This window comes from Clarias gariepinus, chromosome 3 (genome assembly GCF_024256425.1).
Source record: "Clarias gariepinus isolate MV-2021 ecotype Netherlands chromosome 3, CGAR_prim_01v2, whole genome shotgun sequence".
Lineage (NCBI taxonomy): Eukaryota > Metazoa > Chordata > Actinopteri > Siluriformes > Clariidae > Clarias > Clarias gariepinus.
In genome coordinates this window covers 4,411,894-4,483,982 of record NC_071102.1, presented here as the reverse complement: position 1 = coordinate 4,483,982, position 72,089 = coordinate 4,411,894, and positions in this window count along the sequence as shown.

Below are 72,089 nucleotides of genomic sequence, written 5' to 3'. Positions count from 1 at the left end.
TTAGGCCAAAACTGACCACTATAGCTGATACTTGGAGCAATTATGGCTACAGAAAAAAAAAATTATCACTATTAAAATGACATAATTGCCATCAGAAGTTCAATCACACTTATCATGAATATAAATATCATGGGATTAGTGGGCTTTCTATGATTTTTTTTAACATATCTTTAAAACACATTTACAGTACACCGCTCATGCCTAGTATTTGGTTGAATGTCCCTTAACATGTTTCACCTTCCGTATACGCGTTTGAAAGCCACCACAAGCTTCTGGTAGAATTCTGATATTCTGTGGATATGTGATTTCTGATAACAATTCTCAGGTTCTTCTCTTTCTTCTTCTTCTTCCTCTTTTTTTTTCTTGTTCTTCTTCTTCGTCTTAATTATTCGATTTAAATTGCCCAGCCCCAGTGTATGACACTACCACCACCATGCTTAACACCTGATGCAAGGTTCATGCCAGGGTTGAACATCTGACTTTTACAATCTAAACATACCTCCGTTCACAACATTTTGCCTTTTCTTTGTCCATGTCGTCAGCTGCAACGTTTGTTGAGCTTAATAGTATAGATTTTGGAGCCAGGGCTTCTTTCTTTGACCACAGCATTTCAATCCATGGTGATATACAGTATATAAACGCTTATCTGTAGACAGTGACACTGGTGTTTTGGCACCAGCAACTTGGTGGCTCCTGGGTTTGTCCCTGTCCACCTGCAGTTGTTCAGAAAAAACTCCTAGAGACATTCCCTGTTTAAACCTACCATCCTCTTTCTCAGATCTGGCCTGAGCACCTTGGAGTTTCTCATTGTACTGAATGTTGGCTAATCAAATGAGAGATGACAAACGGATGGATTTTATGTTGTACAGAAAAGCTACCAGTTTAATCCATCATAATTATCACTAACAGGAAGCTGAGAGATTTTGGGATCTACTGAATGTATAATCAGTGTGTATATTATATATATATATATATATACATTCCGCTATGCTGTACTATTTATTTTTTAGTTTGTTTGTTTGTTTGTTTGTTTAGGCTTAATTTTCCTTCTGTTTTATTATTTTCTGGAGAAAAATTTAAATGATGGCAGTTACCAATAAAAATAACAACTGTTCATGGACATAATTCCAACACAAAAAAAAGAAAAATAATAATAAAAGGAATAAACAAGAGCCCTAAATGTCTTTTAAGTTTGTTTGTTAGTTTCTTTTCTTCTTTTTGTTTTCTAAACCTTAATTCACATTAAAAGCTTTCTTGGCTGCATTCTCGTACAATAAGGATGTGCCCGGGTCTACCGATGTTTTGAATGATGTCACACTTTAGAAGCGATGTAACAGTCATTAGCTTTCAAACTCTTATGCTGCTTTCGCGATGTTTATCTACGTATTTACAACTTTGCATCCTGTTAACGTTAACAGGTATGAAAATGGCTCCAAATGGAGCCTCTCAATCAGAGCGTTGGTCATTTACTGTGCATTAACACTGGAGTGCTGGAGATTTATACGTTAACTTCTGTAACCGGTTCACATGTGAATGTGAGTGTCCTGGCCTGAGGGAGGTTTATTGGGCTTTGATGGTGACGCCGTGCCACTATGACTTGTATTAAAGTGGAACGATATTGATTAGATGTGTGTCGGGGGGGGGGGGGGGGGTTTTTGTGTAACTAGCAGAATGAATAAGTATATAGTACTTTGTATTCTGATTGTGTAAGATATTTGTTACCTTGTATATTTTTAGATTGTATATAAGTTTTTATTTGATAATACAGTATATGATAATGTGAAAAGACTTTTTTTTTTATCTCAGCATTGTGGAATTCTTGATTCTGATTGGTCGAACACTTTATTCATTTTATTTTCAATAACAGCAGCTTTACAGTTAGAGCAATTACAGTTTTATGTATAATATAATATAATATAATATAATATAATATAATATAATATAATATAATATAATATAATATAATATAATATAATGAGTTAATATTTACATTACAGATCTATGTCCCTTTGCTTAAATTGGGTCTTTGTTGTTATTATTATTATTATTATTTTTTATTTTTTTAAATTATTATTATTGTTGAATCTACTTTATTCTATTTTCAGGCACATGATAGTGACAAGCCGTGGGATTTCCGGCAAGCAGGAAGATTGGTACGCGTGCTGAGTGCTCTGTCATCCACCAAATCCCTGTAAGCCGGATGATGTGTGTATTTGTGTGTATGAGTGTCTGAAAGTGTTTTCCAACATTCTATCATCTACATGTTAATGCATGAAAATGTAGTTAACGCAGAACTTTCAACACATCACGACTTCATTCGGCACAGCTGTGGCGCTTGATTCATCACTAACAGATGCTGTACATGTTCCACACATACATGCATACACACACACACACACACACACATACACACACACATCACTGGGATTAGCCTGCCGTCCAGATTCAAAATGTAAATCCATTTTAAGCCAATTGTGTGCGAGCACAAATCAAGGCTTGGACATGTAGAAGTCAATCCTCTCTCGATCTCCTGCTAACTGGCCACAATGAACAAAACATGGCGAGAGACCACCAGAGTATAGGTCCTGGCGAACACACACACACACACACACACGCACACACATATACACGGACCATATACCCTACACTACTAGATGCTTATACACAATGGGCTTTCAGCAGCATATGGCTTGTGTGTTCCAGCTTAATCCGGGATTGTGTCGGCCGCCTGTCAAGGCTTTAGAGGTTCTTTTAAGTGGGCTACCGTTTCTAGAAAGCTTCACTTTGAGAACTGAAAGTGGTTTTAAAGATTTGGTAACAAAATTAAAATAAAAAGATACAATCTTCATTCAAACCTGACTATAAGGTCATCCTACAGAACCTAGCATTAGTCAATGTTTGGTTTTAGTTTTCAATGAGTGAAATATTAAACTTAATATTTTGAATAGGAACCTTTTGAGACCAGGTTCCCATGAAGACTCTCACTTTTGGAAGTCTATCAATCTATCATATGAAAAGAACCTTTGAGAAACACTGTTGTTGTTTTTGTTTTGTTTTTTACAACCATGATGGCTTTATTTAATAGTGGCTTTATTATTTATTCAATACTTCATGTTTTTTCTTTTTTTTACTGTAGTGTTTATATTAAAGGATTATGTTAATTTTACACTTTAGTTTACACAGAAACCTATTAAGGTTCTCCAAGGAATTATAAAAAATCCACATTTTTTTTCTACATTGCAATTTATTTCTGGGTGAAATTGGCATTTCATTGGTAGGGCTTTTGTTGTATCTGTCTATATTTGATTGGCTTGTGAGAAGTTGATGTTCCGACATGAACATGGATGTGCTTGACCGTAGGTGATTGCAGAAAACCGCACACAGTAAACTACAATACCCGCGGTTCATGAAGTGGATGAAGTGGTTGAAATCCGGCCAAGGCAGGAGGCAAAAATGGTGGGAGACAAAAATTCAATCCCAGCCATATTCTTTTGAGCTGGAATGTCAAGGGCAACACTTGTGCTCATTTTCACAAACGTCCCGATCAATGGAGAAGCTAAAATGAAATGATTTGGTATTGGATTTTTGTTTGTCCCAGTTACAACTCTATAAAGATGAGCTCTAATAAGAAAAGAGACAAAAACCTAAAGGGTGGCGGTAATGCAACTTACTGGAAGCCAACCGCCGTAAAACAAGAAGAAGAAAAGTAGGAGGAAATTAACATGTGGGGTGGAAAGGGGAAGCCTTTTTTCATATAAACTCTTTGTTTAATTTCTATAATTTATAGCAAGACTTAAAAAAAATGAGCACAGGTGAATTATGCTCTTTCTAATACATGCACCAACAAAATTTAAAGTAAAAAAATCACTACATTTTCACATTCCATCTCTAGATTTCACTTCTTTTTTTTTCAAAATATATTTAAATATGCTTTTTTTACATTATACAGAACTGTGCAAAAGTCTTGACCCCCTTACTCCTTCATATCCTTTTTACCAAAGAGCCAGTCTTTCTTGTTTTTTTCTTTCTTTCTTTTCAAAGTTGTTGTTGTTTTTATTTAGTCTTGGTGAATAGTTCTTTTTCAGCTTTTTTTTTTGCCAAAGAAAAAAAAAACATTTAACTGAAGTCGTGAAACAGATGATGACAGATGTTGTGATTAGTACACTTGTGATGCTGAATGCTGAGTGGTCGGAACAGACGAGAGGGGAAATGAGGTTGCTGCTCAGGTTGTCGCCGTAAAACATTTGTTCCCATTTCTTTCATTTAATTTACATTATTTAAAATTATTTTATATGACAAACTTGACTTTTATACAGTATTGTAATTACAGTAGATGGTTTTGTACAAGAAATCTTAAAACGTACATGTATACAGCTTCATTTATAAGGTTTGATAGATGATCAGTAAGGAGCACAATAAGGAAGGTTGTCATTTAAATAAGCCACACCCCCCCAGCTCATTAGTACTGTAATACCCACCAGGACAGGAACTTTACATTTGTATTAAACACAATCAGAGATTACAAAGCGTCACTTTTTTGCTGTTGTTGTTGTTGTTATTTTTGGATATTTCTCCTGTTGCCGCTGGGTAAACTGCGCTAATAATTTCCGTAGTTTAAATAGCACAACATGTTACTGTAATAAATTACTGTATATATTATATCCGGGTCAGGGCGAGCTTTGTTTGCTTGAGTTGTTGTTGCAGGCTTCTGCAGATTAGTCGTCTCCTCCCTCCAGGCACTAAAAGAGTTTGACCCTCTCAACCTCCACGCTGTGCGGTTAATACAGATTACAAAGAGAAGACTAGAGAGAAAACAGTACAGCTGTTCTCTCTCTCTCTCTCTCTTTCTCTCGCTCTCTCGCTCTCAGGCTGTAATTTAGCAGGTTGGCCCACTATTTTTTCTTCCTCCTCCCGGAAGCTTTTAAGCAAAGTCAATAATAATCGGAGGGGAACTTTGTTTAAAAAAATTGAAAATAATAATTAAGAAAAATACAGTGCCTCTCGGCTCTATGAGTAACAACCTCTTGGGAAGTGTGTGTGTGTGTGTGTGTGTGTGTGTGTGTGTGTGTGTGTGTGTGGTGCAGAGTAGCAGGGATAGACGCACCTTGATTTTACTGCTGTCATCATCATTCACCCAAGTGAGAAATTTTTTTTGCTGTTTTGTAATTTTATTTTATTTCAAGTCATCATGTTTGTTTGTTTGTTTGTTTTTTTAAGTCATAATGTTTCTTTTAAGTTTCTATTTATCTTCCATAGGACTAAACAACCATTCTTATAAGTGGATTGTTGTAAAGTAATTTAATTAATTACTTTTGATTGTGTGTGTATATATATATATATATATATATATATATATTTATTTATTTATTTTTTATTTTTTTTTATTTTTTTCATATATAATACGAGGAGTGTTCAGGGACTTGTGATGAATTGTCTTGTGAAAAAAGGTATAAAACATGGAACCCGGCTGGAAGTCATTGCCACAGTCTCTGTACAGTCTTGACCCTGATCCAAGCCATTTTCACATTACAGGAGTTCCTGGGAGGCCAGCGTTTTAAACGTGACGCATGACTCTAGTGTAATGAGAGAACTTTCTATCTTGGATGGTATTCAAGCACAAGTGAAACGCTGGGATAAATGCTTTATCATAGCAGGGGATTATATAGAGAAATAAAGGGAGTTGTTTTTCATTCTCAACTGTGTTCTGTTTTCCTGCACAATCAAAAGTCCCGGTTTGATTTGAACAACTCTCGTATGTAACACTATAACCATTAAGCTATTAGGCTTATAATATGCAACATGAAGGTACCACAGGTGTATGAAGTGCTCCGTCTGTAACGGTCTTACACACACACACACACACACACACACTTATAAACACCCTTGCTAGACATTATAAAGCGTTGTACAATATATTGCATCATTTAACACTATATAACATTATAAATAAACAAACTAATTATGAAAAGGAAGCACCTTAATTATAAATATTGTGTGTTAAAGTTTGTATGTTCACCTACGTGTGTGTGTGAGTGTGTGTGTGTGTGTGTTAAAGGGTTTTAAAGCAGTGAAATTCATTATGCTTTGTCAGTAGATGGCTCAATGTATTGAATGTATTCTCTCTAAACTAATTGACTGGTATGGCGGAGCAGCTCTGAATTACGCCAATAGACCCAGCCGAGGCAGGTTGGACTTGATTTATTACTTTGAATGCTGAGCTGAATCAATGCCACATTCCCCCAAAACTCCAATCATTGTTATGGCGGAGAATAGGGAGATTATGCCGTCCTAATGAGTTTCGCTCGCTCAGTGTTCCCGCACCATTCAGCTCAAAATCATATTTAATGGCCGTTGGACGTCGTGCTGCAGTGCGTGTTGGCTTTCTGAACCGGTTCACGTTAAACCATCGTTTATTCAGTAACACTTAAACCCCGGGTTTAGTGAACACGTTGTCCGTTTATTCGAAGATGACTAACCGAGGAAGCTCAAACTTTTGCCTCACCTCTTGCCTCTTATTCTAGTCATCTGTTCATTCATTATTTCATTCCTTTATTCAGAGCCGTTGATCGCAGTTGCCCGGGCGTCTGGATGAGAAATGCTGTGAATGTATATTACATTAGTGCAGGGGTCACCTCTCTTTCTTTTCTCCCCCGAAGCAAAGCCCGCATTTGTCCCGCTCGTCCCTGAACGGAGCCCATGCTTATATTTCCACAACTGCTACTGCATTCATTTGCAAATGACCCTCTCTCTCTCTCTCTCTCTCTCTCTCTCTCTCATCCTTTTAATGCCTAAAAGTGGAAAACCTCCAGAGTTTGTAATGAGAGCACAGAGAAGCAAACATTTGGCTTCCCTTCTGCCCCAAATTTAGGTTTCCTCTCTCTCTCTCTCTCTCTCTCTCTCTCTCTCTCTATCCCACTTCCAGAGCTCTTTTTCTTTTTTGGCCGGCGTATATTCATTTCTCTCCCTCGCACTTAATCTCTCTTTTCCTCTCAGAGTCTCTTTCACTTGGTGACAAGCACAGAGATAAACCTCGCTGGTGGTGTTCACTGTATATCGCGCAACGTTAACATAAGGAAGCTGCATAAGCACATCGATGAAGGTTTTATTTGCTCGGTTAATTACATTTTTTCTTGTTGTCTCGGACAAAAAATATTTAATTGTCCATATATAGGTGCAGCATTAAACATAGAGGTCTGTCCTGTTAATGGGCAATAATTAGCCACATTTCCATATGCGTAACATGTTGGAAGGGAAATGCATAAAAATGCCCTGCGTAATGATATTGTTATTTATAGGTTTTGCATTATTAGGATTTTTTTTTAAATGGCTGTTTGTTGTTTAGTTCATTCTGTTATTTATCATTTTTTATTACATCTATTAAGCTGACACTTTGTTCTATTTTTATTACATTATTACAAAGCTTTGTAAAGCAACAATGAGTCTGGAAAAGATATTACAGGAATGTCAAATTCTTTCTTGTTTGTTTCTAAAAATGTTCACATATATTACATGTTTAACAATTGTTCACTCATTTTCCTGTTTAACACTTCTGTTACAGTTTTTTTTTTACCAACAAAAGTCTTAAAAAAGTTTTTAAATACTGTATATGCTAAATTAAACAGAAAACGTAATATTCACAATTTTTCCATTTTACGTTGGTGTGAAAGTGATGTGCATTCATTTAGAGTTTTTATCTTTTTACATGCTAGCAGCTGGTCACATGATAAACTGTTGTCATGCGGCAGCAGGACATAACTGCACCATAGCACTAGGAGCATCCATATTTGATATCATCATCACTATTACCTTGAATTTTCACTTCTGTTTCATACATTGTTGAACATTTTAAGTTACTACAACACTTTAAAAATAAAATTTCAAAATTTCACTATTACAATAATAATGGATGTTTAATGGTCTGCAACTCACTGTACTTACTTGGTGGTAAATTTGTAACGATTATCACAAGCTGATGTGAAATTTCGGGTGATTTTAAAATTTAGTGATGGAGTTAATGTTCGTACCTTTTTCGGCAAATTAAAATATTCACCTATATCGCCCTTGCTGGTTCAAATCTGGACAAAACGTTCATCAAGTCAAGGGCATGCTGACAATATACCATAAATAAATAAATAAATAAATAGGCTTATATCATGTAACATGAAGCCTCTGTATGAGTTTGTCTTTTATAAAGTCCTCTGTCTGTAATTGCGTACACACACTTGCTAGACATTTTTAAGCATTATACCAAATACAGTATCTCATATAACCTTTTACATACAGGAAAATACTTAGGATTTTTTCCTAAGTATTCCTAAGAAAATACAAAAGGAAACAGCTAAATTATAAAAAAAAAATTTAACACCCTGGATATTAAGTTAAAGTTACAATTTCAATAAATAAATAAATAAATAAATAAATAAATAAATGAATAAAAGTTAGATTTCTGAAACACCTAAAAGGTTTCAAGTCTATTGAACTATACCGTATTTTAATATTATTTGTTTTGTAAAAAAAAAAAACATGAAATAAAATTTTAAGGAAAAAGTCTACTGTATATGTTACCCAACTGGTTTTTCCAACTGGTATCAAAGCTCAGAACCATAAACCTCCCAAACAACATCCTTAAGGAGCATTTTTTTTTCAGGAGTGGACTAAATTCTACACAGCTACTGAACCATCTTCCAATAGATTTGATTTAGAGTAAATAAATAATTCACACGTCCAACTGTTCGCCACATCTCCAGAGGCTGTGTGTATTATATTAGGAAGGTTAAACTGAGGTCAAGCCACTGGGAGCTGAACTCCCATCCTTAAGGTCAGAGTTAACCTTCTTCAGGTTTAACAATTGAGCTATTACACAGATCTGAATATGTGTCTGAGAAGTCCCACTGCTCCGAAACTGCAGTTTACTCATTGATTACATGGGAGATATGGATTGGACGTGCTACAGGGTGTGATGTAGGATGATGAGAAGATTTTATGTTTGCCAGTCAGCAAGTACAACCACACAAAGATATGTAGAGGCGTATTGTCATCATATGAGGACATGGGACGTATCCTAGCCTGTGCTTTATACAAGGCGTGTTCAAGTCAAACCAGGAATTGTCATGAAATTTCTTTTGATGAAAGATATAAAACCCATTGAGACTCTTAGCCGAAGTAAAACGTTTAAACGGTACCACCAGGAATGACAATCCCGGCCGAGGTGGTTCGAAACCTACTGCAGTCGTTCCCCTAAACATTCATTGCTCCTGATCCCTGAAGATCAACAGATAACTTGTGGTTAGCTTGAGGAACAAACACATCTGTCTGTATGAGAACTGTACACACAATCATTTAGCAACACCACATGCACATTAAAGGAACTCAGCACAAATTTGCGCCTTTTAAAGGAGTTCCTGGGAGGCCAGCGTTTCAGACAAGAAGCAAGCAGTTTGATTATGAAAAAAACTTTCTACCTTGATGGTAACCAAGCGCTAGTGAAATGTTGGGGAGGAAAAATGCATTAGTGTAGAAGGGGATTATACAGAGAGAAAGGGGAAGTTTTACTTACTTTCATAATTGTGCAATCAAAAGTCCCGGTTTGACTTAAACACCCTTCGTACATGATTATTGTTCAATAAAAATGAAGTGACAACAGTGAAATGTTGTTTAAATGTATATTAAGTAAAATTTTTGATGATGCGAAAAGTAGTGGTGTTGTTTATCACATCCACGTTGATTAGTTTCCATTCACAGCATGTCCTGAAGTGTTTCATTCCTCTAACACTACAAGGATTTGACTAAATTTTCTATTAATTCACAAGTCAAGTCACTTCCTGTTATACTCACACTGACACTGGAGACTCCTTCCATAAATACTAATTCAACATTTCTACTTGGCAACTAGTCCATATTTATTTGCTTATTGTAAGGTTTAGGTCACAATGAACAATAATAACAATAAGACCAATAACAAGAATATTAATATTAACCTGTTATTTGCTTTGCTGCTGTTATAGAAAATTAATCATCACCTTCTGACCAGTCTGAATTGAAAGTTCAACAATGCTGTGCACCAAAAAAAAAAAAAAAAATGAACATTGTGTAATATGCTAATTATTATTATTATTATTATTAAAAAGATGATGGTTTTATTGTGATTTTTTATTATTTTTTAAAGCAAAAACTGTGTGTGGGTGTGTGTGTGTAAGATTTGCTCTAAAACAGTCTTCAGTAGTAAAGTGCTTACATATTCCCATTAAAACTTGTCATTTAGGACTTGACCTATCTCTGTCTTGGGAGCTCTGCTCAATATGCTATGTTCAATCCTTCTGCGTGTGATATTTGATGATGCACTGCTTCCATCAAGCGAACAGTAATTTTTCGCCTAATGAGAGCCACACTCATTTACCATATTGATTATGCAAAGCGAATATGCAACAGCGCTGATCAATAGGCGAGTCATTTCCAATTTAGTCATCACAGTGACAAACTAATTACTTGCCTGGCAATTTATTAAAACACTCAAAAACCAGTTTAGTTTAACAAGCGAGGAATTATTCCCAGCATGTCAACTTCTCAAATCAAAGTATGAATTATATTCTCGAGGGGAACAAGGGAGATATTGTGTGTGTGTGTGTGTGTGGCAGATGAGTGGGGTTGAAGTATCCATATGGTGTGTGGTTTGATCCAGTATAAACCCGAGAAGCTTAAATCACTGCATCCTGATTGAGAGGTGAGCTATAGCATATGTCTCTCTCTTTCTCTCCTCTGTGATCGTCACCTGATTGAAAACAGGCATTGCTAGGACTTGTATAGTGAATGCACAATTGCAAGGATGCTCTAGAATCGTTTATCTAATCTCTCTCATGTGCATCTGATGCATAAATAAACATTGATTCATCTTCTATATCAATTATCTTGTGGGGTGAAGACTTGGGGCACAAGGTGGAGTACCCCCTGAAAAGGGTGCCAATCCATGTAGTTCTCTCTAATGAGCATTAGACAAGAATCCAGCACTAAAAAAGATAGAGAGAGAGAGAGATTGTGTAAAATGGTTCTTTGCACCCAGTTTTTTTTTTCCTTTTCCGTACGCTTCCTTCCAGAATAGACTCTGCAAGTGTCAAGCCTCTTTGCCTCTAATTACAGAGCCAAAGCAATTACAGGTGAGAGAGAGAGAGAGAGAGAGAGAGAGAGAGAGATGGTGAGAAAGGATAAACCACAATGTGTTTTATTCCGTTTGTAAAGTGCAAATAATCCCATCAAAGAGAACAATTGCCTCCCACCTGCCTGCAAGTCAAACCCTCCTCTCAGCTAACCAATTACACACAGCTAAACATGTCCTCTGTCACTCTCATTCACACACACACACACACACACACACACACACACACACGATGGAGAGATTAAAAGACTGTTTTCTCTTACTTTGGTGCTGTTATTAATCCTTTACATTAGTTTTTGTCTTTTAGATCTTATAAACAATAGTTTTAGTTCTTCAAAGTCCAGTTGAAAACTAGCTAGCGACTGGGACTAGCGCTTTTAACTACAGTACATAGCAGGAACCTGTTAAATAATTTCGCAAAACAACGCAAAGGCACACTTATAGAAGCTTAATATATCGACATCAACATGTTCCTCAGATTGTTCCTAAAAAATTTTTTTCAGACCTGAATCTTATACACAGTTATAGTGTGGTAATGAAGTAATGCATGCTAGTCAAACTAGCGCTAATGATTTAGCTAGGTAGCAGGTAACCATTAAGTCAAAATACAAACGATATAAAGGCACATTAAATAGAAGGAGAAATTAGAAATATATATATATATATAAACATTTTAAATGTTACCATTTGTATCAGGTGTTTCATGAAATTATTAAAACAATTGCTAAACTACATCACTTAGGCTTTAAAAGAAATCTACTCTACATGTACTTTTTTTTTTTTACAGAGATAACATGGTATGAGGGGGAAAATGCAAACATGGGTTACATTTGATACTCAAACTTGTTTAACAATCTTATAAACCAAATATTCTTATAAAATCCTTCCGTTAGAATCTTATAAGGTCTTACAGTAACTAGCATCACTTAATTAGCCATAGGCTGGAGCTAACAATTAAGCTAGACAGCAGGTAGTTGCTACTGTATGTCATTTAAACAAACAATATGTGTGCGAACGCAAAGTATCTTTGGACTATTAATTTTTTTCCGATGTGGTGATAAAATTACTGAGACAAATCCCTTGCTGCACTAAATAGACAGTTATGAGAATTTATTTTTATGTTACACACGGGGAAAAATGGGGACAATGGTGTTTTACATGTTACATTTGTAATGTTCATTTAAGGACTTAAATATGAAATTTCTTATGAAATCAATTCTTACATATTAAAGCTACTCATGTACTAGTTAAACTAGCCTAATAATTTATCTACATAGCAAATAGTCATTTATAAACAATGTAAAGACAGAACAACAACAGAAACATGAAAATAATTGAGAAGATTTGAGAAAATAATTCCAGATTATCTGATAATTTGTCATCAAATCACTGTGAATACAAAACTTTGCATAATAACATATTAGGGAAAAAAATGTTTATACTATGTCTATCTATATATATATATATATATATATATAAAAAAAAGGTTTTGTACCTTTTTTGTACTGTGGTTCCGTACCTTGGTCATAACTCGATCTTTCTGTGATATCTTTACATTTCATACGTTGGAGGACCTAAAACCAGCCTTAGAAATCTTCCCTTCTCTATATATGTACAGTATGTCTGTCTGTCACAGCATCAAAGACAACTGACTTGATAGAATTCAATGAAACTTTGCCAGGCCTTAGGTACTTGCCAGAAGTTAAACCTACTGTAGGTAGAGTACTATGTTAAGTAAAAGTAAAGTTGTAACCAGTTTTGTGCCAGATTAGAAACCCTGCAATTTTTGACAGTGTACTATGCATGCGTCAAACTTTGGGCGTGTCTTAAATCAACCGCTGGACAGAATTTAATGAAACTTTTTCAGCTGAGTTAAAATTGTTATTTACAAGCAAACATGTACATGGACTTCAACCTGAAATTATATTATCACTGATTACATTAAAGCTGATCAGCTTATTTTCAGCTGTAACTTTTTAACTATTTCTGCAAACTCTTTAACCGTCAATGACGAGTACTAATGCTATACTTTGACTTTACCATTAACAAGCATTAAGACATATTAGAGATAGGTTTGAACACAAAAACCTAGAAGCTGTACATTCAATTTGTTTTTCTACAAACTCTGAGCTGTGATGTAATCAATTAAACTTTAAATTCGATTGTTCTAGCATGCTCTATGTTTTTTGACATTGTGTGTAAAATTGTCAGCTCCTCCCAACACGTTTCTGATCAAAGTTTACCTGATTTTATAGCCCTTTTTAAACACAGAGAAACTTTGAGTTGATGCACTATTTCATCTGGTAATTACGCCGTTCGTTACATTCCTTTCTGTTAGAGATGAATGAGAGAGCGGGAAACGGCTAAACCCGTTTTGGCATGTTAATTTCATAGCCGTATGAATTTATGGTCTAAAGCCTGGGGGCTGAGGAAAGCTTTAAAAGGTCGGAAAAAGTGTAATTGCTGTAAATCCTTGCTAAAACATAAGGAATATCAAAGCAAATCATCAATCACTGATTACCCAATTGTTAGTTTGTAGAAGACACAGAGGAATCAGTGCCAATTTAGATGAACAATATAAATATTTAGCTGCTTATGATACACCATGTGGTGCATACTGTTTCAAACTATTTTTTATTTAATAATGTATTTTTAAAGGGGTGTTCGAATCAAAGCAGGATTTTTGATTGAGCAAAAAATAACAAAGAGCAATGCTTGGATACCATCAAGGTAGAAGTTTTATCAGTGTGTCGGAGCCACGATCAGTCTTCCTGCTTCACATCTGAAACGCTGGCCTTCCAAGAACTCCTTTAATGGCCCAACCTGGTTTAAATGGCATGCGTGTACAGTTCTCACAGACAGATGCATCTTTTCCACAAGTTATCTGTTATCCATTTTTCAAGGATCAGGTGTTCCACAGGTATCCACAGGCATTCTACAGGTTTTATACCAGATGCCCTTCCTGATTCAACCCTCTCATTTTATTTTATCCGGGCTTGGGACCGGCACTGCATCCAGTGGCTGGGGTTTGGGCATTTGGTGGGAATTAAACCCTTGCATGACAGGCAAGGAACCTACCACTGAGCCACCAATGCCCAATTAATATTCATTAATATTACTCACTCACTCATCATCTATACTGCTTTATCCTGTATATGTTGTGGACCTTATCCCAGGAGACTTCGAGCACAAGGTAAGGTGCACCCTGGATGGGGTGGCAATTAATCGCACGGGGGGGACACAATTACAGACTCGTAAACAAACAGGACGGGCAATTTGGAAACACTAATTTGCCTAATCTGCATGTATTTGTGGGAGAAAACCAAAGTACACGGAGGAATCCCATCAATCATGGGGAGAACATGCAAACTCCATGCACACATTGGCAGAATCAAACCCGGGCCCTTAAGGTGCAAGACGACAGTGCTAACAAGACAGTGCTGACGACAGTGTATTCATTTATTTTCAGAATACGTACATTTGTTTTGTGAAAATATGCTTTTGGAATGTTTACTGAAGGAGTTTTCAATGCTAGAGCTTATAACACTAAGGCTACAGGTGAAACTATAACTTTTCTGGCATGAGATTTACAGTTTCTTGGTAACATTATAAACTGTGTTTTCTTATTTTATTAACTTATTAACTTGGCTGCTATATTGAATGTGATAACTGAGTTTCTGGATGTTCCAGTGTGACTAGAAATGGATAAAAAAAAATAATGATTCGGGATTGCTTAATCAATGTTGGAGTAGAACAGTTACTCAGGCATCACACCATCATGTTTCTGATTGCTTTCTTCTAATGCAGGGATCTTCAGGTGCAGTCCAGCGTAGTTTAGAATAGTTAGTTGAATCATCTCGGCCAAAACACAGTATTGGTGCTGATTTTATTTATATATATATATATATATATATATATATATATATATATATATATATATATATATATTCCAGTGTTATACCATCTTGCCTTTAAACAATAATAATTTAAAATGCAAATGTTTCATATTTTTTTGAGTATTCATACTAAAATTGGTGTAAGCATATGACCTGTAAAAATTGTTTTTTTACATTGCTTAAATAGTTTTTTTTGGTAAAATCTTAAAAAGCAAATAATCTGTTCATAACCATGCATTTTAGAATGGTAAACTTTTAAATGTTTGACTTTTCATGTGAAATCTAAATTGGCCAAGTTTCATCTGACTGACAATTAAGATCATTAAAAGATTTGAATTTTAAAAAGTTACTGACACTACATAAGACGGCATAAAATTGTATTTAGCAAAAGTGTTTCTTTTTATCTGATAAAAATAAAAACATGTAGCATTTTTACAAAAAATGAAGCATGAATCAGGAGATAAGAAGCATTAAGTGTTATGAAAAATGGTGTTCTACATTCCTATTGAAAAAATTAACTTCTTCAACTACGTGAGACATTTTCAGCACCAGAATCATGTTTTGGCAATCTGTGTTTGAACAGACGAATCGTCAAACTGTGTTGGACTCTGGATCTCCAGGACTGCTGTTGAAAAATCCCATATTTTTGGTCTTAGATTCACCAATTTACAGCCATTACTAAATGGTTAGTAAAACATTAGTCATAAAATAAGATTAAAAAGGTGAAGTTTAACGGCATAGTTATCCTGCACAGCTTTTATGACCCGACCACCACCACCACCACCACCACCACCAAAAAGTCTCTCTCTCTCTCTCTTTCTCTCTCTCTCTTATGCTGTTTCTGACCTACTGTATGTTAGTTGTAGTCTTTGCCTTTATTTTCTACGATAATATCTTTAGATATTTGTTTGCTGCTTTGATAATCTTTTTGAATACATTAATATAAATACATTATTATTATTATTATTATTATTATTATTATTATTATTATTATTATTATTATTATTAAGTAAAAGATACATCACCATTTTTTTTCTTTACTTTTTTTCTTTTTTCCTTTGGACTTGACTCTAGGCTGTGTTGATTTTCTAAATATTACTGTAATCCTATTACTTTTATGGACTTCCTCCCTAAAATCCAACTCAAAGTGCATTCATGAGGTGCTACAGGAAATTACTTCAACATTTTCTTCATTTTAGGGTTTATTATCAAACTTTACACCTCGAACTGGCTGTTGGAATCATATTCTTTCAGTTTCTTTTCTCGCTGCATTAAAACCATGTCGCACTTCCTTGTGTACAAACAAAGAAAGAAACAAAGTCTCCTCTGTTCTAGCAGGAGAAAATTACCTCTTTGTCTTCAGGCACTAATCCCGCCAGCTATTTCTGCCATGGCCGACAATTTGATAGGTTTTCACACTTCGGTTTTCGCCAAGGCTTCCCGTTGCTACCCACTGAGTGCAGGCCAAGTGTTTTACAACTACTGTTCACAGTTTCCCACTTAAGCCATGCTCACTGAAAACTTTGTAGTACTTGTTATTACTGTGATATCGTTCCTATAATAATAATAATAATAATAATAATAATAATAATAATAATAAAAAGATAATACTAGATCATTGTTTGTTCTTATAGAAATTGTACAACTCAGTTCAATCAATTTTATGACTTTTAAACCTGCTTACAGTATTAATAAAACCATATGACTGTCAATTATTAAATTCTCCAAGGCCGTTAAACTGAGGCTTTTGATTGTGCAGAATAAGATGATTAGACTGCCTGCTTTAAATCTGAAACACCGGCCTCCCGGGAACTCCTTCAATGGCCTAAAATGTGGAAATGGCTTGGAGTCCAGTTTTATGTGACAATAACTTCCAGCCGAGCTCCTGTAATGTGCAAGTGGTGTTGATGAATGGTTGTGTGTACAGTTTTTCAAACATATCAAAGGAGTTATAGCACTTTGCAGCATCTCACTATACAAATAATCAAAAATCAGTACCATATGACAGACTATATTGTTATGCTAAGTAAATACACAACAGGGTGGCGTGATGTCTCCCAACACATCAGAATATACAAAAGTATTTTACTGTTTAATTTAATATAGAAAAGGACTTCTTACTTTTTAAGGGTTTATACTTACATTTAATGTTGTGGGACATCCATTTCTTTTTTGCTTGCTTTAATTTAATGAAACAAATCTCATCTTGAAAACTTTCCTGACACTTGAGACCATAAACATTGTGTAAATGTCTTCACCTCATCAGTGACATTCTTTTACTTTGATAAACAGAACAGATTTTTTTTATCTGTTTATTTTTAGCATCTAATTATGTGGAGCTTCCACTATAAAAGTCCATGTTTGTGAGCTGTTACTTTAAAAACAATAAAAAGTATAAATGAATAACGTTCATGTTCGATCTCACTCGCTCACATACAGTACTAGGCTCCCGGTCCCTGCTCTATCCTGTATTCAGGGTCGCAGGGAGCTGGAGCCTATCCCAGGAGGCTTAGGGCACGAGGCAGGGTACACCCTGGACAGGGTGCCAATCCATGGCGGGGCACACACACATACACACACTCTACACATTCAAGAACCAAATCCATCCAAGCAACCATGGGTTGCCCCAGACAAACAAGGCCCATCCACATCACATACAGTAGTACCTAAAGAAATTACTGCTAACATCCTGGTGCCAGAACCCACAGCACACCCCCAGAGGCCCTGCAGAGCATAGGGCAACTCACAATGTAGGTAGTTTTATTGTTATGGCTGATTGGTGTATAAATAAAAAACTGAACTGAAATAACATACAGCACTAATAAGTTTACAGCATCACTCTGATCACACTTAATTGGCATACATGCTTGAGCTTGTTCACTTACTTTACTTTGTAATATTTTTTTTCCCTGTTGATTTGTTTTAGGCAACGTGGTGGTGTAGTGGTTAGCGCTGTCGTGGTTAGCGCTGTCGTGGTTAGCGCTGTCGCCTTGCACCTCCAGGGTCCAGGTTCAGTTTCTGCCTCAGGGTCTGTATGCATGGAGTTTGCATGTTCTCCCCGTGCCTGGTGGGTTCCTTCCCACTATCCAAAGACATGCAGATTAGATTAATTCACAAATTTGGCCATCATGTGTGAATAAGTGTGTGCGTGTGTATGTGTGCGTGTGTGTGTGCCCTGTGATGGATTGGCACCCCATCCAGGATGTACCCCACCTCATGCCCTAAGTCTTCTGGGATAGGCTCCAGGCCCCTCCGCGACCCTGTATACAGGATAAAGCGGTATAGATAATGAGTGAGTGATTTGTTTTGAAGTAGCATGTCCTAAAACATGGAGACCATGACCCAGAATGCAATGCACCATGATGTTGTTGTGTATTCACCAATTTACACAAGACGGACACAAACCTTTTTAAACCGTTTTTTTTTTTTTTTTTAACATCTCCAAATGTTGAACTTTTGCATATTCTATGTGTTACTATTAACTATTAAAGCGTTACTGGACATACAGTATATGTTAAAGGATTCCAGGTTTACACATCACACACACACAGACACACAAACACAGTATTAGGTGAGTTTTATATCATTAAAATCTAACAGTAAAATCTAGAGGAGAAAAAAAAAAAAAACTTTTGAGACTAAGGCATGAATTTCCTTATCACCTGCAGTTTCAGATGTCATGTGGAAGTAAGTATGCGTGTCAGAGTTTGAGCTGCATATCATTTTCATTAGAGGTGTGTAGAGCGAGATGTGAAGGTGTGGCACGTTTTACACATTCAGCTCATGAAAAGTAATGAGGCAAAACATGCATGCTCTTACACACTCGCTCTCCCACTTACACACACATGCACACACAAGAATAAGTAACACATATCCAGTTTGTTTATGTGCTTCATGCAGTTTAATCTGCATTCTGATTTATTTGCTTCATTGGTTGAATCTGTGATGTGACGCCGAAAAACGTTTGTGATTTTTTTTTTTCCCGCACACACCCTCACACATACATGTGGTTGAGCAACGCATTCATGTTTGACCAAAAATGGTCACATGTACCTTTCACCTTTTTATTTTCAGATCCAGATATGACGAGGGTCAAGTCAGAGATATGATGTTATTGTACCCTGTTCTGTACAGAACTCTGTGTGCGACAGAATAAATATTAATCTATGTGCAGACTTTGTTCCCGCTTTTCTGGAATTGACCCAACTCTCTTTCTTTGGCCTGCATACATCTTTGTGTGTGTATGTGTGTGTGTGTGTGTGTGTGTGTGTGTGTGTGTGTGTTGTGCTGATTTATTTCTCACACGCTCTCGCTCTGGCCCAGATGATCACCGCCTCCTGCTTTTGTCTGCTCCTGTGTGAAAGCAGGAGCCTTTGACCAGCGCTGACAGCACGAATATTTCAGGCCCTTTTTAATATGCACACACATCTTTTTACTGAGAAAGCTCTCTTCAGGACAGAGAGAGTGGCACCTTTTATCCGACAGCCGAATAACACACTCACAGCCGAGGTAGAATTTACGTGGCTTCATAGTGGAGGATCATAATGTGCATGTGTGTGTGTGTGTGTGTGTGTGTGTGTGTAAATTCCTCATCTAATTTCTGCTTTAGAGTTTCAACAGTCTTGGATTTCTATAAAATCATATTATCTTTATTAAAATTTCAGATTTTTTTTTTTTCATGTAAAACATACAAGTTTCCCTATCAGAGTTCCAAGTACATCCTGTTTAGATAATAATAAAAATAAAAATTAATCATCAAGGAAACTTTATACTTCCTAGTAAAGTCTACTTTTTTAATGTTATTTCGTATTGAAGTAAAATTATCAAAGTGTGTTACTTTCTGAGAGCTTTTCACAATAATGAAGATGTTAATGTTAGGAATAGAATTTACTTCCTTTTAAAATATAAAATATTTAATTAACAATTTTAATTGAATGAAACTTCTTTAAATAGTACAACTGTTTCAATAACTGTGATTTAGTATTTTGAAGTTCTTTTTTTTCTCATTTAAATTCCCAAATCAGTCTGAGAAGCTCAATTACTCTGTTATTCATAAAAGTTGATGAAGAGATTAATTTGAACTCGAAAGTGAAATTTAACTTCATCTGTAGCTAAAATTTTTTCAAAATTTTCATTAGGTTACTCTCAAGTGGAGTTTAATCCTTGGTAAAAACATTACACTTAAATTAATGTTTAAAACTTTGAATTCAGTTAAAGTTGTAATCCTAAATACATTACACATTACGTGTATATATATATAAATGTTATAAAAGTGCCGCACCGTATAATGCCATATGAACATTTTCCGAAACAGTTCAAATGCACAATGGATTAATTTTAACTTGTTTATTGTTCAATGATGTTAACTGATGATGTTAACACTGTCACCTTGCCGCTCGAGAGTCCCGGTATGTGGAGTTTCATGTTCTCCCCGTGCTTGGTAGGTTTCCTCCGGGTACTCCGGTTTCCTCCCACAGTCCAAAGACATGCAGATTAGGCCAACTGGTATTCCCAAAATGCCCGTAGTGTGTGTGTGTGTGTGTGTGTGTGTGTGTGTATGTGTGTGTGTGTGTGTGTGTCCTGCGATGGATTGGCACCTATTTCAGGGAGTACCCCACCTCATAGCCCCCCCCCCAGCTCTATGTACAGGATAAAGTGGTATAGATGATAAGTGAGTGAGTTATAATTTAAGCAAGTTAGTTTTAAACATAGAGATAAGAAATGAAAGGGAAGCAAGAGATGTTGTTAAATCTTAAGTTTATAACTGAAGTGTTAAAATATCAGTTAGCAAAATTTTGTTTGTCCTTTTCCACCCTTTAAAATTACTTTAGTTAGTACCTTGATAGTTCCTTTTTTCGTATTTTTTAAAGGGAGCCACTGGACATTGTTTAAGCCTATAAAAGTGTTTCATTGTTATGGTTTGAAAGATTAAAGAGTATTGAATAACAGTGACTGTAACACATATATTGTATAAGTTTGTTTATTATTGATAACGTGTAAACAGCATAAACAGTATATTAACTTTACAGTAAAAATAAAATAACTAAGGAAAACAATCTGTATTTTATCTTATGATGCTGAGGGAGTAGTTTGGAAAAAAGCAGGTGTCTCAGTGTTTTCTGTTATGATCCATTTCCCATCATTTCCCATCATAAAACTGGGTCATGGTGCCTCTTTAGTCTTTCCTTATCTTCTACTATTGAAGTGTCTGGCTCTTGGTATTTGTGATGAATTCTTTATTGGGTACATGAACTTTTGTGCATATCAGTAGTTACGGTAGGACTCTCATGTCCTCGTGGGAAAAGAAATACATCTTGGTGCAGGTGTATCAGGTGGCCTGCTGTAAGTTTGGGAGTTGAATTTCAGATTTTTTTTCTTTTTTCATTTTCTCAGGGAACTTAGACAGAGTGTGTGTTCAGGTTTATTGTTTATTAGTAAGGAAAGCACCTAATGTTAACATAAAGCAGGGTCTCAATTAACTCTCATCTAAAATATTCACTTTTGTTTTTTTTTTCTTTTTTAACCTAAAGTCTATACGTGTTTAAAAATAATAATTTAAATGCTTGTAATATGATGATATTTCTTTCAGAGTTTTAAGAAGTTTGCGTCTACGACATGACATAAATGTGTCTATTGTAAAAGGATTATAGGAAAAAAAGGGTCAGTGATGCAAAGCAAACTAAAGCAATTTGCCAACACTACTGTTTTATATTTGTCACATCCTGCTATTTTATACATTTAATTAAGTTTAATGCTGTAAAACACCTGTAAAATAATTATGCTCCTTTAGGCACTTCTATTACATTAGCAGCTATAAGATTGTTTCCTTACCAGTCTCTCTCTCTCTCTCTCTCTCTCTCTCTCTTAATGAGTTAATGAGACAAAAACAGCTTGCAGCTTGTCATGCTACAGGGAAACCAGAGGGCACAACTTACAACTTTACAGCTTTACCTCAAAATTAAACAAACAAAAAAAAAACTGACACTGGAAAATCCGTCCATAAATGTTAAATAACCTTAAAAAATAATAACCTTTATGGAAAGTTTCATAATGTGCTATATTAACATCTGAACTTGTTTATATTAACCTGTAATTTATTAATGTAGAGCATTTACTGGCCAACACTTTCCATCCTTGTTTTAATTTTGTGTGTGTGTATATATATATATATATATATATATATATATATACAGAAAGTGCTTTAAAGAGGCACTTGCTGTGGTTATATAGTATAGCTTTGGTCAACATTTTCTGACCGATCAGAAGTGAAAAATTCATCAATATTCTAGAATAATGTCTAGCATTATTTTCATGGATACATTTTTTTAAGTATCAGTGATAATGTTTTGCAGTTACATTTACAATAAAATATTTTACTTAAATACCATCAATGTAGAAAGTTTTCTTACCATGTTTCTTGAGATGTGAATGGACTGCCTGCTTCACATTTGAAACGCTGGCCTCCCAGGAACTCCTTTAATGGCCCAAACATGTGAAAATGGTTTGGACTGTATATTGGATGTGGCAATAATTCCCAGCCGGGTTTTGTCCGAGTTCTGTAATGTGTGAGGGGTGTTGGTGAATGATTGTGTGTACAGTTCCCAGACTAGTTAGCAGACTAGCAACTGAAGCTACATGTAGCTTAGCATAGCCAATACGCTGCAAAACCAATATGTCTATAGCACTGTATCTACACATCTTCTTCTAACTAGTCATTACAAATTCAGTACAGCAAATTGAAAATTAGTTGGCTAAGTGTAGCTTAGCGATAAACACTTTTAAGATACACCAGCGATCTCTCCTACTTAAGCTTTAGTCTTTTTCACAATAGCTGTATAACTGCTTAATAAAAGGTAGTGTATGATAGGATACGTTTTTCTTTGATTTATGTTTATTTTTATATTTAAATTCAAACAGTAAATATGATTTATTTACTCGTAAGAAGTACATTTTGTGAAAGGGACTGAAACCCTGTAAACTCGGTCCGACGAAACATTTAAGGCACTTAAAAATCCGGATTTTTAGTTTTTGTGTCGATTTATTAATATTTTGTATATCATAGTTAATTGTAACCGTGAATAAGTGGCCAGCTGTTGGATGGTCATCTGTGGCTGTGTTTACACGTTAGCATGAACTCGTTTAAAAAAACTAATAATAATAATAGAAGAATGTGATTTATATAGAGAATTAATACAAATATCATTAAATATATTTTTTAAAAGCCTTTTTTACCCCTATAGCTGGTAGCAAGCCTTTAGATTTATGAAATTTTCACACTAATTTAGTCACATATCGAATATGTGTCCTGAATTGCAATAACTCTTCTTGCACTTAACTCTGGACACATTTAACTTTTATTCAGGTTTCGGCTTCTACTTGCATAGAATATGCTGACACAGCACTGCATGCTTTCTTCTAATTTTTTTTTTTTTACCTAAGACTTCATACTCAGAATTCAGCATTACGGACATTTTCCGCAGTTTGTCCAGTCAAATAAACTTTTCCCTTTGCCCTAGATTTTTTTTTTTTCATTCAGCATTGGCACTGAAGGTGTGCGTTCTGTCTGTTTGGCCATTTTTGGGAAACAGCCAAATGTTTAAAGGCTGTTGTGGGTGCTGAGTAGTTTTCTCTGTTGATCTGTGGAGATGTGCTGATTTAAAATTGACCACACACACACACACAAACATGCACACAAATTTTAGATGTTTTTTTGAGATCTTGATCTCTCTAAATCCGTCTCGACAAACTCACACTCGCAGTTCTCTCGGTGGCTTGTTTAACTCTAAATCACATCAGCACACATTGCTAAATTTCTTGCCAGTGATGCGGAAGACCCGGGTTCAGGGTTCAATCCCCACCCACTGCTCAAACCCCAGCCACTGGATGCAGGGCCGGTTCCAAGGCAAGGCCCTTAACCTTCAACTGCTCCGAGATATAACGAGATCAAATGTACGTCGCTCAGGATAAGGTCGTCTGCCAAACGCCGTAAATGTAAATTCCCGTGTTCAGGTACGATTGGCTTCCGTATCTGATTCAATCTGTTCCCTCAGACGAGTACGGCTCGTCTATCAGGCTCAGTCACTGATCAAAATGAGCCAAACTCTGGGGTCTTTGTCAGGACGTGAATAAGAAAGCGTGACTACGCAACGTGAGTATGTGAAACACGGCGTAAAAAAAAAAAAAGAAGTGTGATCCAGATCTAATTGTCAAAGGAGCAGGATTAGAGACGTATTGGAAGTCTAGACTTAAAGGGCAAAAGGTCAGCTGATCAGGGATGAAGGTCCCCGTATTCTGAGACTGAACCATATTTTTGTGCTCCGGACACGTGGAAAGCCTGGACTCGGCCTTGAGCGCGAGCCTCCGCTGCGCTTCTCAGAGAAATCTCACAATATTTTGCAATCATTGACTAACTTGAAGAACGCTCGGAGCACCTGCTGAACGCTGAGATTCGCTGATCGAGCAATATGTCATATTTTCTCACAGGCTCTGTCTCGAGCAACACACACACACACACACACACACACACACACACACAGGGAGAGACAGTCTCAAACAAAACCTCTCCCTCTGTCTACACACATATAGACATACACACACTCTCTCTCTCTCTGACTCACACACACACACACACACACACACTCTCTCTCCCTCTTTCCATCTGTCCCTCTCTCTCTCTCTCTCTCTCTTTGTCTCACTCGCTTTGTTTTGTATCAGTGGCAAAGTGAAAACAGTCAAACCACAAAATCAAGTTCTCTCCATGAATGCAGCCCAGATGCATATGCACGTGTACATGTGTGTGTGTGTGTGTGTGTGTGTGTGTGTGTGTGTGTGTGCGTCTGTCTGTGTCTGTGTGTGATGGTATGAAGGATGAAGGGAGTCCGGTCCTTTGCCATTACTGATGACACGTTGCTGAGTCACTCCTCCCTCCCCAAGGTGAGTAAGAGTGAACGTCACTTACGGGAATGCGTATACAAACACACACACACGCACACACACACACTCACAAACACAGTCATATACACACATGTATGCACAAAGGGAACGCAGATTTCTTGTATGCTCTCATTACTGCTTCACTCAACAGTCCTTAACAGAACACCCCACTTCCCACACACACACACGCACACACACACACAGCAGCTTAATATAGCAGCCAACACACACCACCACACTCTGACACAAATAAACAGCTCTGATATAACAGAGCTGTGTTGTGCACCAGTGTAAACAAAGCATGGTCCATAGTGTGTGTGTGTGTGTGTGTGTGTGTGCGCGCGTGCATGTTCCTGTGCACACGTGTGTGTTTGATGTCCATGGTTTATAATCCACATATTATTATTATTATTATTATTATTATTATTATTAGTGTTGTTGTCGTTGTTGTTTACCTTATGGCTCTATCAAAGTGTTTACAGGAAAAATGTGAACACTGCATAAGAAAATTTTCCCCCCAAAAAATCACTTTCCTGATGAATATTATTATTATTACTATTGTTATATTTATTTATTTATTTATTTATACATTTTCTATAATATTTAAACAAGGCGTTTTAAATTTTTCACTGTTTTCACCAATATTTCTGCTGAGGGTCTTTTCCCTAAAGTCCTAAAATTAATTCAGAACCGGAGCAATCTTGAGATAGTATCAATCCGCAGGGAGTTCTTCTCAAGTTCTCCAGAGTTTGGTGCAGCTCCGCACATTTCTGCAGAAATTACATCCAACCCAAAAAGTAGGAAACAAATTTTAAAATGTACTCATGATTAAACGATTATTATGAAGTTTTTTAGTTGCATTGTTGTAATGTTGGTTCGTTTCTCTTTTTAATGAATTATAAAGTTAAAAAAAAGGCAAATCTCTACAATTTGTTACTATATAACTATTGATCACATCAAATCTGACACGATCAAATCACAAAATTAGCCGTATTGGATGATGGAGCAGCGATACCACAAACTCCACAGTGCCTGTCAGGTACACCAGTCCTGTACTTAAATAAAAGTAGAGATGTCATGGGGCAAATATTACTCAAGTAAAAGTAGAAGTCCTCTATTTACTTTTGTAACCGAGTAAAAGTAGAGAAGTAATCAACTTTAAATTTACTCGGGTAATAAAAGTACACTATACAGTATCCATTTTTATAGTATAAAAGTCTCTCTTACGCACACACACACACACACACACACACACACACAAAAAGACGAATCACACACTCGTGCATCAGCAACACAATGCCATGAAGAAATATAGTTAAGTAAAAGTACAGACATTTTCTGCACTTTTGATCGGAGTAAAAGTAAAAAGTATTCTCTATAAAACTACTCAATTTAAGTACATATACTCTACAGTATGTAAAATTTATGTTTGTGTATATTTCACGTAGATCTCATGAATTAAATTAAGGTTTAACTTTCCTTAAAAATATGTACTTACTTGAAATAATTAAGTAATAAAATTTAATTAATATTTAATTAATAAAAATTAAATTAATTAGTAATTTAAATAAAATTACCTCCCCTGTCTGGTGCTAGTTAACTAGTCTGAGTGGCCTTGTTCACACGAGCGTTAAAATCTAGCGTTTTTCTTGCGTTTGTAGCGTCCGGTGAGCGCGGATCAAGTGGCGACTGTTTTCTTCATGTAGAAGTCAATGAGAGTGTTCACACAGGCTTTGGTGACGTGCGTTTGTCTGGCTGCGGGTTTAAACGTTGCATGCAGCTTTTTCTTGTTGTTCAAAACCCAACGAACGCAAGGAAACCGCTTCTAGCGCGTTTTCTTCGTGTTCATTTTACACTTTGGAGGAACGGATATATCCCATGATCCTACATGCTATACATAGGGAAATGCAGAAAAGGGCAAAACAATTTTTTTAAAATTGTTGAAAAACTTATGCGAAAATTTTTGCATTTCTTCATAAACCACAAAAAAAACTTCCTTTAATCCGACGTTTTGCAGTCAGAGAGTGAACCCAGTAGCGGCGCACTTTCATATCCAGTTCCCGACACACTGCCCCCACAGGTTAACACACAAACTACAATTAGGGCTGCAGGCTGACGTTTGACAGAGACGATCGAATGCCGGTGTAGAAGTCAATCGATCGCTACTACAAAACGCAACATAAACGTCTAGGACGTTCAGAGCGCGTTTGTTTAGTCAAAAATTTAACGCCCGTGTGAACAAGACCTTACAGTGCACTACATACTGTACAATAGGAAAGTGGAATGCTTCACAGTACTTCCACCAACAATGCAGTGCGCCTCTATAGAAAAGATTGACGCGATTGAGTGACTTTTAAAAGCATCTGGATTTGAATGTTAATAAGAAAGATAGAACGTGCTCACAAGAAAGAATACCGGAAAATGCTAAACTTTTTATATGATCCATGAACAAAAAAAAAGTTCGGCATGACCCCGGGCTTGTAGAGTTTGCATGTAGAACATCGTAAGTGACTCGCGAGTGCGTCTTAACATCAAGTGTCTGATGTGTGGCCAATTCAGTTAAAGGAATGTAACGTCATAAACTCAAACAACCAAGAACTGTCCATCATTTTAATTGAAGGGCATCTTATTTACGTTTTCTAGGGAGATCCTTCTTATTTAAAAAAAAAAAAAAAGTGTAACATCTTAATTTTAAAAGTAAGTGGTAATTTACACCAAAACTTCAATTCAATTAGATGTAACTTAATTTAATTTACATTAACATTCATTTAAGCACTTGTCGAATGATGTTTTTTTTTTTCTAAATATTCTTAATTTTCTTTAGAACATAAAGCTGACACTTATAATTTAAATTTATTAATTTTTGTATTATTTCCTCCAACTGAAAGTGTATGTCCCCTCATTAACTCCACTCATAACCGTGACCTTCACATCATTACATACCGTATAACTTGAGTTGTGTGAATTATCTCCTATTTCTGTAGAACGCTATACATTATAAACAAAATTTAATTTTAATAACAATCATATTATGCTTTTTTTTGTGTGTGTGTGTGTGTGTGTGCGTGTGTGTGTGTGTGTGTTCCAACAGTCCGAGACAATAGAATAAGAAACGTGATGCTGTTCAAACTTATAATCCGTGATGCAAATTACAGCTGGATTTGGGGTTGGGGGGGGAGGAATGGGGGGGGGGGGGGTTGTGATTCAGAGTAGCTTGACGAGATCTGTTTACAGTACAGAATGAAGCATTGTGCTACGGCGAGGAGGAGGAGGAGGAGGAGGAGGACGGCTCTAAACCCGTTTCCTGTTGCTGAGACTGCTGGCGCAGAGTGTATTTTACGGAAATATTACTGTCTGACAGCATACAATTAAACTTGTCATAACAGAGCTCATACAGGGAAACGAAAGGGCATGTCTCTGTATGTGTGTGTGTGTTTTTTTCGTGTGTGTAAAACCCAACAGCTTGAAACTGAAATATCAATTTTAAAAATATGCAAAGCACAAAGGCAAGAGAACAACAATGACCTTTTTAATTTTTATTCCTAAAGTTATTATTGGCAAAAACTTGATTTCTTGCTTGTAGCCCCGTGTGTGTGTGTGTGATCTTTTGCTCCAGGACACCAGAGTTCAGGAAGAACCTTGAATGTACAGTATCTTCAAAACGCAGCTCCAAACCCATCAAACACTGTGATGAAACTGGCCCTCTTGAGAAGCGTCCCAGGAGAGGAAGACCTAGACGAAGCTCTGCTTCAGAGGAGATGTTCATTAGGAGCCACCATTTAAGAACTAAAGGAACCTCAGGTTCGAGTCTACAAGAATACTGTACAGAGCTGACACATCTCTACTCTTCGGATTAGATGATTTCACATGGTGGTGGTGTTGTGGTTAGCACTGTGGTGTCGCACCACCAGGGTCGAGGGTTCGATTCCCACCTTGGGTTCTGTGTGCATGTTCTAGTTTCTTCATTCACAGACGATAAAAACCCGGTTTGATTTTAGTCCTGTATCTCTATAGTTCTGTCTATTAAGCCAACACTGGTCTGCTGGATTACTGTTGTTCATTTAATATTATTCTGTCACTAACACAATGCACATGCACACCATTATACCTACTATTTATTTTTCTTTCTCAATCAATACCAGTGCGTTTGTTGGCACACACTTCATAATTCGTGATAAAAATTCAGATTCGAATCCTTAAATCTAAACTCTCATATTCACTCCTCTTTTTGTCGCCCGGTAATGTTTTCTCTCTTTCTGTGTCTTTCAAAAAAAAAAAAAAAACAGGGCGTCTCTTTTTCTTCCCCCTCCTCTCCTCCTTTTCTGTGAAAAGCCAGTGTTGTCAGTGCATCATATAAAAGAAGATATACAAGCAATTCACATGCTAATTCCATGGCTGCCTTTAAAAACAAGAGGAAAAGTGCTATTGAGAGAAGATGGGGGGATGAGAGAGGGGGGAAAAAAACAGAGAGAAAAACCTGAGAGAGGGGGCAGTGTAATGAGAGGCGGAGTGGGAGACAGAGTGGCAACTGTGCGTGTGTGTGTGTGTGTGTGTGTGTGTAAGTGTGTGTGTATAAGCAAAGCTGAATAAAACTTCGACCATGTGTCATTTACATATGCGTAACGCAGTGCTGTTGGTCTGAAGGTGTTGATTGATTTTCTAGAACATGGTTTCAGACAGGAGCCCCGGCGTTCTACAAATTACAGCTTTATACTGATGCGCCTGTTCTAATACTGGATTATTTCTAGTAAGTAAAAACGCGCACTAAGACATATATATTTTGGTGAGGGCCGTTATTTAACAAAAAAAGAACAACATGAGAAAATTGCTTTTGGAAGGAGTCTCCAGTGTGAATGCTTTATAGATTCTCCTGACATTGACTGAGTGCTTTGTAGAGTTTCTGAGTAACATGAAAAGCAACTTTTATTATTAATTTCAAGACAAAGGGGAAAAGGCTGGGGCTGTATGATGTCACTAGTTAACATCAAAATAACTAAAATAACAACAAACATTGAGGTGCAAATGCTCTCTTTCATCTTCACTTTGTTCTTTCATGAAGGAAGTAGATCTTAAAACTCTGAGCATTTTAGCCATATATTTTATATGCTTTTTTTTTTACAACATAGGCAATATGATGAACTCAATTTAAACCAACTATATATTGTTCACATGACTGCGCATAAAAATGTAAAAACAAGTCACATAGACAAAGGTATAGCACGAATACACATGATGACGTATTTATTGTTGTTGTTGTTTTTGTTTCTATGATTTTTATGGTAACAAAAATTAATGATGATAATAATAATTAGGGCCAAAACAGTATTGGTGCTGATAAAATAAGGTTTTACAGCGTTATCTGTCTCGCTTCAGAAATAATAATTTACAAATAGAGGTTTAACTCTCGTAACTGTGTTCTCAAATTATTCATACTTCTTTTTGAGTATTGATACTAAAGTTGGTGTAAGCTTCTACAAGCATATTACCTGTAAAAAAAAAATGCTGTTTAAATTAAAGCATTGAATGCACAATCAAGGACTGGTCCCAATGAAATCTGTAGTGTCCGTAACCATGTCAAATTCATGTTGCAATATCTTAACAATTTTTCATTTTAGAATAATGTTTTTTTTAGGTTTATGTCTTTTCATGTGAAATCTGAATGGTAGTTAGGAATCATTAAATGATTTGTTTTTAAAAAGTTACATAAAAGGGCATGGAATTGTATTAAGTAAATGTGTTTCTTTTTATCTGATAAAAATATAAATGTGTAGAATATTCACAAAAAATAGGCATGGATCAGGAGATCTGGAGATAAGAAGCATTAGGTATTATGAAAAAATGGCGTTATATGATCCTACACTTTATAGCCCCAATACGGTCATGAGAGTTCGACGTTACTCCCATATTCCAGTGATGGTAAAATATAGACGTTATAATAGTAATGAAAATGTTCGTTCCACCTGACATGTGCTCTACCTATGTTGATTTGCGATACAGCTTTCTACTACTGGCTTTGTGAAAACGAAGTGCACTTGAAGTAGGGACTTTGTGTTCTATCTAGGCAGCTTTGTATCCTTCCTGCTTTTTCTGGCTGCTATGTTACATCCTGTCACTACAGAGAGACCAATAGATAAACAGAGAGAGAGAGAGAGACAAAGAGTGCTTAGAGCTTATTATATGCACGACCAAATCTCTCTCACACACACATACACACAAACACACACACACACACACATGTACACGCATGCTTGCACAGTGACTCATTAGCAGGGAACACAGACAGTCCTAAACACATGCACAATAATCCAAAAACAACAAACAAAGCATTTAAGCTGTGACAAACAACTGTACTGTACTGGTGTTTTTTTTTTTGGTGTATGTGTGTGTGTGTGTGTTTGATCTAGTGACCATCATACATGTGATGAACTCTCACATAGAGCTATTCACACAGTGGTTAATGTACAGTGAGTGGGATCGCTCACTTCCACTTGAAGACAAAGGAGTGATGGGAGTTTTGTGTTTAAAACGTTTCTATTGAGGAATTATTCGTTATAAATATTACCAGGAATTGATTGACATTTATAAAAGAATTTAAGCATGGCACAGTGATGAGGCTTTTAGCCGCATTAAAACGTTTTAAAGAAGGCTGTACGGTAAGTCTGTGGTGAACGGTGATCCCGGTCGAGGTGGTTTGGAGCTTACTGCGGACGTTCCCGTGAACATTTATCAAGTGGAACGCCTCATCTGTGAAAATCAATAAATAACCAACGTGTCAACAATATGAAGAAGAGACTCATCTGTCTGTGGAAACTGTACACACAACCATTCTCCAACACCACTTGCACATTAGGAACTCGACCGTCACATCCCCCATACAGTCCTGATCTCACTCCAAGACATTTCAGGAGTTCCTGGGAGGCCAGAGTTTCTGACATGAAGCAGGCATCAGTTCATGGTTCTGGCTTACTGAGAAAACTTTTTACACTGATGGTGTCCAAGCACTAGTGGAGAACTGAGATAAGTGCATTAGTGTAGCCGGGGATGATATAGAGAAATAAAGAGAGGTTTAAGGGAACGGGTAGATTCTCAAATTTGATCCTGAACCGGTCTAATCTTGTGTTAATAGGCGGTTGGGAGTAAACATAAGTGGATTCGAGCGCAGTCACCAGGTATAAAAACATCTTATCATCTGTGTGTGTGAAGTTGGTGTATGTGCATTTAACTACAAACCTTCCCGAACTTCCCATACCCGATAATGAGGCGATTCCCAAACAATATAGCAGTAGTAAAGTATTCCAAGTGGCTGTGTTTTGAATTGCCATGTACTGTAGTGCACTATGTAGGAAGGTAAAGCGTTTTATTTGCACCAGCAGTGTACTGTAGTGGACAAAACTAAGGAGGATGCACGAGTTTGTGAGTCGCTTCCTCACTGTTCAGTAAAAGCCTTTTTTCTATTTTTTTCCGCTGACTATGTTGGGATAGATTGCATGCAGGTTTGGACCCTTACAGTGAGTACATGACTTAATGGCATAATGTCAGTGTTATATATTAAATTACATTATTATCTGTTCACAACAAACCGAACATGATGAGCGAACAAGGTTAAATATTTTTCAGTCGCATTTCTGATCCGGAGAGTGAGATCAGATCCGGGATGCTTTGTCCTGACAGTGAGAGGAAATCTAATCTGCATTTGGACACAGACCCGGCGGTGTTGTTTTACTCCGTGGCAGTGTTGGAGCGTGACTTGTCTGTAAGCTGCATGCCAGCAGGCCTTTTCCATGTGTCTTGTGACCTTTGAGACATTATGGAATTCACAGGGATTTGCACTGCATGCTGGGATTAAAATGCATGAAGGGTTTTTTATTTTATTTTTATTATTATAATTTTTTTTTATAAAAGCTATTACTAAAGTTTTTACATTCCATGCAGAGAGAAAATTGCATGGAAGTGTTTGCAACATAAATAACACGTGATTCTTCCTGTCTTTCCAGTTTCGCATTTATTCATGAACAAATTGTTTACTTGCCATCTTTTGTATATTTCCCTAAGTCGACTCAGACATACGTAGCATAAAACTGTAAATGTATAATTAACAACTTGTAGCAACTTGCATTAGCTTTTGTTTTCTCTGTTGGTATTTAGACTGTAGGTTACAAGCATTGAACCAGCACCGTTTCTTCTCGCGATCTCATTAATTTATGATCTAACAAGTTAAAAATAGTTGCTGTGCAACAAATACTGTAGTCCAGAGATGTGTGTGAGCATTCATGTAATCATTAACTTATCTAATTACATTGCACTAAATAAAACGCATTAATTAACATCCTGTGTGGAAGTTGTTCTGTAACTTTTCAACTCTGTTAACCAACTTGTAGTAACTCAAATAGGGTCTTAAATGAAATTAAACTGCGCTGCTTAATTATGATAATGCAATAAAAACATGCCACAGTGTATGGTGGAAAATCTTATTAAGATTTATTACAAGGTTTACACAAGTACAAACGTACAGTAAGAAAACCTAAGGTTGAATATTGTTACATTTCTAGAACGATGTAAAAATATACTATAATATACTATAAATACAACAGATACCAAGTAAACCAGTTAAATTTAAGGTTGAATCGTGGTCTATAATCGTATAATATCTGTTCAAGTAAAAGTAAAGTAAAGTAATTAAAACTTTAGGCTTAGCACTAAGGAGAAACTTTGTTTCTCAGCTCAGAAAGACATACGTGGTTTAACATTTTAAAAGCTTTATATGGTGGACCAGAGCCATTTGGTACACTAAAATATTCAATTTCACAAACAATACAGTCAAAATCAAGTATTTATTAAGTCACCTTTTGCAAAAGTATATTTTACTGTGTATGTAACATTAAAATGTTTACATACATGAATTCTTTATTAGACTCTAATCTAGAAAAGAGTTTGTACCTGAACAACTTTATTCTAACTATTTTGTCACAAGGCATTGATTTAAACTACCCTTTTTACATTAATGCACTTGAGATTATACTATAATTATAATATTTTCTATCGTAGCGGCTCATTTAAGAAACTAAGCAGTGGAAGAGTGAAATAAACTTTTTAAAATGTTTTTTTTTTTTTTTTAAATGTAAGCATAAATGTGGTAAGGTATTTTGAGAGAAGATTTAAGGAAGGAGTCTCCAGTGTCAGTACTTAACCAATAAAAACTGAAGCGGTGCAGATCAGTGCCAGAAACACAACATTGATCAATGACTGGTTTAAAAAATAAATAAAAACAACCAGAAACAACCAAACAAAAATATTTTGTTTTTTTATAACATTCATCATCTTTTTATTATTATTATGATTATTAGTAGTAGTCATATGAAGAATGTAAATATAAAATTAAATGTAACTTTAAAAAGAAAAAATAAATAAAACACTTATTAACACAGGACATGTTGTTATAGGAAAAGTATCCACTTCAGCAACATCATTACATCGTTGATTATTTGGCTAAAACTGCACTTTGCTACATGTGTTATTAGCATACTGGTGATTAGTATACTGCTGATTCTGTTCTCGGAGAGGTTGAAACAGACGAGAGGGGAAATGAGGTCGCTGCTGAGGTTGTTACATAAACAACCCATATTTTTAATTGTATCTTTAGGCACTTTGCAGTAAACCATTTGCTTCAATGTCTTTCATTTCATCCCTGAAAATGAACGTGTGCAGCATAGTGGTGTGGTGGTTAGCACTGTGGCTTTGTACCGTGAGTGAGTGAGTGAGTGAGGGAGTGAGGGAGTGAGTGAGTGAGGGAGGGAGGGAGGGAGGTCAGATTCCTCAATGTTGTGTTCTAACACACTATAAAATAAAGGGAATATATAAATAAATACAGCAGGAGATGGAAAATAATAGTGACACTGTGTGCTGAGTTAATAAGTAGTCTGTGATGCACTTTACCTTTACACACACACACACATGCTGTTAGCTTGCTCATAGCTTCCCCACTGACCTAATGTCTGCTTTTAACTTCCCTACAAGCTAATGACTGATAGGGACTGTGTGTGTGTGTGTGTGTGTGTGTGTGTGTGTGTGTGTGTGTGTGTGTGTTGGTGCTGGAGAAGGCGTGTGCATGCTGTTTGTTGACAGGAAGGTGTCGTGTCTCTGTGTGGCTGTTGCTACGTGCCCAGGGGGGGTTGGATGTTCCTCCTTTTCTGGACATACACCAATCCCTACAGCACATCTGGGGAAACCCTGTAACACTGGACTCACCTTGGACAGGTGACACACACTCACGCACATTCATTCACACACAGTTTAGCACCTTCATTTTTGTTAGAGACACACCCATGTTGTTATTGTCTGAATTTCCATGTCATTGTAAAACAATATTTAGATCTATTCGAGAGAAATTAACAGACTTTCACTTGAATCTTAATTCACATTATTTAGATGCTATATAGAAACTTAACAAATGTTTTTACAAGCTGCTAATTACACATTCAACTTAAATGACACTTCCTAGAAATCCTTTTCATTTGTTCTAGAATATAATTGCATTCATAACATGGATAAACATGTAATTTAGTTCAAGTAGTATTAGTTACATGCATACAGTACCAAGTTCACATGAACAGCACGCACAACATGAGTACATTATGACATCATGATATCAGAATACCTTACATGTTATGATAAACATGTAGTACTGCAGGAATCATTAAGATCTAGAAGTAATGATTCAGATCCAGAAGTTACTTTAAAACTAAATTACAATCTGGAAATTACCATAAGACTAGGTGACTATAATCTGGAAGTTATTATAGGACTGTAAATTACTGTAATCTGGAAGTTATAATAAAACTGTAAAATATTGTAATCTGCAAGTCACTATAAGAATTTAAATTACTGTAATCTGGAAGTTATTATACTAACTATATTATTATTATTATTATTATACTAACTATAGTATAATAACTTCCAGATTATATTATTATATATTATTATATATAGTTATTATCTGTAAATGATTGTATGACCATAGATTACTATAAGCCAAAAATACTTTGAGATTGTAAATTAGTTTAATACTGAAAGTTACTCTGAAAATGTAAGTTACTATAGAACTGTAAGTTACAATAAGACTGAAATCTGTAAATGATTATATACATGTAGATCACGATTAGAGAAAAAACTGACTTTCAGGCTAAGTTACTGCACCACTGTAAGCACAAGTTATCTTTACTGTAATACTGTGATCACTATAAGACACTATTGTGAGATTGTTGGTTACTGTAGGATTTTATATTTTTGTAAAACTATAAGATTGTAAATTACAGTCAGACTTGAAGTTATTGCTGGACTGTAATTAACAGTAAGACTGTTAATTTGGGTTATTACAAAACTATAAAAGTTACAGTGAGACCAGAAGTTAAAATGAGACTAACTTAGTGTACGAATATAAGCTACTATACAATTCATACTATTAGACTAAGCTACTATGAGACTGTATGTCCAAGTCCATACTTTGATTTTACAACATTCGTCCTGTTTCCTGGAATTTTACAAAATATTAATACGGTGTGTGCAATACAGATGTTTTCCAGCAGCACAGTTTAAATGGTTATTCATAATCATATTGTTCAACAAATATATCCGGATTGCAAGTTTCATATAAACCCATGTAAGTCCAAAACCTCGTCAGCATATCCGGACTTACAGTCCTCATTCTCGTACCTTCACCCTTCACATAGAAATACTGTTGCTCCTGAATAATATGCTTCAATATGAAAAACAGCAGAGAAGGATTCAACTACAAGAACGCTGCAACACTTTCAATCCTGAAATAACTCGTTTTTTTTATTGCTTTTGAGTGATCTTGGCCAGATTTCTATTTTCTCAACATCAGGCTTGTAGCAGAGATGACACTGAACTATGCCTAAAACACACTCGCCCACATTTGCACACACACCCAGAGCAAATATCCTCATGCTTCAGGCATGCAGCGGATGCTTCTTACAGGCTACTCTATCATCATATCTGGTATTATTATCCCACGTATAGCTCATGCCAGCTGCAAAGTGAAGTCTTTATTTTTCTTTTTTTTTTTCTTTAACAAACAAACTGCCTATTGGAGCTTTTTGCCCACATTCTTCTTTTCTTTCTTTCTTTCTTTCTTTTATTACACAAGACCCTTATATAAAGTCATGATTACCTGAACGTCTGGGTGAATGACTCACTTTATAATTGTTGTGTTTAGATTTTTTTCCTCTTCTTTTTCTCCTCCACACTTGTCTCACAAGGAGGATACCCCCAGTAATCATACACCCTCTAAAAATCCCCCCTCTCTCTCTCACACACACACACATACAAATGCACACAAACACACGTGCGTGCACTCACAAGGTGTGGGTCGACACCTCGCAATTACGCTCTGCGTGTTTTGCTGTGCGCAAGCGATCGTGATTTCGCCCCGTCCTGGAGCCGAAGCTCAAATTACAGCCTTGGCCCTGGCGCTGCGAACTTTATTTCCTCAGCCACCTTTTCTTTTCTCGTCCTCGCCCTCGCCGGTGACAGTCGACTACAAAAACCTAATTAGGGCTTTCAAGCGTGCTCCCATTAGCAGCAACCCGATCCCCGAAAATAATTATGACATTCCGCGTATTAAATCATTGGTTATGTCCATATCTCTTGGGTGGAAAATATGATTTGCTGCACTACAAATTGTGGGACCTGCTCGCTGCTTTCCAACACTTAATTATAGCCGTGTCGGGTTCAAGGAAGTAATTTTTTCGTTCAGTGGCTTTGCGCCAAACAAACGGCATTATGTGCTTAGCGTGCGGAGAACTTGCAGCTACTGGAGAAGCCGGTCATGTGACATGCTGGAGAAGCAGCAGAAGGAGCGTGTGTACAAGTGCGTGTGTGTGTGTGTATGTGTGTGTGTCTCAGGGGGCAGGGCAGAAGCTAAAGTGAATGAAGGGAAAACCAGGCGACAGCAGGTAAAAAGCTGCAAGCTGTTGACCCGGACTAAATGTGTCCACACATTATGGCCACACATGCAGCTTTCAGAAAGTGTGTGTTTAAATGTTCATACATTATAGACACTCTGTCTCGCGTGGATAAATCTCTAGTAACAACACTTCATCAATCAAAGCCCAGGAGACAGAAGCGGAGTGGAGCATCAGGACGAAGAGTGCTAGTGGCGTTACATTAGAGAGCGGCCATTTAGTTGTTCGTTCATCATCCATTTCCATCTCTGGTGAAGTATTTACGTATAACGTTTGATTAATTGGACGCTTTCGGGTCATTTCGGAGGACAAATGTATCGCTTATGTTTGTATGAGGTCTGGATATAAATCTGAAAAACGGGACCTGCTCCCACCTGAATCTAATCCTTTATTTGCAAAAGAGTTTTGGTTTGTTTATTAAAGTAATGGGTAGAACATAGTGTTTCTGTATCAGTGAGAACACTAAACGATGTGCTGGGGGCGTTCAAATCAAACCGGGACGGTCCAAACGTTTCAAAGACGGTCATATACAGTATTTAGGAATGACGATCCTAGGTGAGGTGGCTCGGAACCCACCACAATCGTTCCCAAATGAACAAATGTTCCCGTGATCATTTAGCGAGTGGAATGCCTGATCCTTTAAAAATTGCCGCCAACTTGCGAAAGAGACGCATCTTTCTCGTCTATGGGAACTGTACACACACAATCGTTCACCAACACCTTTCCACTTTGAAGGTTTCTTAAGGAAACAGAAGAAAATCATGAAAAACCAATGATCCAGGATCAATTCATTGAGAATCATCAATCAGAGTTTGTTTACAGAAATGATCCAAACTTTAAAGAAATGGAAATAGAATATGGTGGAACCACAATGACCAGCAGAAGGACAAAGGCACAACCAAGAGTCCGAGTTTAACTTTTAACACAATGCTAACACCACCATGTTTCACTGTGGTGGGCAGAGATCTATTTATTAATCACCACATTACAGGAATTTAACTGGGAGTTACTGGCACATCCCCGTGACCTCTCTCCAAGACATTTCCAAATCTTCGGGCCATTAAAGGAGTTCCTGGGAGGCCGGTGTTTCAGACGTGCTGCAGGCAGTCCGATCATGGCTCCGGTGTACTGAGGAAACATTTCACCTTGATAGTATCCAAGCACTAATGAAACACTGAGATGAGTGTATTAGTGTAGCAGGGAATTATATACAGTTTTTACTCTCATAACTGTATTCTGTTACAATAAAAAGTTTGACTTGAAGACCCTTTATACCCCCTGTGTATGTATATATATTTTAACAAAGGAGGAAACACATGGGAACTCTTTTTTTCCACCTTAGAGTGTAAGGGCTCTCAGGTGGTGGTGATGTTATTTCATCTGGAATATTTTATTACATAATTTTTCATTTATCGTGTGCTCTTCACTGAGATAAATCTGCAGAAGATCTTCTACAAGACCATTAACTTCATATCATACGTTTTCCACAGCTGATGATAAAGTGCATCTTATCTGCCCTATCTTACCCAATAGCATGATTATAGATAACAGGTCCACCCGGACATGATAGACACTTGTCTGCCTGACACACACATGCGCACGCAAACACACACATGCGCACGATCCCCCTCTGAGCAGCTTAGCCAAGGTGACTTAAATGACCACATAATTGGCAGAATTTTAAACCCAATTAATAGTCAGTTCTCAAGCACGTCAATGGAATTGTTCCAAGGCTATTTATATCCTCTCTGATCGGCTTAGCATAAAACCTCCATACGCTTCCCATAGCAATCAGCGCAGCCACATTTCCAACACACACTCCATCACTCTCTATGGAAACTTTCATAGGCTCAGAACTTACTTCTAATGAGCACAAAAATAACTGTAGAGGGAACCTTTATGTCTACCTTCTATAGTGTGCTGTGTAAAGCCTTAAGTTTCAAATATGTTATGCAAACATTCTAAACTGAAAATATCATTTACTTTTCTTCTAATAAAAAAGCATGTTTATGAGAACCAATGATAGCTTCCAACAAAGTGGAGTAACGGCATGTGAGGCAATGCTGCGGAAAGCGCTATCCACCCTCTTCCACATCACTCAACAGATGCTCACGATTGGATAGTGTCTCTGTGATTCACAGGGGACAGATTATGCCCCTTTCCCACAAAGAGCATGGACATTTTTGCTCTTTTGACCCTTGGCCAGGGGTAGTTTGTGATCTTGTTATGATTATCATTTACTCACCATATGTTGTACACCAACATATTATACAATACAACATATTACCAATACCGCTAAAGAACTCTTCTTCTGCTTTGCTTTATGTATTTACTCTTGATATTTTGGTGTTGCATTTGGTAAAATTTAAGGTTGTCCTTGGAGGGAAAACTAAACCACTTTCATTTCAAAAGAGATCGCTGCTTGTCGACTTCCACAAGTCAAGCAGTTAATACAAACAATACATATAACTGCCTTGTAAAAGTCTACGCTTAGCAGGAATTCATGATCGTTCGTAAAAGAAATGCAAAGAGAGACAAAGAGTGGAGGAATGTTAAAGTTTAAGACTAAGTTTAAGTCTGTGCTTTCTTAAGGGCTTCAGTTTCCAGGAGACGCTTCATGAAACATTAGTGTTGTGATAGATACTAATCATTTTTCCTTTAATGGTATCAGGACCGGGTTACCCCCGGAGCCAGTGGGTTCCTGGGCTTCATTTTTGAGCCGTCTCGAAGATTGGACGTCCGCGGCAGTGTTCCTGGCATCATCAAAGTTGAGTCTTCCTCCTTGACCTGCTTGGCACATTTTCAACGGACTAGTTACTAATAAAAGTAATAAATGACTACGAGTACTAGTTACTTTTCAGTGAAATTAATACATTACTGTTACGTATTATTCTTTTATAAAAGTAATATATTACTCTTTTATAAAAGTTATCTATTACTATTACTAGTTAATATCTAAAGTAAATGTTACTCGTGCATAGTTTGTCAGTTTCCATATTGAGATTTATTCACACAAGTAAGCACATGAAAAGCGTGCGAATGCTTATTTCCGCTTTTCATGCAGTAAACGCTAAACGTTTAGAAGTCACGCCCATAAAATCCCTGTGCTGAAGCCATTTTTTTCTCTTAGTTTAAGAAACAAATAATTATGATTATGTTTTATCATAAAAACAAGATCCACAGCTGGTAAAGTGTCTATGATAGAGTGAGAGTATGCAAAATGGAAGAGCTTTTAACAGTTTGCATTTTTTGAAGCCTGATTTATGATCTACGATTCTCGATGCAAAACTAAAGTAATGCAAGTAATGCACGCGTGTTAAAAGGTACTAAAATAATGTAGTACAATTACTGCCGAACTATATTTAAAAAGTATATATCTAGTAACTAGCAAAATAAAAAACGTTACTGCGTTACGTTTGTGTTGCGTTTCTCCTTACATTGATACAGTACACATGAAGTACCAATAATTGTGAAATCAGTTTAAAGCATTCCTACTTGAAGAAAAAAAATTAGATTAAAGAGTGCCCAGAAAATGTTTACGCTCAAAATATAACACAGATTTAAAATAAAATGACATTTTGTTTAGAAATAAATAAATAAATAATTAAAGCTTTTTTTTGCTTTTTGTGCCAAAACTTATGTAGTCGACTTCAAGGCGATGATCTGTTGCTTCCTTCGTTGATTTTTCAGAGTTTAGTTTTTTTCTCAGTGGACAATTAGGGTTCCTAGGTTGTAAAGAATGGCTGTACATGCCTTACCTTTAAAGGACAATCTGAAGAACTCGTAACATTTGAGAGTGTATGTTATGTTATGAACGCAGTGTACCATGTGTGTGTGTGTGTGTGTGTGTGTTTGAGTGAATGATATAAACCTGTCCCATGTCTCATCTGTGTGATGTTCCTTAACGTAATCCTGATGAGAGATTGACTTCTGTGTGTTCTTTGCTAAAACCAAATGTTGTAAGCGAGACGACACTGTATATAACGGAAGTATTTAAACCGAGCCAACACAAACCGAAACAATCCGCCGGTTTGGTGCCACATTTTTTTTTTTTCTTCTCTAGGTTGCACGTTTGCTGCTTTTGTATTCGTCGCCCCCCCTTGAGCTGCGCGGCTTGTTTATTTTTACATTTCTGTGAAAAGAGAAGATAAAAGACCCAGATGTCAGAGGCAGTTTGGGGTGTTTACTTCACACCTTCTCCACATCTTGTCTGGGGCTCTTCTGTGGCTTTTTGAGAGGACAATAATTGATGGACACCCCAGAGAGAGAAAGAGAGAGAGAGAGAGAGAAAGAGAGAGAGAGAGAAAGACAGACAGAGAGAGAGAGAGAGAAAGAGAGAGTTAGTTCTTAACCTCGTTATTTGACTTGGCCAGATGGTCACTGTATGTAGGCCATTCAAATCTGTTGATCTGTTGCCCTTTACTGTTGCCAAAGAAAGATCCACCAAAGATGTGTGTGTGTTTTTATATATATATATATATATATATATATATATATATATATATATATATATATATATATATATATAATAACTTTGCTTGTACCTGACATCTACGAAAATCCAGCTGCACAGTTTGAGCTCTAAAGACTCCCATTGACACACACACACTGGCATGACTTCCGTGTAAGCAATTTCTTACTTTATTTACAGTACTTGTGTAAGTACCTGTCATCGATGGGAAAAGAGCTTGTAGAAATAGTTAAAAGGTTAAAGCTAAAATTAATCTGATGAGCTTTAATGCAATCAGTGATATAATTATTCTTGCAGGTCTTTCTGTACGGCAGAACTCTCTGTCTAGACTTTTTCTTTTTATTAATAAGTTAATTTTCCAAGGTTGAGTATCTTACATCTTGTTTACATCTTGTTTACATCTTGTTTACAAGTCTTCACACAGTCTTTGATTGGCGCTGTTAAGTGACACATATAGCCACGCCCACCTCGAGAGATAAAGTTATGTACTTTATTATACTACAACATATGTATGTACTTGACCACAGTGCAGCTTTATTATCAAAATCTATAGTAGCGGCTCATTCAAGTCAAATAAACGAATCCAACATGTGTGTTCTATTGTGATTTGTCTTCAGCACTTATGGGAGGAGTCTCCAGTGTCAGTACGTAATGACATCCAGGGTGTATTCCTGTCTCAAACCCAGCACTCCTGGATTTAGCCTCGGTACCAACATGGCACTCACAATAAATGGATTTATAGACGAATGATTAAACAAACGAATTTTTTATGGTGTGTAACATAATTCTGCAAACATCACCCACCTGACACATGCATTTGGATTGAAAAACAAGCAAACTTTCATCTAGAAAAAGTTTTAGCTTTTAATAAGTTCTTTTCCACGGTTTTCCGACTGTAACACAGTTATAGTTTATGGGAACTAAACAGATGGATTAAGTTTAGACTGAAAAAATGCTAGAGAATTCCTTTATTTCTAAAATAGATCTCTTTCAAAATATGTCTCTAGGGTCGTCTTCTTCTTCGCTCTCCCTCTTTTCTCCGTCAGTGTGGTCCGTTGCACCATCATCCACTCCGTCAGTGTTCAGAAGCTCTGCTTTTTCAGCTGTTCAATATAAATTCTGCACAAACATCTTTGTCCAGATGGTTTATTATTATAAACAATACACACATACCCATTTTGTTAAGCGTGCACACACACACACACACACACACGCATTCCTAAGCTGCTGCTTCACACACTCTGAAAGACATTGAAAGATTCAACGATGGATGGAAGAAGGACAGATGGCAAGCTGTCACTCATCTCACACAAACAGAGGGCTATAAAAAAGAAATACACACATGTACAGGTAGAGGTACACAATGAAACGCATTCATATTCAGCGAGTGTATGGCGGCAGATGCATAAAAGAAACGGGTGTGCGTGTTTATCAAGTCATTTTTGAAGGATACATGGTTATTCGTCATCGATTAGAGAGGCTCCGGATGACGGAGGACAGGGAACAGGTGGGTTGTTGGTGTAATCAATATTAAACGAGACAGATTTTGCGTATTTCAGGATTTCCTATAGTCAATCTCAATTCGGGCTTCTATACACATCTGTTGTAGTCACTTCTGCTTCCTGCAGAATAAATCAAGGCCCTCAAGTAGTTAAGAATAGGAGCAAGGGGACCCGACAAGGACCGCGGCCCAGCGCTTACCTCGGAAGTGGCAAGTTGGAATCGTGTCATTTTTACATCTTATCCAGTTGAGATACGAGGCGTAAAAACCTCTATGTTTATCTTTTGTAAGCAACAAGGTAGCCGCGTACCTATGTATAAGGGACGTTCAAGTCAAACCGGGACTTTTGCTGGAAATTTTGACATGATGGCATAAAACTGATCCACTTTTAACGAAGACTTTAAGCACAGAAAGGTGATAAACAGTGCAAACATTTTAAAAAAAGATTGTACATCCACGGATGGCAATCTCAGCTCAGGTGACTCGGAACCGTGAATATTCAGCGAGATCCTTGAAAAATCAGTCACCCGTACAGTCCTGACTTCGCTCAAGGAGTTCCTGGGAGGCCAGTAGTTCAGACATAAAACAAGCAGTCTGATCATGACTCCGGTGTACTGAAAAAAACTTTCTACCTTTCAGAATTTCAGAACTACAGTTCACTTTTTACATACATTGTCTGTTTTGATTACCTCGTGTGCATTCAGTGTTGAACATAATGTAATAACTCACTAAGTCCATATTCAATCATATGTAAGAAATTAAAACCAATTATGTAACATGAGAAGATTAAAACACGCACTGCAGTGAAGTCATCGAGTCAAGTTCATCGAATGCCTAAACGGGTTTAAGCAACCAAATTATAACAGGCTCAGGTTCAGGGTCAAAGGTCATTTCTGTTGAGGATTCCCAGCTCCGTGACGCAGAGGTTTAATCAAGTCCACGCAGGTCGTTCACAGCGCAGAGAGACATGAATTGTGTAACATCACTCTTCTCTTCATCTAATCTAATAATCTTTTTGTCCTTTCCACTTGTTGCTCTTGAGATACAGAAACAGTTGTACGATTATGTTTTGGAAGCCAGAAGCAGAATGAAGCTCAGAGCTTCACTAGAAAGCAGCAGCTATTTATAGTTCAATATGTTTTAATGAAACGCTATTATAGCCCTTATAGGATTGCTCTGCTGTTTTCCTCTAGTTAGGTTTAATTTCCAATCTTGTCTTGGCATTGATCTGAAAAGCTAAATGACTTATTCACAATATATATGGCCAGCATGATAATTGCAAAGTGGTGTTACTATTTTCAGTCTGAAGAACCTTCTCTATAAATGCACATACTGTATATACGGAACATAGGAAACTATAGAACCATATACAAAAAAATGTTGAGACATTCATGCCAGGTATGTGTTTTAACTGAAGAATTAATTAGTATTTATTAAATATTGTCGGAATTTCATAAAATATTTGCAGATATTATTCATTTATACTGCAGCGGTTATACAGTACCTACATGCAGACGTATCCTGTGCTTAAGTAAATGCAGAGATTCCCTAGGGCAAATATTACTTAAGTAAAAGTAGAAGTTCTCTGTTTACAAGTACACTTAAGGAAAAGTAAAATTGTAGTGCACTTTTTAATTTACTTAAGTACATCAGCCCTTCTTTATCTTTCACCTCTGCCTACATGCCATATCTTTCCTTTCAATACCCTTTGTATTTTGCACATTCCATATAATTTATACATGTTATATATTTCTACTGTATTTAAATTGTATTTTATTGTTACTGTATATTTGTAGATTTTCAATTTTACATTCTTTTTCTAGTGCAAATCGTCTCCTCTTATTTTCTTATTATTTCATTTTTCCTTTCTAAGGTCATAAACAGTTGTGTAAGCAATTCATTGATCATCATACTGTGTATGGTTGTGTACATGTAAAAAAAAAATAGTTTGAGTTCGAATATTACACCACAATGTTATTTTTCTGACAATGACAAATTTGAAGAATTTTTTTTAACTTGAAAGTTAACATTACCGTTTAACATTTGTAACATTTCTTGCAATTACATTTCATATAAAATGAAACAAACTTTCTTATACTTTTTTGTCTATCTTGACATTTCAATCAAATTGCAACTCTTCTAGTTATAATGTAGCTAGCAGTTTTTGTCAGCTTATTTTTGTTCATCTCAACAGAACAAGTAAAACCATTTAAAAAGTCAGTAAAGTTATTAAACTTAGACCACGGAAACCACGGACCACGAGCTAATTTAAACTAGATTAACTAACTACAGTGGTGTGAAAAACTATTTCCTGATTTCTTATTCATTTATTGTCCTGCTGCAGCACCCAAGATCGCTTCAGCTTGAGTTGACGAACAGAGGGCCGGACATTCTCCTTCAGGATTTTTTAGTAGACAGTAGAATTCATGGTTCCATCTATCACAGCAAGCCTTCCAGGTCCTGAAGCAGCAAAACAACCCCAGACCATCACACTACCACCACCATATTTTACTGTTGGTATGATGTTCTTTTTCTGAAATGTGTTGTGCTGTGTTACTTTTACGCCAGATGTAACGGGACACGCACCTTCCAAAAAGTTCAACTTTTGTCTCGTCGGTCCACAAGGTATTTTCCCAAAAGTCTTGGCAATCATTGAGATGTTTTTTTAGCAAGATTGAGACGAGCCTTAATGTTCCTTTTGCTTAAAAGTGGTTTGTGCCTTGGAAATCTGCCATGCAGGCCGTTTTTGCCCAGTCTCTTTCTTATGGTGGAGTCGTGAACACTGACCTTAATTGAGGCAAGTGAGACCTGCAGTTCTTTAAATGTTGTCCTGGGGTCTTTTGTGGCCTCTCGGATGAGTTGTCTTTGCGCTCTTGGGGTAATTTTGGTCGGCCGGCCACTCCTGGGAAGGTTCACCACTGTTCCATGTTTTTGCCATTTGTGGATAATGGCTCTTACTGTGGTTCGCTGGAGTCCCAAAGCTTTAGAAATGGCTTTATAACCTTTACCAGACTGATAGATCTCAATTACTTTTGTTCTCATTTGTTCCTGAATTTCTTTGGATCTTGGCATGATGTCTAGTTTTTGAGGTGCTTTTGGTCTACTTCTCTGTGTCAGGTAGCTCCTATTTAAGTGATTTATTGATTAAAACAGGTGTGGCAGTAATCAGGCCTGGGGGTGACTACAGAAATTGAACTCAGGTGTGATAAACCACAGTTAAGTTATTTTTTAACAAGGGGGGCAATCACTTTTTCACACAGGGCCATGTAGATTTGGAGGGTTTTTTTCTCCCTTAATAACATAAACCTTCATTTAAAAACTGCATTTTGTGTTCAATTATCTTATCTTTGACTAATAGTTAACGGTTTTTGATGAGCAGAAACATTTAAGTGTGACAAACATGCAAAAGAATAAGAAATCAGGAAGGGGGCAAATAGTTTTTCACACCACTGTATATAACACACTATATATGCTATCTATTGACGAAAAACAGGTGCTGTTCATGAAGCTAGAGATTAGCATAGCATAGCTTGTGGATTATTATTATTATTATTATTATTATTAATTTGTTTATTTATTTTAGGTAACTGTTAGCTAGTTGTTACCATAATGCTAAATGAATGTTTGAGTTTTTTGCCATTGAGACAGTCATTAAAAAAAATAAATAAATAAAAGTAGCTGAGTTCGCTATAACCAATAGCTAAGTTTGTATCTTTTCTGCTAAATCAGTATTAGAAGTTCAAGATTCAAGATTCAAGATTCAAATAACTTTATTAATCCCAGAGGGAAATTGCTTTAATGTTCTAATGCTGCAGCCATATAGTTAAAACTGTAGTTGAGTTTTAATTACTTCTTTTTCAGCAGGTTTCTCCACCCATTAACACGACCAGTGAACAGGAGCTGGTGTCTGTGGTGGTAATGAAGCGTGTTGAGTATTTCATTTACAAACTTGCCCAATTCCATTAGAACATACCTGCCATTCCCGTGGTGTGTTCATCTGCCAGAGACCACCGGGGACGAGGTCATCAGGGACTTCCGTTCCCAGGGGAAACCTGAGATGGTGTTGGACGTGAACTCATCAGAAAGTTCATGCCATGGTCAGCAGCTGAACACAAACAATGCTCGAGCGACACTGGGGAGCTGAAGATGAATGAATCTGAGTTTTGGCTGTGAGGGTCAGAAAGATAACAGGGACGACGATGATGATGATGATGATGATGCATGTTGTGACTCATAGTAGGTGTAAGAACATGAATGATTCCAAGATGTTTTTTTCAAATCACAATTTTTTAAATTAATAAAAAATTTTATTAAAAAAAACAAAGGATGATGAAATAATAATAAATGAACTTTGAAGCAAAAACAAGGAGCATTCAAGTCAAACCGGGACTTGTGATGAAAGTTTGATCGTGGCTCTGGCATACTGAGGAAACTTTCCACCTTGATGGTGTCCAAGCTCTAGTGAAACACTGGAATAAGTGCATTAGTGTAGCAGGGAATTATATATATATAGGGAGAGAGATTTTACTCTCATAACTGTGTTCTGTTATTCTGCACAATCTAAAGTCTTGGTTTGACTTGAACACCCCTTGTATGTACAGTATATATGTTCTACTCCAGGTCCAAGTATCCAGTATTTCCCTATAGAAGGTGTATTTAATTTGTAATTTAATTAATTGGCTAGCCGATTTTGAAAATGCACTTTTTTCTAAATTAAAATCTAAATGCATTAGGAATCATATTATAATTGTTGAATTAAAATCCCACTGAATGGTACGGTTGATCTGATGACTCCTGATTTGGAGAAACAGAAACGGACATTTTGTATAGATGTTTTTAATGGAAAATATACTGGAAGTGTTACGTTCAATTCTATTTGATTGTAAATTAAAATTATTATAAAATACCTGATGTATTTAACTAGAATCAGGTTCTTATTTTCCTTAAACTGGTTCGTAGTCGCTTTAGCTGTTGCATACATTGAACAGATTTAACTTTATTAACACAAATTTCCATGTTGTCTTTTTCTCGCATTAATAAGGAATTCTTTTTGTCTTTTACAGGTGTTAGTTATTTTCAGCTTGTAATAAAATATGTACTCTGTGTGAAGTAAGCTAAATATGATTTGTGTGCGGTGGTGTTTTATTTTTTATTTTTTAATTGAGCCACAGAGATTAATGTGGTAAAAAGTCATTTGTTAAGATTGTATTTATGCACTTCTAGGCCGTTCTAATCTGAACGGATCGCTAAGGTTAAACAAACACACATCTATTGTGCTGGCCGTGCTCCGCTGTTCCCCGGAGGCTCGTATCTGGCCCCGTCGTGGTGCTGCTCAGCCAGGCTTGGCTCTCTATCGTCAGTGTTGTGAGCCCCGTAATTGATGCCTTGCTCTGGGGATATATTTAATCACCACAACAAGGATCTCGGCGGAGGAAACAACCTTGTAAAGAGCCGCTCGCCAGGCCGGCACGACGCGCTGGAATCAAAGCTTATGAAAACAAGAGAAGCTCCGTGTTACACCTTGTTCTAAACAAACACACACAGTAACCCACTTATTATACTCTCAGACACACACACACACACTCACACACATAGAGAGATATACACAGGAATGTATCCAGGCCAAAAAATTCATTACTCCAGACCTTAACTGGCCACTTTTAGAGGCCTCTAATTATTGAAGCTTTAGATGTGGTCATGTCGGTAGAAGCAGTAAATCACAAAGGAGAAGAAAAAGACGCAGAAGAAGAAGAAGCACTGCCAGCCCTAGAGCTGCGGGAAAACTGGAAACAAATGAGCGACCCTCCCCTCCCCTTCCTACCTCTCACCTCCCTTCCCTTCCCTTCCTCCACTTCCCGACGTTTCCTCCTCTGATCTCTTCATCTCCTCCGTCTTCACTCCCTCGCTCTCTTCCGTGCTTCCTCTCGACTCCCACATCCATCCCTCCATCTATACGTCTACTGTCCCTTTGTCTGCCGAGCATGTAGGAGCTTGTGGGGATGGATGGCCCAAGTGTGTGTGTTTGTGTGTGTGTGTGTTTATATTGTATAATAACAGGCATATTATATTTCACTGCGTTGCGAACCACCGCAGCTTTTACACAAAGTTATACTCAACTTTGATGATTGGAAAAAATTTTGAAAATAAAAGTTTGTAAGTTTAAAAGTTTTCTATTTAATGTTTTAATGTTTTGTAGCCAAAAACATCTATATTAGTGTTTTTATTTTTATAACTATTGTAGCAATTTAGGGTTGCAATAAAGTTTCTGCATATAAGCTACAAATGAACACCATAAAACAGTCACCAAACCAGGCATTGGACTTTGGTCTAAAAGGTCGAAGGTTCAAACCCCACCACCACCAAGTTGCCCCTGTTGGGCCCTTAAGCAAGGCCCTTAACCCTCAACTGCTCAGATGTATAATTAAATAAAAATGTAAGTCGCTCTGGATAAGGGCATCTGCCAAAAGCTGAAATGTAAATATAATATAAATATTTATTAAAGTCATCTGTCCATCTAGCAACAGATGGATACTCATAGCAGCCTTTTAGCCAGCAAGAATAAAATTTGCAATATACAGTATATAACTAATAAAACAAAAGTTGGCCCAGCTCCTGATCTCATGAAATCTTGATCATCTAAAGATCATTGTTTTTTTTTTTAACGGCTTGTGGAATTTGTTAGTAGCTAGCTGATCGATGCTATCGCTAGCCACAGGGCCGTCCTTATCTAAGTTGAAGCTTTTTAGGAGTTTCATTTGGAGTGGCTTTGTTGTAACAGTTTGCTCATGTATGTGGAAGCGGATGGATAGCACTTTGGATGCAGCATGAGCAGCCTTTCCACCAAAAATGACATCATTTGAGATTTTAGATGGTTTTTTTTTTTCTTTTTTAATGTTTTAGCAACTCGCTCTTTGTATTAAAGGTCACCAAACATGCAAAAGGGATATTATGGTTAGTTTAAAATTAACCTAAAAAGTTATTGTATTAGATAATAAAGGAAAGAAAAGGGAAACTAGCTAGAGAAGTTTCTAAGGAGGTTTCAAAAAGGTTCAGGATGAGGATGTAATGTTCTGCAACTTTTTTTTTTCCCCAGTTATAAAAGTAATTACTGGGGGGGAAAATACCTGGACTTTACTTCATCTGAAGCGAGGGAACGCTGTGATTTTTAATTTATTTATTTATTAATTAATTAATTTATTTATTTATTTAATTTATTTTCCTAAACTAGTGAGAGAAGAAATCATTGCCCGAACAAACAAAAGCAATTTGCCAGGAATGTCGAGAAATTTTAAATATAAGGACATAAAATACAAACGTTACTTTTTGTAACTTCCTTAATTTTGTAACTTTTACAGGTCTTGCACTATGAATTTCCAAATGAAACCATGTTGACCCTGAAGGTAAAGAGTGTGTGTGTGTGTGTGTGTGTGTGTGTGTGTGTGTGTGTGTGTGTGTGTGTGTGTGTGTGTGTGTGCGTGCGTGCGTGTTACAGTGTCCGGCTGTCAGTACCTGGTGTGTGTGTGTGTGTGTGTGTGTGTGTATGTGTCTGTTCCTCCCTGTCTAGCCTGTCTGCTTGTAATCTGCCTCTTTAATGTTCCCAGCCAGTAATTGCACTGTATAGCCTCAAGATAGCAATCAAAGGACTCAAAGATGCTGCATGCCTCTCTCTCTCTCTCTCTCTCTCTCTCTCTCTCTTTCTAACTACAATCACTTTATTTCTTCCGGTACTTACTTTTGTGTTTGAGGCAATGTAACAAAAGCATCTGGGCATCTGTTTCCTAGCGTCCGAGGAGGGATTGTGGGGATGGGGGTAGGGGTGTGGGGGGGGGGATCAATTCAAATTGAACTAATGGTAAAATTGATATCTCTTTGAAGACTAGCCTGGTCCTCCTTTTCCCCCATCCCCTTTTTTTTCCCTCCCTCTTCACCTCCTCCCGCCTTTCTTTCTCTCGTTCCTTCATTCTTTCTCCCCCTTATCTTTTCACAATTACTAGCCCCCTCACTAATGGTCCTTTTAGGTCTGCGTCCAGCTGTATTTTGCCGTAATATATCGTCTTTTATGTCCCGAGTCAAATGAAGTTAAGTCCACTTTAGTGCCACGCTGCTTCATAAGAGTCAAAAAGTCAGCGTGCACTTTCGCTAAAGTATCCCCAAGTCGCACAAACTCCATCTTAACTGATCGAGAGAGTCACTGCTGACTTTAAAGATCTCCTTTATTGATACTATTAAAGTGAGAGAAGATTTTTTTTCCCCCTCTGTATAAAAGACCGTGAAGGACATAAGAGACATCAGAGACAAAAAAAAAGGCCTACGGCGCACAGACAGGCCTCAATCAGCATGACAAAAGCACGGCGATGGTGTTCTCAGCCCATAAAGTTTCTGCATGCATTAACCCCTGCATGTATAAGCAACCATCACACTTATCACATCAGATAGACAGAGAGACGTGTGATTCACTAACCTCAAGGAAACACACACACAATGTAGAGACACACACATAATTCATCCCGGTAACATTCCCAAATCCTGGATATTAATCCTTTAAACTCTTGGCTTATTCAGTTTTCACCCTGAAGCAGATGAGTCAGTAGGTCTACTGAAACTTTTTCGGAAATCTACAGCATGCACAGTGCGGTACGGAGGAATGTACGGTATGTTTCGACCCGTCAGTGTCTCTTTAAACAGTTCACACGGTATTTCAAATCACAGTTTTATAAAAAAAAAATAATAATAAAAACAGTTTTCAAGTCAAGGCATTTACATTTCCCATGATACATTGCACAGCCACCGTTTTATGGGTTAAACAACAGGATAAGCCACATTTACACGGTCAGTGATACTGTATATACAGTGTAGAGTGCTCCAAAAATCTGGATCGAAAACAAAAGTCTATTTAAAAATATAAATAACATCAAAAGCTCATATTAACAGCTGCAGCTCATATTAATTTGTGCATACGCTGAATACAAGAACGTAGAGCATTTCTTAATGCATCAGAACTGGTGTTACACACACTGATGATTTCCAGGTCTGTGCCGATTCGGATACATTACTGACTTCAGATCAGCCCAGAGAAACACATCGAGTAGTGTTAGGTCTGGTTTTGTTCTGTTCTTTGATTCAAAGTCATCTTGACATGACATGAAATAAAAAGAACATTTTTCCATTTTTCTATTTAATTTAAGAAAAATGCATATGGATCCAGACACCCTGTACAGTATACAGTAAAGCAGGCATACAGTAGCTGTGTTTTTCAGCACTGAAGAAATGGGACAGAAAATAATGTTACAGCAATGAATGCTATGGGTTATATGGGTTATAACTTTATAACAGGTTAGTATTGATAGCTCATTTAACATATATTATTACTAGTGGTGTTTAAGGTAAACTGGGATTTTTTTTTGTCCAGAAAAACAAAAAAAACATTTATCAAAGTAAAAAATCCTTAATTTCTCTATATAATCACCAGCTATACTTATCCACTAGTGCTTGGCAGAAAGTTTTCTTTTGGACTGCCTGCTTCACATCGGAAACGCTGGCCTCCCAGGAATTCCCTAAGTGAAAGCCCAAGCCCAAACATGTAGAAAAGTGCAAGTGGTGTTGGTGATCATTTGGATCGTCGTTCATCGACGTATAGTTTTCTTTAAAACGTTTGCATTATTCGAATATTTTAAGAGTCTCATCATTGTACCATGCTTGAACTCTTCTGCAAATGTCAATCACTTTTATGCTTTTTTTAAAAAAGTTTTTCTTGTTTATGATTCATACTACCCAGACATCCTGAATCACAAAAGTTGCAACAAAAAACTCAAAGTCAACTTTAACGTGGGACTTTTGCTCCAAATTTATCTATTGATTGACCCAAAAAAAAAAAAACGGGTAGATGCCCCTAGTGACCTGGATAAACAAAACAAGTAAATATGTACCTATACAGTAGAGTATAGTTTCTATAGCATGAAACATACAACTAATAGTACATGACTTGAATTACATTAACGGTTATAAACAGTCGTTTTTTTTATGACCAGCCTTTATTTCTCTCTCTCTTGAGTTTAACAAGATGACAAATGCAGCTCGGCATGTTACCAAGAAACCATAACCTCCTCTGCCCTGCAGACACGATTTTACTGTATCTCACAACTTTACCTCTGATTGCTACAAAGTGCTCAGACTATCAGCTCATTTCACACATGGAATATATAAACATTTGCACTTGTTTTTAATGAAGGCCTATACTGTATGTATTTCTTCATGTCTATGTGTCATTTGTTGCTATAGAAACCATTATATATTCAAATAATGGCATTAATACTTTATAAACATTTGATATGATTTGACCCGAAAAAATGGACACATGGCAGGAAATGACCAAAAATAAAGCTGATTTCTAAAAAACAAAAAAATAAAAAATGTGCTGCAGATTTGAAAAGGCTGTATGATTTTAGCTGTGTCATAGGACAGCTTGTGGACGTTTTGTGGTCTCTCTCTCTCTCTCTCTCTCTCTCTCTCTCTCTGATTACACTCAGGTTAGCATGACCCAAAAGAAGCACTAAATACTTTTCCACTCCCTCTCTTCATCTGACTCCGTTCCTCTCGGCTTCCCGGCCGCGCTGAACGCTCGCCCACGCTCCACATTCGGTGTGTAATTACTCTGTCGTGTCACGAGTCTGAAGCTCACTCCTCATAACACAACCACCGGTCACTGACTCCTAATTTACAGTCTCAGGATCTCAGAGTTGGAATAATATTTGGGTTATATTACAGCAGGGTCTATCTGACCTGTAATCCTGGATTTACTGAGGAAGAAGACTTTGATATTCGCAGCATGACATCATGAAAGTAATAAACAACACTATGCTTGTGAGCCAGAAAGAGAAAGAGCGAGAGAGAGAGAGAGAGAGAGAACGCAAGCTGGAAACTGAAATATAGTGACGAGGAACATGGGGAAGCTTTTTTTTGTGTGTTTTTTCTGGCATTGAAGTGCACTTAAAAATATTTTAAGCCTCATAACTTCATGGAAGGTTGTGATTTTCATCACCGTAGCAACATTTCACAGGTTCTTAAATTACAGTATACTGTATATGTGAGGATAGTGATGCGTTGGCACCTCGTCCAGGGTGAACACACTCCTACCCCTGAGAGAGGCTTCCAGTCACCCTGTACAAGATAACCTGTATAAAGGATAAGTAAGATGAGTGAGTAATTAAGGAAGATACAAACTATTAACGCTATTATTACCTTAAAACACAATATTTGACAATATTTTATCTTTATGATATAGACTTTAAAATAAACATTAACTAGGTATTAAATACACTTTTTCTTATTTTCTTCATCCTGTATACGGGGTCTCAGGGGGCCTGGAGCCCATTCCAGGAGACTTAGGGCACGAGGTGGGGTGCACCCTGGATGAGGTGCCTGTCAATCGCAAGCTCAATTCATTTCAGTTTTACATTACAATTACTTTTAGGCATTTGGCAGACACCCTCATCCAGAGTGACTTCATTTTTGAAAAAAATCTTATTATACATCTGAGCAGTTGAGTTGAGGGTGAAGGACCTTGCTCAAGGGCCCAACAGTGGTTACTTGGTGGTCATGGGGTTCAACCCTGGAACCTTCCAAACCATATTGCAATGCCTTAACCACTAAGGCATTGGTGGCTCAGTGGTAGGTGTTTCGCCTGCAATGCATAAGGCCTGGGTTCGATTCCCAGCCAGTGCCCAAACCCCAGCCACTGGATGCAGTGTCGGTCCCAAGCCCGGATAAAATGGGAGGGTTGCGTCAGGAAGGGCATCCGGCGTAAAACCTGTGCCAAGTTGTAGTGCGGACTGGGTATTCCGCTGTGCCGACCCCTTGCCGGGAGCAGGTGAAAGAACAACAACAGTGGGGATCACGAGTTCGAATCCCAGGTAATGTTTTATCTTCCCGCAACTGGGTACCTGGAGAGAGCTGATTGGCCGAGCTCTGTCAGAGTGGAGGAATGGGAGATGCTCTACTGCTCTCTAATTCAATCACACAAGCTCACATAAACGTAAGGAGGGGATAGAGATACCATCCCTACTGGGATAATACCAGGTACCTTTTACAACTGAAGGTGTATACGGTACCTTATACCTAAAAATGTGTTTTTGTGAAGAAGTGAACAGGAAGTCACAGTATTGAGGTTAACTAACTGTTCCAACTAAAGCGATTTATTCCTCTTGTACTTCAGCAAACTGCAAATGACGACTGGTTTATCAATTAAATAATGACATATTTCATCTTTTTACTTCAAAACCTTGCAACCACACCACAATTGCACCCCCACACCCTTTCTTTTCTTTTTTTTTTTTTTTTTTTACCCTCAGATGGTTTATTCCTTTGAAGTGGATGATGGTTCTCAGTACAGAAGTCTGGATAAAGTGAAGCATGTGTAGGGAAAGCATTGATTGCAGCGCACTAGTGCCATGTGCATGATAAGAAATCTGCACGCTCCTCTCACGCTGTCCTATTTCACACCAACCAGATGGAGATTTTTCATTTATGTGTAAAAGAAAAAAAAAATCTCTTTAAAAATTAATACATTATTAACTCTCTGTCCGGAGAGTGCTTAGTGCGCTGGCATAAATCAGAGCGTCCTCTCCTCCCCCCCGGTGCAGCTCAGTCACACACTAATGACTTTTAACATATGCTTTTTAATCTTGTCCGGACCTGAACTTCCTGACTCCCTTTCTCCCTCTCCCTCTCTCTCTCTCTCTCTCTCTCTCTTTGGAATTGTATAACCTGGGATTCATTTATTAACATTATTTATTTTATCTTATACATACTATCAAAAGTGAGCTACGTATCTTTTATATGTTTTGCAAAGTAAATAAATACAGAAATACAGAAACACAAATAACTTTATGGTAATGATGTAATAATTTTGTATCACCTGATGATTTATGTCTATTTAACTAAAGTCAACTCTAACAGTATTCCAAAATAGGAAAACAACACATATAAAATAAATTGTATGTTTAGGAGCACACATCTAGTTATTTAAATATAGATTTCAAATAATTTGAATATAACAAATTGAAATAGTTGTGATTTTTTTTGTATTTATAAAGTTATAGCCACATGCAGAATTAATAATAATTGTTTTGTAGTCTATCTATCTATCTATCTATCTATCTATCTATCTATCTATCTATCTATCTATCTATCTATCTATCTATCTATCAGTCAGTCTGTCTGTCTGTCTGTCTGTCTGTCTATCTATCTATCTATCTATCTATCTATCTATCTATCTATCTATCTATCTATATTAGTATGTCTGTCTGTCTGTCTCTCATTATATCCATTTTTTTTATATTAAATGCTATATGTGCATGTTTTGTTTTTTTTTTTTTTTTTTTTGCCATTTATAAAAATATTTATAAAAAAACATATTGGCACCCCCAGAACAAATATTTGTTAAATACCTATACTGCACATTACGTACTTACTCTCCTTATCTATTTATGTATTTGTACATATTTAAATGTTAGTATTGGAGCACAGTGGCTTAGTGCCTGTCCCTAGTGCCACTGTCAGCTTACACCACCAGGGTTGGGGGTTCAAGTCCTCTTCTCCCTGTGGTTCGTGGGTTTCCTCCAGGTACTCTGGTTTCCTCTTACACTCCAAAAACCTGCATCTTTTTTTTTTTTTTCAATTCCTTTATGTATTAGTACATTTTTGTTCTTGTTTTAAAATCTTTGGCAGACACTTAGCATTAATAAAAGGATTAATACATGAATAACAGCACAGTTGTTTATTATTTATCTATCTGTTTATCTCTATGCAGTTAGATTTCTAATTATTGGCACCCTTCAACCTAATAATTGTATAAAATGAATCCCATATGCAGTGAGCAGTGCTCTGAGCTGAAACGTGTTGGACGTGATGTTTACTTTTAATGCCTCATTAAAGGTTTTATATGTAGTGCCTTTTTTCCTGAAAAAAGCAAACACTACTTGCCAAAGTTTTGGCACCCTGGGTGAGGATGAAATAAAAGCTTTGCTGCTCTTTTTGTATCAACCTGCAGCCAGGTCCAAAAGTATTTGCACCCCCGTGGAATGGTTTTATCTTAAATGTCTGGGTCCACAACATTTTTTTTTTTTTCGTTTCCTAAGTGAAAAAGAAGGCTTTGGTGTGTGTGTGTGTGAGAGAACACTGACAGTCAGACTCCCACAATTAAACACTAACCTGCACATGACCGTGTGGACTACAAAGCCTGAGTGGAGAGGACAGACTTAAAGATAACATCAAAACATACAGAGAGCAGACGAGGTAAAGGCCTTCACCTCCAGGGCAGAAGTTTGTGTGTGTGTGTGTGTGTGTGTATGTGTATGAATGTGTGTGCTTGGGGTGTTAAGCTTGAAACAAGGTACCAAGCATCTGTTTTCATTGTCAACATCCTCTGAGATAAAATCAGCTAAGCGAGGGGGAGTATTGTAGTAAATGCCTTACCTGAGCATTTGTCGGGATTTGGAGATGACCGGTGGAGATCCAGGGAGATCAGCGCTGATAAGATGAACTATAGTTCACACAAACACAGACACACATAAAGACATACACACACACACACACCAGGCTTCCCTTTACGTGGACAATTTTACTATCAATTAGTAAACGAATGTGAGTGTCTGATTGTCTTGGAGTCTGAGAGGACAGGCTTTAATAAGAACAATAAGCAGGGCAGTGAGAGACACTTAGATTCCTTTATTGCCTATTGTTCTGGGTCAAAGCCCCGCAGAAGAGCTTTGTGTGCCTCTGAATTGAATAACGGCTGGAATTACTCATTTGTTTGTCATCAGCCGGCATACAATTAGATACAAGCTGCTTCTTTGTATAATTCCGCTCAAAGCTGCTCAGTGATAAGCCGCATACAGTGTAAATTATTATCACACACACACACACACACACACACACTTTTGTCTCGCTATCTATGTGAGAAGCTTCTACTGACATAATTATTACTGCAGCTAATTAATGGTATGCTACAGATAAATATCAGCCTGACTTAAACCTCCGTTTTGAGTTTTTTTTTTATTATAATAATAATCATAAGCTGAGACTGGTTACATTTCCTAAATTTAAAAAAGGACAAATCTGTTAGATATTCTTATCCTCATGGCATTCCCAGCAGGACATAAGAACATGCCCACATACACTAATAAAAAATATGTAATAAAAAATAATAAAATAAATATAATTAAACATACTTTGTTAATACTTTGTGTAACGTAAACCTTACAATTTGTGTAAATATCAATAATACTTATCATAATGATTTATATATCTATATATATATCTATATATCTATATATATAAATAGTAGTATATATATATATATATATATATATATATATATATATATATATATATAGAGAGAGAGAGAGAGAGAGAGAGAGAGAGAGAGAGAGAGAAAATGTATGGCATGTACCAATTTTCTGTGGTATACAAGAAGAATAAAAACATGGCGTTATAAGAAAGCAGTGAGCTTGGTGGGTTTCCTTCAGGTACTTTAGTTTCTTCCCACAGTTCAAAGACATGCAGGTTAGGTTGTAGTCAAACTATCTAAGCAATAGGAAAAGGTCATGTGACCTAAAGAGTCCAGATTGATCCTATTCTAGAGTGATGGGCGTGTCAGGGGTAAGAAGTGAAGCACATAAAGCGTTGCACCCATCATGCATTGTGTCCAGTGTACAAGGCTCTGGTTGATCAGTTGCTCAGGTCGAGACTCATTAGACAACGTCATGTGGCAATAAAATGAAGTTATCACATCTATGGAGTTTTCTTTTTTGTTGTTGTTTCCTGGTGGTATGGTCATATTGGACTCACACATGCATTCATGTATTCTAGTTTAAATTGTAAACATTCAAGAAGTGTATATTAGTAAATCCAAGCATTTATAATAATAATAATAATAATTATTATTATTATTATTATTATTATTATTATTATTATACTAATAATTATTATTGTTGTTGTTAATAATAATAATAATAATATTATTATTATTATTATTATTATTATTATTATTATTATTAATGTTGTTATTTACTCCTTCTGAAGAAATTGTGCTGATCACTACATGGCAAAATTCCCGGTGCTGAATTAACACCACCCGGTCCGGTCCACTTGGACTAATATGAACCTAACAGTGGAGACATGAATGTGTACTTTTTGCATTCTTTCCAACAATCTAGGCATTTTACATGTTCACTTCTCACACTTTGGTCATAAAATAAGTTATGCATATCGTAGGATTTAGTCCGAACCTAATATTTCCAAGAACTGTCTAACCATATCCCTCTCTCTCTCTGTAGCCGACAACTCTGTAGTTTAAAAGTTATTACAGTGTGAGCTTTTAATATGGTAACACTTTCATTTTGGACATGTTTCAGTAAAGGCTGAGACCAAAACACACACTCACACACACACACACACACATACACACACAACAACAACATGTTTACAACCAGATTTACTGTTAATCGGAGTTGCTGTAGACAGATACTGTATGAACTTCTCTCACATTAAGATGACGGGTTTACTTCAATCGGAGAATGATTATTTAAGAAGGGAAAAAAAAAAAAACCTCGAAAAACTCTGCGTCTAATCTGCCGGTTCAATCTAAAGTAAGTCGGATTAAATCACATCTTCCATCTGCTTAAAGATGCATGGCAAGAAAATACACATGTTCTCCAGGGAAGAAAACAAAAGCATTAAAGACAGAGGTATTAAAGGAAATGTTTACTAAGGCAGTAATTCCTCTCTTGCAAACACTCACACTATGAGGGGGGAAAATGCTCAACAGCGTCTCATTCCTGAAGGGACTTGACCCAAATTTACACAAACACAAGCACATATCCACATAAATCAGAGTATTAAGAGTGTAAATGTAATCAGGTTGTATATGAGTTGGAAGCATTTACAAAACCACAGTAAAGAATTCAGCATCTGAGATGATAGATGAATTAATCAAGTGGCTGATAAATGGATGACATCATTATTCTTTCATTCCTGTCCAATCTCTCTCTCTCTCTCTCTCTCTCTCTCTCTATTTAAACTCAATTGCCATATCAGGGTTGATCTTTACTCCCCCTCAATTCTCTTTCTTTTCTTTCTTCCTTTTCTCTCTCTATGTCTCTCTCTCCTTTACCTGAACTGACCTTTTTTTGGAGACTAAATGTTTAGACGTCTTTATGTGGAGCCAGAGACATAAACAGGAATGTTGCTTTATTGAAATTTGGTGTCCCTTACTGCTGCCAAAGGTTGTAACCCACACTTTCTGACCTTTGACTAGGAAAAACCTAATGCGCTCTCAAATCCTGGTTTGTAAAGTCTCATCACTGTACTGTGCAAAACTCTTGAGACATCCCTCATTTGTTCATGTTCAATGTAATTAAATGATGTAGAGTAAATGAAAGAAATGGGAACAAACATTTTAGTGCCTGATCATCTGCACCTGTTTTTTTCACTGGTTCATGCCTAAATTTAGATGTTTTTTTTTTTATGCTTGAATGATTCATTGCTCACTGTGTGGCTTGACGAACAAAAAACATTCTTTTGAAAAAGGGATTCTATGAGGAAGCACGCTGTTGGAGAGTCAACCAGAAGAAGAGTGAAATTTATAAAGACTTATATCTGCTGTTGAGTCCAAGTGTTTGGTAGGTTTTCATGTGAACGCTCAATATACCATCCAAAAAGGTACAGGTGAAAATGAATGAAGCCTGAACCTGAAAAACAGCTCTATGAAAAAAAAAAAAAAGCAAAAACCTTAGGAATGGTCAAATCAACATGTTTGATTGTCTTATTTCTGGTGAACAAAAACCCCATCACGTCCCAGGTTCAAACCCCATCACCACTAAATTGAGACTGTTGGGCCCTTGAGCAAGGCCCTTAACCCTCAACTGCTCTGATATATAATGAGATAAAATGAGAGTCACTCTGGATAAGAGCGTCTGCCGAATGCCATAAATGTAAATTACTGATGATGTGACTGCTGATAGAAGTAGCAGCATGAATTCTGTAGTTTAAAAAGCTGTACATTCTGCTCAGATTCTGTCAAATCCAATAAAACCGACAGCACAGCACTTCAGAGTACGGACGGAGAAAGATCCAAAACATACAATGAAAGCGACCCAAGGCAAAGAAGTGGGTCAGTCCCCTGACCTCAACCCAACTGAGCTGCTTTTCACTTTCTGAAAACACAAACAAGCAGCGACTGAAGGCAGTTACACTTAAGCCCTGGCAAGAGGAGACATGGCATTTGGATGTCCATGGGTTTCACACTTCAGGTAGTCATCAATTGGAAAGTTTTTGCATCCAAGTATTAAATTAACCCCTGTATTTATCATTATGTTATTATGTGCAATTACTTTTTAGCCTTTGTAAAGAAATGGCTTTAATTCCTAATGAAATATTTTTGTTTTTGATATCTGCAAACATCATGTGGTCTGATACTCTAAGGAAGGTTTCTTAAATAAAATCATTACTGGTGACGAGACACGGATTCATCACTACGAGCCTGAGAACGAACCGCAGAGTATGGAACGGAAACATCCTCGGTAACCGAGCAAGAAAAAGTTCAAAAGTCCACCATCAGCTGGAAAATTCATTAACACTTACGGTTTTCCGGGATTCTCAAGGGCCAGAAGTATTGGAACATTATCCGGGAAAAGGTTCAACAATCAACAGTTCTCGTTACAGTGAGACGCCTATTGTAGAGCCGGAGACTAAACTTTAGATGAAACACAGAGGACTGCTATCCGAGGGCGTCCACTCTGAGAAGCGGGCCCTACGAGGATGAAGATTCACTTCTGATGAAGAAGTGAAGACAGCGGTGCATTCATGTCCTGCAGCTCAGCCTCAAACAGTCATTGACGGGGGAATACAAAACTTGTTGACGGATGGACAAGGTGTATCGAAGAGCGAGGCGATAATGTCAGAAAATGATGTATTCGCCCTTTTCTAAAAATTGATTAAAAACAAATTATGCATTTAAAGTGCAGATAATTTTTGACTCACCCATAGATAGATAGATAGATAGATAGATAGATTTGCTCCACTTGTGGATTGAAATATGATGCTTTGTTGTGCTGCTACACTGCTTCATATCTCAGACACACACACACACACACACACACACACACACAAACACTAAGGCGCCTGGCAGGCCAAGTTTGACAACATACTTCCACATGCTGCCATATGTAAGTGGGGAGTTAAGCTCTGTCAAGCGTGATCTGCTACATCTTAATCTCTCCGTCTGCCTATTTATGAGCGCAGACGTCTCATGTCTCTCTCTCTCTCTCTCTCTTTATTTCAGCATTTCACACTCAACCTTCATTCATTTCCCACTGTTAACCCAGACTACTACAACATAACTAATATCACTGCATAAATCTGTCAGTCCGTACCGCGGAGCCTCTCTAAGGGCCGCTTGTTTTAGCCGCGATTTTAATGAGGGTGACAAATTGGATATGTGAAACTGGCAGCCATGACACCGAGCCTCGTACACTGTGTGCATTGTGTAGTCAAGTAAAGGAGGAGTCGAACAAGGAGGAAAGTGGCGAGGAGGCCATGATGGTGGATGAGGGTAGAAGAGATTAACTTGGAACGATCAGGAAATATGATGACACCATGATACGGTGCAGTGACAGGACATGGTTCTGTCCGTGTATTTGAACAAATTTAAAGACGAAGTGGACATAAATACCTGTAGTTATATATATATATATATATATGTGTGTGTTTATGTATATTCAGTTACTTATAAAATATAGTTGCCTGTTTAAGTGTGTGTGCACGCGTACATTGCGTCCTGTCACACCGAGTTCATGTTCAAATCCTAATCCGGTAAACACTGTTTCACTGCAGCTGTCGCAGTTTCTGGAGTTTATTAGCACACGGATCAAGCTGTAACTTTCGGTTATGTATCAAATATGGAACTTTCCATCGAGCACTAAGGACAAACGTTTTTTGCAAAAGTCATGTTGCCTGTCGAAAAGGAAATAACACTCCATCATTTACACCACACACAAACACAAAGGCACAAAGGCTCGAACCATATCCATACACGGACTGAGCAACGTCTTACCCACAGGAAGTGTCAGTTAAAATCTGTCATAATTGCCCTTCAAATATGTCGCCATATTTTGTACCTTACATGGAGTTGTGTCATTAGAGAACATTTTATATTTCAAAAGCAAAAGCATGAAACATCCTGCGCGGTTGTGTAATCGCGGTGTCGCCATAAAGACAACGCGTTCCAGAGCTGAAATCTGACCTCTGAGTGACTCATAAAAATGAACAGTACAGTAAGAACGCGTTCACTTTTTTTTTTTTTTTTTTTTACAGGCGAATGCAAAAGTTTGCACCCCCCTCCCCAGACACCCCCCCCACCCCCCCACCTCACCTCCTAAAGGTTTGTGGAGGAAAATAACGAGTCAATAAGAAAGAAAAAAAGTAAATAACATTCCGATCTGTTGATGAGAAGAACACGAAGTGATGATTGATAAACGATTAATGATTTAACATATACAGTAGAATTTAGACAAATCATACTTATTTTTCATACATTTGTCACATGCAATCAACTTCGAACATGTTGTGCAAGTTTTGCTTTTCCTTTTTATTTTTTTTCATACAATGATTCATATTTTTTCCCTTTTTTTTCCATGACTTTTAAACACATTTATTATTGTCATGAGATTTCTTTCTCCATTAAGTTTTATTTTCATGAATGTGTTTTTCACATTTTGTTTTAATTTTATCATCATGTAGGGATTTTCTGTTTTAGTTTTCAGAAATTATTTATCCTTTTCATTAAATATTTATTATTTCATTGAATATTATTCACATCCTGTTATCACACACACTTATTTGCCTTTTTGTCAGCAAATTTTTTTGAACACGTAGTGTATTATTCACAGGATCGAAATGTAAATGCATGAAGCCCGACATGCTAAATATGTCCTTTATCTAAATTACATTTCCTTTCATTCAGGGTGCACAAACTTTACAAATTTCTTTTATCACCTTAACTAAGATTTGATCTCAACCTTACGAACTGAGTCGGTTAACTTTGCCATGCAACTCAGTGGATAATTAGACGAATGTGAGAGACGTAATGGGTGAGTGGATTGACAGAGTGTGAAACATGTGTGTTGTGTTATCGCGTATGTATGAGGCCCCTGAGGTCTGCCTCACACCCTGGACACACACGGAGAAACGGAGACACACACTGTGTTATTGTTTTTCCCCAATTTTCTTCTTTCCTTTAACGTTCATCAGATCGAGTTATGCAGGATTTAAAGCGTGATAAACAACTGACGATTTAATGACTTTCTCGAGAAAACAATTTCTAAATGGTTTGATGGAATAAGGTTCAGGAACTTGCCTACACATGTATTTATTTATTTATTTATTTCAGATAAAATAAATATTCAAACTTATTTTGCCCTAAAATCCACAACCCTTTTCATGGCAAACTGAAATAAGAACATAGTGGTATATTTCCTGGCCTTGATTTGCATCTTAAATCTGATTGGCTCTTGCACTTTGTGATGCAATAAGTAACACCACTGTCACATGTTCAACACAAGCTAGATATTTCTAGGTATGTTTTTATTATTATTATTATTATTATTATTATTATTATTATTAAGTGTGCCGGCTCACACTTATTACTCTTCTCCCCTAGAAATCATTGCACAATCGGTTTATTATATCCCTAAAACTTTTCTGTTCCTTGGACCGTTCCTCGTCCTGCAGCTTTGAGACGACCCACGCGTATGTTACACCGTTCCGTGCGGCTCGCTCGGGAATGGTGTGCTATGACTTTTGGTGGGGGGCCATCAGGCAATATCCCCAAAAAAACGCCCCGAAAAGTCCCCTAGACTTAACATTGAGACCGGCTTCTGCTGTGACATCACGGCTTCGACTACGATGCAACGGAAGACTCGACCACGCTCATTAGGAGCAGAGGCACACTTAAAATTTCTCCAGAAATTTTAGCTCTCTAGTTATTATTATTATTATTATTATTATTATTTCCTACAATATACATAACTCAATTATCCTAAAATATATAAAAAGGAGGAAAAAAAAGGAAATTGCATGGACGTTTTGCATAGTATGTTAAATTTTTTTTCAAAATGTCTAGGCTAAGGTTACTTGTAATGCTAACACAACATTTACAAAAACAGTAGGGTTTTGCAGGATATCTTTTAGTCCTTCATGTAAACCAACTAACTAGCTGTGTGTCTAACCACCCATGTTTTTGTCTTTTTCTGCTGCTGGATTCTTGATTCTGATTGGTCAGAAGATGTTGATTACATTTCTATAACAGCAACACCGCAGTAGGTTTGGTTTCAAGCTTTATGGAAGAAAGTTAACAAGAAAATTCTCCCAAAATTTAAGTTTCTTGATAATAAGACATTTGCATTTGCATTTACCACAAAAAAAGGATTGGTCTTACGGATAGTTTGTAATGTAATCACGAATGAGTAAAAAATATGACTTTCTTTAAGAAAGAGAATTATATTGTAATCATTGGCAGATTGCTGTACTGAACAAGCCTTCAGATAATGCTGATATTAAAAATGAATCAACTTTACGGTGCTAAGACTACATCTGCTTCATGACACCAACCTGTCAACCTGTTAAATGCTGATCTGCACAAGTGTACATGTTTACGCGCGTGAGTGTGTCCGTCCACGTTGTGATGAAGAGAGGGGTAGCTCAGTGGTTAAGGCATTGGACTATGGTTCGGAAGATCCCAGGTTCAAACAGCCACCAAGTTGCCACTGTTGGGCCCTTGAGCGCAGCCCTTAACCCTCAACTGCTCAGATGTGTAATGAGATAAAAGTGTAAGTCGCTCTGGATAAGAGCGTCTGCCAAATGCCTAAATGTAAATGTAAATGTAAGAGAGCAATAAGAAGAGGAATGTCACCCCACCATCATCACTGTGCACACTGCAGAATATCAAAACTCCCTCAGGTAATCTACTTATCCCGCCTTGAGAGCCTCTTAAACAAATCCCCATCAGAGAGAGAGAGAGAGAGAGAGAAGGAGGAGGGAGGGGAGGATGAGAGAAGGAGAGGGAGAGAAAGAGAGGGAAAGAATAGGAGCATGAGCAAGAGTTGCAGAGCAATAAAAAGACTGTCATGCGTGCCCTGGGTGCACTGCTTTGTTCCTGTTTCTAGTTATCATTAGTGGGCGTTTGAGGATCAGTGTTTTAAACACCCCACTGGGTCCCAAGCTCAATTACCATGCGCTCACATACTGAAGGTATCCAAATGCCAAATGTCACACATCCCCTGTGCTCTCCTGCGCTCCAGCCTTTCTCCTGCTCACATACAGTAATTAGTACCTCTGGGATGTGTGTGTGTGTGTGTGTGTGTGTGTGTGTGTGTGTGTGTGTGTGTGTGTGTGTGTGTGTGTGAGAGAGAGAGAGAGATAGAGAGAGAGAGAGTTTGACTTATGTTGCATATGGCCTTCAATGCAAAATGTATACAAAAGAAATATCTAAGCAAATATGATATGATATAATATAATATAATATAATATAATATAATATAATATAATATAATATAATATAATATAATATAATATAATATAATATAATATAATATAATATAATATAATATAATATAATATAATATAATATATCCTGCTCAACAGAATTAAGGAATTTAGTAAACATGAAAATCCTGGTTTGACTCTAACGTGTATAGACATACCAGAGGTGTTCAAGTCAAACTGGGATTTTTGTGTTCATTTAATTTTTCTGAGCAATATACATCTCTCTCTCTGTCTCTCTCTCTCTCTCTCTCTCTCTCTCTCTGTCTGTTTCTCTGTCTGTCTCTCTCTCCTGTTTTTTTTTCTTTTAAAAACACTTTTGTAATTATTTATTCTATTTATAATGACTTTAGAATTTATTCAGGAGTGTATTAATATTAATATTTATTTATTAATGTGTAATCATAAGCACACCCTTAGAGATAAAGCACTTTAATGGTACAAACTCAAAGCGACTGTTCAATATTAATAAAGCATTATTATTATTATTATTATTATCATTATTATTATTATTATTATTACTGCTTTTGTTTTAGTAATATACTTTGTTAATAATGTTATTAAGAAATAAATATGAAAAACAGTTTTATTAATAATCCTGGTATATTAGATGAGGCATGTACTGTAGCTATACGATATTAAAGGAGTAATAGAGGAGTAACATAAACTTTTAAACATGTGACATACATTAGAGAGACATTTGTAATTGCGAAAGTAAAAGCACCCCATTTGTTCTCAACAGTCCCTTGTACTGTTGATTTGCAATAAACAATGCAAAATATGCTGTATAGGTCTGACATTGGCTCTGTATCATTCTGAGTCATGGTTTCTGATCCAATCTAGAGACATTTTATCCCATAAACAGGTAATGATGCTACATAAAATAAATCTTTTACTAAACACTACTCAGCTTTGAAATCATCGCACTTTACATAAGTAGGTTAAACATGCTTGCAAATTGATCCTGTATAGATTTCTACATAATTATATTAGTTTGTAAATGTACTTAATTCTGTTTAATGTGTTTAATGTAATCATACTATTATTTATAGTTATGTATTGTTGTTTAACTTGCATTTTTCATTTGAGCTTAATACATAAATCATTTATTTCCAGTGTGCAGACAGTCAGCTCAGTTATTATAAAGACTTCAGAGTCAGATCAGATCAGATGTATATTATATACAATAATATACTGTGTATTCATGACCTGGTCAGTTCTCTTTTGCTTCTCAAAGTTTTGACGTGCAGCAGAAGTTCGGGCCACATTTCAGCTCCAGACAGAAAAAGACTAAACGTTTGGAATTAAAAGACAAAAGCAAAGTGGTGTGCTGATGAGCTTTGCTGCTCGAGAGAGGTTGTGTGACAGAAGAGCTCTGTCGTTAAAGTGCTCAGCGTGCACTTCTATCTCTCTCCCCCCTCCTTCCTCTCTGTCACTTAAAGAATGCTTTCCTGCGCTGGATTAATTAAAGTCCAAACATTAAATATTGATTGATGCATTATCAGCGCGTCCCAGTCGCTTCCATGCAGATTGATTCCCGACGTGATTTATTGTCATATTTGCAGAGTCATTTCACTTGATAACAAAGAGAAATTGCAGCCTGAGCCCCCCCTTAGTCTTTCTTTAAAAACCCTCACCTCTCTCTCTCTCTCTCTCTCTCTCTCGCTCTCTCTCTCGCTCTCTCTGTCTCTCTCTCTTCCCATTTGTTTGCTGTAAGATATGTCTGCATGTCGGCACACACCCTCTGTGAATCATTATTCAAATTAGAATGATAAAGCATCCCATGACTAATGATCAACATTTTCTTATTTCTCCTCATCCTTTCTTTTTTTTAATTCTAGCTTTAAGTGCAACAGCGCAAGAACTGACTATAATACTTTTGTACTATTTCACAGTAAATAAAGATTTTTTTAATTATTATTATTCTATTGTTATTTACATGTGCAATGGATGTTAAATATGAAAAGATCATGCACCGGTTCTAAAGGCAAAGTCTTCAGACTTATCCTTTTATATAATGATATCTTTACATATCTTTAAAGTAATTAAGTGAATATACTGCCTTAATCACACATACACACGCATCCAGATTCCACATCTATTATTATATATATATTTCATAAGACATTATTTGCAGTACAACAAGCACAGCAACTCTATTTCACATTAGTATCACATTATTACTCTGCAAACTCACAATCAGCCACTTAATACACCCGCCTCAGAAGGCCTATTTTACCATCTGATGCTTTAAGCCATCTCCAAATGAATAGGAGAAGGAGCCGAGGCGAGGCTTTATGAATCACATGTGCAGAGAGAAGACGTTTGCACAGTCGCCGCAATCCAATTACCATCTCTTCTAATAATCCCGGCTTATTTTTAAACTCTGTGTGGTACTTACATATTATAATCTTATTTATGCGCATCTTGCCATCTATAAGAAAACACTTAGCAGTGGGTTGTGTGTTTTTGTTTTAAAGTGTGAGAAGTGTTAGTATATGGTGTTATGGATATATACGCTAAAAAAACTAATACATATAGAAACTTTAGACTATATTGTGACTGAAGTATTGTGATTGAGAGAAGTAAATGATGTTTCTCATCGCTGTACTTATGTAGACAGGGACTACAACAACAATATTACTATTAGGACTACAAAATAAAAACAAAAAAAAATATATATATATATATTACAGTATGATATAAATATATATATATAAAATGCTTATATGACTGTTCATGACCTAAAATGAACTACAATAAAAGGAAAATTGCACTAAAAGAATACAATTTTACTAAAGAATTTCCAATAAAAATAAATAAATAATAAATGAAAAAAAAAAGTTAAAAAATCGGGATGAAATATACACATTTACAGATTTACAAAATGACAAATAAAAGAGAATTAAAATAAAATATATATTTAAGTTACAGCGAAACTTTCATATATTCAAAATTCAAAGAAATACTTCAGTCCTCCTTTGTTTGTTTGTTTAATTGTTTTTATTTTGAAAATTACATGTAAATAATTTGTAAACAATTGTAAACAACAAAGTGTAAACAATTGATTTACAGTACAGAAATTCGGAAAAAATTATGTTCATTTATGCCCTTAATACATGATCAGGGCTCTTTCTGGGGGTTGTTGCATGGCATGGAGGTGATCAGCCTGTAGCACTGCTGAGGCTTTATTGGGGACCAGGTTGCTTTAATAGCAGGCTTTGGCTCATCTTATTGTTGGCCCGGGGGTTTCTCATCTTCCTTATAGCACATAGACTTTTGAGGAGGTTCAGGTCAGGTGAGTTATGGACCTGACCTGTTGTGTCCATGGTATTAATTTGCTATATGATACGCGTTCAGCTATTTTACATATTAAAAATTGGAATTTAGTAATCCACCCAATCATATTTTATATACATTAATTAAATATATATGGAGGCCTTATATATATACTGTACTGTTTTTATACACTTTTCCTTTTTTCCTGAAATTTTCCAAATTAATGACACTCCATATAAACCTTTGTGGCACTAAATAAGGAATAAATAAATAAATAAATATTCCAGAATTCCCAGCATAAGTTTGCTTAGAACATGGATTAAAGAAGATAATTAAGAATTAGCAAGGTATAATGTTTTTATATATGTTTTTGTGTGTGTGTCGGTGTGTGTGTGTGGGAGAGAGAGAGAGAGAGAGAGAGAGAGAGAGAGAGAGAGCTGTTCCTTTTGACTGCTGCACCTCTGATTAAATAAAGCATGTCTAGTCTCATAATCGTATTACATTAGTCTTATTAAGTCACTTATTGTTAGGGGATTCCATCAACAAGTTTTCCCAGTGGTTCATGTTTCACTGACCACAGCTAGTTTGGAACGGATACAAATGGGTGACAAATTAGATGAAACCAACAACAATGTGTGTGAATATAATGTTGGAGAACATTAGAAACACCATAATATATATATAAATTGGATAAGTAATGTGTTGGGCCACTGCAAGCCTCCAAAACAACTTTAATCGACACTACAGTACATGTCCCTTCAATGACACATACATGATGTCATAAGAGATCCTCTTGGTGTTTTGATGATGGTGCTATCTAACATGTTGCTCCAAAATCGTCCATAGGTTAAGACTTGGTAAGTGTAAAAGCCATGGTATATGATTTTCATCTTCATCAGAGAGCTGTTGTGCTGTGTGGATGGGGGCGGAGTTATTGTAGAAGAGTCCATGCTTATTAGAATATAGAAATATTCCACATTACAGAATAAATATTTTTCTAATTTATTGTAGGGAAATGTTCCTCTAGGAGTGCATGAGAAGCCCAACCACACCAGGTAAATTAATAAATAACACAACCCCAAACAGACAGACAAACAGACTGTTATTTTTTTCTTGTGAGATAAGAAATTGCATTTAAATACAAAGTACACTAGGTATAAAAGCAATATTATAGCCGTAAGTTGTCACAAACATAGACTTGTTCATTGACCTCCAAGACTTTCATTCTGTTTTAATAGCCTCGGAGGAGATAAATCACTCTCGTCATTATCAACACAATCCATCT